The 72,089-nt window shown below is 37.1% G+C and overlaps 1 long non-coding RNA gene across 1 annotated transcript; it reads right to left on the bottom strand.

Moving 5' to 3' along the window:
• Positions 1–12,348: 12,348 nt before the first annotated feature.
• On the bottom strand, positions 12,349–66,031 carry LOC133219914 (uncharacterized). Its single transcript, XR_009727570.1, has 3 exons — positions 65,906–66,031; positions 50,606–50,643; positions 12,349–12,435 (listed from the first exon to the last, which is right to left on the bottom strand). It is a non-coding gene; the product is annotated as an uncharacterized LOC133219914 (long non-coding RNA).
• Between the last annotated feature and the right edge of the window lie 6,058 nt (positions 66,032–72,089).

The following is a 72,089-nucleotide window of genomic DNA, read 5'->3' as shown; positions in this document are numbered from 1 at the left end:
AATAAGTTTTTCAGAAGTCTCCTTTCCATTGGCCAATACTAAGTAGAAGTCAAAACCTCTGATTAATCCTTGATCAATTTTGCTTCTCCAATGAAAATCCCATTTTGATCTGGAATCTTCATATACTGGCAACAGAATGCTTCTTGCAGTATGGGCTCCTATCTGCACAATATACTTTCATCTTTTCTACGGTCTTGAGACCAAAAGGTTGAAGAGAGTTTTACCCATTTCTGCTTTCCCGAGGAAACAGCAGGTTTTCTACTCTATAGAGAAAAAGGAAGGGATGTGGGATTTTGACTTTCGGGTTAAATTTAGATGGGTTAAACCTTTGTGCCTGGTGCAGACACAATATAAATGTGAACAAGCTACAGAAGAGGACAGGAAAAAACAACTGTTCTGCAAATGCTCTGCTGTGGAGCACTGTCTCCTGGGAACTAGCAGAATCTCACTGCTCTAAAAATTTATGAAGTGAGCTTGCAAGAGTATTTGGGAAGTACATGCCACCAGTTAAATCTTGCTTAAGTAAAGATCTGGGCAGAATGTCCTGCAACTAACAGGGCTTTTCCATGACTAACAACATTTTCAAGTGATGACAAGAGAAACTTGCAGAATCAGAAATTCAATAACCTTCTCCATATGTCTGAACAGAAAAGAACTAGAACCAGAAGGAAATTAAAATTCATAGTGTTTCCTGCCTTTACTTCAATATTTGTAACCAGAAAAAGGAATTATAAAACAGGGTACAAAACTTTTCTTACAGGCTGTTCTTGACATCTACAAAGTTTACGTGAAACTGTGCAGGATGAGCCAAAAGACTACAGATCGGCAAGTTCAAGGCAGATGCTATCTTAAGTATGACATCTATGTATTGCCATATAGAGCCTTTTTGCAGAGATCTTCACATGCAGCAGGTTCATTAAGAGCAAATGATGGAATGAATATGGATCTATAAGAAACTGTAATACTAAAAGTAGTGGTGCAGGCTGGGGCTATCAGCCAGAATGGCATACATTGTGCTAAACAGTAAAGGTACAAATGACGAAAAAGTAATTGATGTCCTGTTAACACAGACTTAGATTTAACCATTTTAATACAAAGAATGAATTTTAGTTAATCAAGACATGGACTTTTCACTTCTCTTTCAAATTTAGACTAATGAGCGGACCAATTAGAGTACTTTTAGTAATCAATGACAAAATAATACACAACCACTATCACCTCACTGTTGAGATAGTCTGGGCATGTTTAGCAAAGTTTTCTGGTTTGTAAGATATCAGTAAAGCCTTATCACATTCCCAAACTTGAATGACATTGTAAAAATATATTAAGAAATATCTACAAGTAACCATACTTTACATTTTGATTAAAAAGGATGTATTTTTGAAAGTAGCCTCTTTTAAATGCTCTCAATCCTACATAAACACACACATGCCAGTCACACACATGGGTATGTATTCATAACAAAGGTGTATCTTTAGGAAAAAATTATATGCAGCTATTCTTCATAAAAAGATACTTACATGTAATATTAAAGATATTCTAACATTTTATACAAAACCACGATTTAAGATTGTGTATTGAAAGATAAAATAGAAAATAAACATCATTGTTGTGTTCAAAAACCATTTAATCTAAGTATCATGTCAACATTCTAATTAAACAGTTCTGAAGCTGCTAATAATATCTCATAAAAATGATGTTATAAAAGTTGAGTCTGCTGTGGTTTAAGATGCAGTTGGATTAAGTATAATCACATTTTTCTGTCTGTTTTCCAAGTCTTTAGAAAAGATTTTGTAGCATTCATGAAGCAGGAAAACAAGTTTCTGTACTTGACATTAAACAGATGTCACTGTTTTGCAACAGCATAAAAAGTTCAAGGTAAATCTTTCACAGCAATCACTTCTTTGATAGCACTGATAAAAAAATCTTACTATATCTAAGAAGAATTAATAACATTTTTCAAGTCACTCAAAATCATCAGAATTCTTGCTCAGCTGTCTTAGAACCAATCAACTCTCAATTTCACCAACTGAGGTTTCTGGAAGCCCATTAACAAGTTTAAATTAAAATTAAACAATATTTTTTCCCATTAAAAAATCTCAGTAAAGCAAGGTACATGTGTCCACATACATTATTCAATTTCCATCTTATTCTGCCCTTACCGTGAAATTTCTGGGCCTAGTTTGGGTACACTGTGTTCGTACAAATATGAAATACATTTTTACACATTTGGAACCCAACATAACTACACCAATTTGGATAATCTTAGGAAATAACTCAAAGTAATTCACAAATAAAGACTCAACTGATGAAAAATATTGGCTGTTCATGAAAAAAATTTGGGCTTTTAAAAATACTGTAATGTTGGCATATATTTTTATTCTAAATTGGATTTCTAAAAAAAAAACAACAAAAACAAGTCCTTTCCAAGTGAGTCACAAGTAACAGAGTATACGTGCTTTAATATAACATGTTCTTCTCTTTCTTTACTGTTTTTTAAGTAAGTGTTTATTCTTCTTTTTCTTTACGTTTTTAAGTAAGTGCTGATAGGGGGCAATAGATGTTAAAGTTCCTTCACACAACAGTTCAATCACAGGTGAGTTAAAGAGAGCAGAACTCTTATTACACAAGCTGGAGAAAGCATTTGATGTCTGTCACCTTTGATATAAGGCATCACAAATGCCCTTCAAAAATCAGTATTCTCAGGCTGACAATTGACTGAAACAGTTCATAAAATCAGTACAAAATGCTTTATTTCACAGTAGAGGGGACATAAATCCTAAAGGCTTGAACTTTGAACTACTTCCTTTTAATAATCTCTTCACTATTCTCCAGTCAGCTTTTAAATGAACTGAGAAAAATAATGCCAGCCTCAGCCCTTAGATTAGAGCTGTAGTTTAAGAATTGTTTTCCTTTGACCCTGAAATGCAGTCTACCTAATTATTGTGATCAATGTGCTTTTTCTTTTAAAAGAAAATATTGACCCTTCCTGCAGCCATCATTAGAAGGGCTTGGGTGCCTGTAGTGGCAGCTCTGCAGCACACAGCATTCAAAGAGCCACAGGTTCACTGAGAGGGAAAAAAGAAAGAGAAAAGTTAAACATGAAAAGTAGAGATCTGCCCGAAGTCCTGACAATGCTGTATTCATGCTCTGATATTGGAGACCCAGCCACAGGTGATAGAAGATATCCTTGGTCCCTGACAGTAGCTGGTTTATAATAGGGGTGATGCCCTCAATCTCTGAGGAAGGGATTTGTGTGGCATCACTCACAAGCACTCTGGGAGCAAGTGTGTAGTGCTACTCTGGCCTTAAAGAAAACAAAAAACTCCTGCAAAGGTAAGACTAGCTCAAACAATACAGTTAAATGGATATAAGAATAGGAAGCAGGATTAAATAAGAGAGATGGCAGCTCAGAATGCAGTGGTCAGGAAATGAATGATACTAAGGAGATCAGTGAAATGCTCCAAACTTTGAGAAGATATTTGCCCAGATACCCCTTCCAAGATCCCTAGTACCAGAAACCACTGACAGGAAAAAATAGTGAGACAGCAATAGTTTTTCTCTGTTTCATTTCTTTTAATGTTGCCTACGCTCTGCTGGAAGCTTTTTCTAAATCAAGTTCACAGAGGAGAAAAACACACAGATAATAATATAACAAAAGCAATTCTTGTGTCTTTTTCCTTCCAAAACAGAGAATTTTTAGCCATTTCCTTAGAGGAAACGATCTTTTTGTGTCAATGGTCCCCAAATTTTTTAGGTGATTGCCTTTTATTTTGTGTTGGGCTCTTAGCCACTGGAGTATCTGCAGAGAAACAAACAAAAAAACTTAATAGTGAGAACATTAACAAACATTTATGCAGAGATAAATTCAAATATTTAAAGAGTAAACTGATTATAAACTTTTTATTTATTCCACAAAGTACTTGTGGGTTTCAATATTTCACAAAAGCAGAATACACAGATACAAATGATGAAAGGCTCCAGAAGCAGTGACACTGAATGTATTCTCTCCTATGTTTGTCTGCTCTTTTTACATCATATCAGTTCTTTTGTTCACAACCAGCCCAACAAATATCTGTACATTCACAAAGAAAGATGTGATATTCCACATTACAGGAATGGGAACAAGCAGCAGAATACAGTGGAACATAATCTTAAATTTACATTAGTGTCAATGTTATTTTATAATGAAATCTACAAAGCAGTCATGAGTCATAGATTTATAGAACCATAGAATGGTTTGGGTTGGAAGTAAAGATCGTCTACTTCCAACCCCCCTGCCACATGCAGGGACAACCTTCCAAGAGACCAGGTTGCTCAAAGCCCCATCCAGTCTCTCCTTGAACACTGGCAGGTATGGGGCAACCACAGCTTCTCTGGGCAACCTGCGCCAGTGCCTCACCACCCTCATAATAAAGATTTTTTTTTCCTAATACCTGATCTACAACATAGAACACCTTCTTCATCTGATGTATATCACTCTAGCCTCAGAGAGACCAAAGGTTTCAAATAGTTTTGTGCCAGAAGTTAAGCTGGTAGAGCTTATGCCAATATACAAAACAACAGAGTTTATTTTGAAAGCTTGCTCTGATAAAGCTGCATTCTGACGGAGGGTGGGAAAATACCACCAGACTGAGAGTTTGATCAGCTCTGACCTGACCAAGTTAGAGTGCATCATCACAGACAGGACATTTAGAAATATCCTGAAGTTACTAATAATTAATATGAATGTTGGGGTTTTAAAACAAGATTTTATTTAAAAAAAAAGAGAAGAAAAAAAAGTAGTCAAATATTAAATACAGCTCTTGTCTTTTGAATCTCAGAACCTCTAAGCTATTTATCCATTTTTGCTATCTTCATTGGTTATGCTTGCTGTATTTCAGGACAGGCTTTAATTAAATGCTCATAATATTTGCTGTAAAAATATTCCATAATTTCTGTGATGGCTAAAATAAGATCATAGTCATCCAACCTGTACTTCATTGAAATGTTTAATTATCTCTCTACAAAACAGGTGAAATCATAAAGCATACCTTCTAAAGGAGATAACAAGCTTTAATTCAGGATGTTTACAACCAAGGGGGAATCATATTAACTGCAGATGTTAATTTACCATAACAAGATAAGTCTACTGCTAACTACTCCTTCTTTTAAAAAGAAAAACATTTGAAATAATTATTTAAACTGCAGGTGTTGGTAATGGCTCAGCAGGAACAAAAGTATTTAAAACACATTCCATCTTTCAGCTGTGTTTACAACCACGGTTTTATTCATTCTAACAATAGATAAAAGCACCTTGTTTACATACTTGTCAACCACGGAAAGACATCATCTGAGGGCCACAGTCCTGCAGGCTTTTGCAGTATACTGTTCTATCTCAAAAGCCTTTCAACTGTTCTCACTGAAATGACCATAGCCAAAACCTTGGAGCAGAGAAAAAACTTTTTTTTTTCTTCCCCCTTTCTAGCTCTTTTATTGACTACTTATTTACCTTGTGATCTGCAAATAAAAATTATCAATTTGAATTCATTGATTTTTATGCTGGGATATGGTTTCAGTTTCATTCTGGTTAATACAAAAATGAATTTGTTAGTCTCGTGCTTCTCCCACCTGCATGTTAGCTTTCAATGCACAGAACCACTTGGTCCAGATCATTACAATGTTTTTTTTTCTGAGGAAAGGCAAAGAATTTGAAACACTTATTGTTTTCATTCAGTTTGCAATTATTATCAGAAAAACAATATGATTCCTTAATAACATTCTTAAAATTATTTACTACAGAATGTTTACCATTGGTAAGATTAATTCTGATATGAAACAAAATTTTTAATCTGGAAGGAGTTCTTTAATTAGAAAACATATTTCTGTACAATATCATGTTGTCATGCCAATCAAAACAGAAATCTGTCACTACTTAACCATTGATGAAAGGATGCTTATAAATCTGAATTTAAATGGTTAGGAAGGTTAGGAAATATGTTGTCAATAGTTGTACAGAGCCTTACTTTATCTTTCTAACAAAATTGCTTAATGTAAGATTCAAGATTCAACAACTGTGCAATAATTATATAAAAGTTTGAGATTAAAAGCAATTTGTCTTTATCAGATCACTCTTGATTATGACAACCTTCAGTAAATTAGGCTGGTAGTTGCTCATATTTGTCTACTCCTCCTGAGAAGGTATGCAGGTTATCTGAGAATACTATAAACCATGTTAAAAATTGGCCACAAAAGAAAAAACTGAAATCAACAATTTTAATGCTTAAACTATAATTTTTTTTTCCTGACTTCAGTTTAACACAAAATTTCTTGAAAACTGGGGAAATTCTGCATGAACTAGAAGATAAAACGGTAGCTTAGTCCAACTGATTTCAACTGATGGATACGCTGTGATGCTGACAGAATTGCACAATAGACTGCTTGTACAAAACACTGGCCTCTGATAGCATTTATCAGCTATCAAAACCAGAAGTGCAAAAGTATAATCCCATGCTAAATAATATATTGAAAAGTAACAAAAAAAAATGCACATGAAAAGATCTATATAGAAAAACAGCTTGTTTGGGGGGGTTTTCTAACTCCAGTTAAAGAAGCATGATTTTATAGGATTTCTCTTATACACCTTCCTTCCTTTTCTTTGTGTACTTCCAAATCTTGGTCTGACCTCTTTCTGTTCTCTTTTAGTCCCGAAGTAACAAATACAATAGATTTGAATGGAACAATTTCTGTAACTTTGTGAACCCAGAGAATTACTTGTATTTCTGACCCTTCAATGCCAGGTCTGCCGCAGTCACACATCATTTCAAAGTACTTTTCTCGTAATATGTAAAACTCTGCAAGTCTTGTCTAAAGGTTGAAGATTTCCAGTGTTAGGAATGATTCAGAACCAACATCCTTTGGCTGTTTATAGGTATAAAATTAGCTGGTTTACACCTGTAAGCATTCAAATTTCACATGTCAGTAGTCTGGACTTTTGCAGATGAATAACACACATCATATATAGCAATATTAACAAGAAAATCTTTAAAGAATAAGAACTACAGAATTAAAAATATTGCACTGGCACATCTACTATTCCTCACTTGTACCTACATAAAATTTATTTCAAGTTAGAAAATCCAAATTGGACTTTTCACTGTTAACATTTATATACCCAGGCCAGCATTTAAAAATCAATGTCTTTTCTGCTTCACACATCACCAACAATGACACCAAATTAGATCTTCATTTGAAAAAAACAAAAGTTGCAAAAATCTGCAGCTTATCTTTCTGCAGACTTACTGGCCTGTAGGACAGTAATAAAGGTATGAAGTAGTCTGGAGTACTCAGAAGGTATGAGCTGGCAAATCAGAAGTGGTAAGAATTCACTTTACAGACCTATTTTTCAGCAACAACAAAAAAATGAAATAGTAAACCCTTCTTTTTCTCAATAAAATACAAGCCCACCAAAATTCCTGTCCCATCCTCTTTGCATTTTGCTGCCTAAAAGCTGACTTTGATCTGTATCTCTTCTATGGTATGCTTCCTTTCTTTATTAAGAAATACATGGAAGCAGAAGTAATGTTCAATCCTGGAAGAACAAAATTCACATTAAAACTAATGTGATATTCTGCGTTTGGTATGCTTTTGGATGATTATTCTAACAGCTTATTGAAGTGGCTCAAAGAGAAATTAAATCAGTTACTAACATTGCTATGGTAGTTCAATCAATAATTTTGCTTGCTTTTCAGGATGTCAAATTTAAACAGAATATATAAAGAATGTTAGAGTCCACTGTATTCTGCAGCCCCTGTGGAACCTCCTGTTCTCTCTTTCTTTCATCAGTATTAAAAACCAGGTATAATTTCTGCACTGTTTTCAAATAGTGTAGGATATTCCTCCCTCTTCAGTGGCCCTGGGTGTACTATTTTGTTTCCCTAATTCAACTCATTGATCGCTCTGGGGAGAAATGGAATGCTACAGTAATCAGAATCTTTGCTACCTCCTGCTAACCTGGATGCATTCCTAAATAGCTCCCATTATGGGCTTCAATCACATCTTGCATTCCCAGTGCCGACAGCCTAGTCTCTTAACAGGTGGACACATCTGTTCCAGTCTGCCAAATTCAACTTATGGTGGTATTGTTTTGAAATATTTGCATAGTTTGTTCCAAATACTATGCACATCTGTTCAGATCTAATATTATCTTGGAGCTATGGTTTAGTTAAATAAAAAGAGACATTTTTACATTTTCAGTGGTTTCCTAAATATAAATATTTTAAAGCATACTTAGAATATTTTAAAATACCTTTAAGTTTCATGACTTTTGGTTTTGTTTTAGCCACTGAGTAGATTATTCTCTTTAAGAAACTAGTAAAAACAGATAGAAATAATATCTGAGAAACAGTTACTTGCTAACAAACTGAAAAATCACTCAACGCATGAGAAGGTTCATTTTGTAAACAGAATACCTAATATGTTTGAATACTGTGACTACTAGAAAGCATAATTTTAAAAAAAAGTTATACTTAATAAAATGAAAATACAGTTCTATATATTCAAATCTTTTCTGAAATCATGGAGTACATGACAGGTAAAGAAAAATGGCTAAATAAAAAAACAAGGGATGGACAGGAGTGTAATAGGAACAGTAGAGAATATGAAGAGTAATTTGGAGGATTTCCATCATGGTCTTCCATGATAACAGATCTTTTTTCTTAGAAATATTGTGAGATAGACCTGCATTTATTCTTTTTGGCAGTTTTTATTTATAAAAACTGGAGAGGACGTAACTCCATAAAAAATGGTTTCTGAGAAGAGTGTGAAGAGTTAGTGAAAACTCATATCATAGGCTTTATTAGGTTGCTGTTTGAGGTTTATTAAGGGCATCAGTCTGATTCATTGAGACGTTTCTTACAGGTCAATTAATACTTTGGGGATCAGATAGAATTAAATCCACAGAACAATTTAGTTGTGTGTTACATCAACTTCTCATTTTAGGTGCACAAATAAAGAACTGAAAACCTAAAAAAATAGCAGGTTTGTTGTTCTACTCTTAAGACACTTAAAATCTATGGGCACTTAAGTCTTCAGCAATGAAATTTATATTTGCCCAAGGGTCCCTTCATTTTCATAATGTTGGGTGTTTGCTACTTCAATTCTATTCAATTAGCTTTTCCTCCATTTACCTAATCAGGAAGGCCTCATCTAAAGTCTAGTAGAAGATGTCTTGCATATATTTTATGAAGCTTATTCCTTTTAATCCAGAATTCTGAAGATTTACCCAAAAGTTTTTCCCAGACTCTTGAGTTAGACAATTCTTAAAACAATGCTTGAAATAACATACTTATAATATTACTATATAACTATGAGTATATTATCATATAATATTAATTATCAGAGATAAATTTGTTGCACTGAAGGAAAGTAACAAACATGAATCAGTATGACTCTTTATGCCAGGTGCAAAGAATCTTGCTTGGGAAGAACTACATCCAAGTACTGACCTGTGCTTCAATGAATATATGAATCTCATTTTTTGCATAACATTAAACAGATGTAGGGGATTTTCTCCATAAGTTGAATGGTGTCAACTTGATGTTACAAGTTCATGCTAGTAGTTATTCCTACTCTTTCTAATTACTCTATGCAAGAAGAAACTGCTCCAACAGAAGAGTCTTCAAAGGTGCTCTTGTGATGAGTGCACCAGAATTACGAGTGTGACTTATAACACTAGAAAAAACTTCATGCCTAGAAGTCAGGCAGGCACAATTACTGAGGGATCCAGGAGGCTGGTATCACTCTTTTTTATGAAAATAAAGAGTTCTAATATCCACCTTCAAGAGACACAGAGCAGAGTGGTGCATTTCAGATCAAAGGAGAAAACATGGAATCTCTTTACATCTACAGGGAGGAAAAATGTGCAAGACTGCTCACTGCAACCATTTCCTAACAACTGTACTTGCAAAGCTAACCTTTCTGTTAGGCAACTCATAGAGCCTTATATTTTGTACGGTGACAGAGACCTTATTCAGGCAGACCTGACCTAGCAACAAGGTGCTAGAAAAGTTCAGGAATAACAAGGAGATCTTGCAGTCATAGAATCATAGAATGATTTGGATTGGAAAGGATCTTAAGGTCATCTAGTTCCAATCCACCTGCCATGAGCAGGAGCACCTCATACTAAACCATGCCCTTTTGGCAAGAGATATTTTCAAACAGATTCTTGGTGGCAAAGTTCTGTAATCAAATAATTAAGCATACTTTTATGTTTGAAATGTCAGAATCTATACATTTAAATCTTGTATATCTCTAGCTTTAAGAAAAAATATCCTTAGTAAAACTTCGTGTTAGAAGACAAATTAAGTTTTAATAGGATCAGAGACTTCTGATGTAGATGAGGTCCATCTCTGCTTCCAGTTCTGAACTTTTGTATATGAAAATCACTTCAGACCATACCTGTGGTTTTGCAATAGCCTCACCATGAAAGCAGATTCATTCAAATATGAATCCTTCTATGTCTTCAGGGCCACATGAATTACATATCACAAAATTCTCAAGGTCCTCCTAACTTAGAAACTGGACTATCTGGACATTCCAGAGGGAACAACACTCTAGAGGAAAAGAAAAGAAATATATATATATAAAAAAAACCAAGGTTTTAGAATTTCTTTGTTTTGATTTATAGAAAAATCATAGCCTTGGAACAATTATTTTTCATGCACCATGAGAACTGACACCTATGACAGCTAATATCCAGAAGGAGTGAATTTTATTTGCAGTGTAGCAACTGTCAGTGCTGTCTCAAATTCTGAGAAGAGATATAAAGTGAAATTCCAGGTTTGTCTTGTTGGTTTTCTTACTTGCATTTCAGGTAAACTGAAATCTTGGCAGAGTGAGGGGAGAGAAAAAGGAGGTTGATGGCACTCTTTTCCTCTTTTTACTAGATTTGAGTAGCCTTTGGGGTTTTTTGCCAAAATCATTATATTTCCTCCAAAAGTTTGGGTATTCAGAAAACTTCTTCTAAACCTGAAGCCTATTTAAAATGGCTTATAACTTTAACAGTTTCCTATAGATCTCCAGAAGTTGTTTTAATCATTGCTTCCCACAGGTAGCTAGACAACTAGCTTAAAATCCTCTATAGCGTTCTCATTAAGCCACCTGGACTTTCATCTGCTACTTCAGCCAGTTTAATCCATTACATGATCTGCTTTAAACACCTACATTCCAGAATTACAATTTTCTAATGAACTATTAGAGCTAAATGGAAATCCACATACACAGGAGGAATCATGGACAGGCTTCTATATTAGCACAAGATCCCTAGAAAGCTGTATGGCTGAACCAGTTGACTCCCAGTGGCTGCAAGTGTGCCTGAGTTCCTCACAGTCGGATGGCTTTGTGTGCCAGTGTAAGGATCATAATATTACATCCAGGCAGACATTTCCTCCCATGTTGTATTTTGGCTGCTTGAAACCTCTCCTCAACATCAAAATGAAGTGCATTTATATACATATAATGTAAGGAAGTTACAATAAACTGTTACTATGTATTTTGTTACATATTGCATGGAGAAAATACCAAGATTGGATCCAGTCACACCTAGGCTCCCTTGGGAGTTTAGAAAACAAGTGGGGTTCATCCTGAACCTCGTGACTCAACAGGAGGGTCTCCCTTACCCTGTGTGCCTTTGGTGTCTGTATCAATCATATTTAGCTTGATTTCTCTTTGTATGCTTCATTAGCATAAGTAATACTGTGAATCTCGCCATTAAATCCTGCTGTCGTGTCTTTATAAATCATCAGAACTGGTCTTGCTAATACCTTTGATGGGCATTCTTTGAGCAACCCTAAACCACCCATTTTTTAACAACCCTTTAAAAAGCGAAGCTTTAAAATGCAAAGCTTTTTAAAAATTAAATTGCATAAAAACAACATTTTGAATAAAAGAGGATATCTAAGAAAAAATAAAATAAGCCTATGAACCAAACACATTTTATTCTATGTTTAAAAAGCTGTATATAAAGCATTCTCTTACAGCGAAAAGGAAATCTAACAGAATGATTCTCTCCCAAAGTCCCAATCTCATTTCCCCCACAAGTTTTTCCACCTAGAGAGACAGAAAATACATATTAATAATTGTGACAGGAGACAGGAGTTACAGCAGCAGTCACATATTCTAGGTTTGTCCTGGATGTCTGTCAGTATGTCATATGATATGAATGAATTGCTATAAAGATTACTTGAAAAAATATATGAGGAATGAAAATTTAGAATGCATTTATTTTTTTATCCCCTGCTGTATAATAGCATATGTTGTTTTTATATATACACACATAATTATATACATTAACATACAATACTCAGATCCCTGATTTCTTTGAGTAGGTGGAAATATATCTGTAACATGCAATAATATTTTTAAAAGGTCCCAAATTCCCAAGGTCCCAACATTATACTTCAAAGCAAACAAACAATTTGGATTTCAGACAAGGATTTTACCATGAAGAGTATTTCCAATTACCATTTTAAGACATCACTTAAAATTAAAGATGTGAAAATCCAGTGCATATTCACTATCACAAACCATAATTTGACAGTACAATATGTCCCCCTATCTAATTCATATCTATAATTTTCTGAAAATCTAATAAATCTCAAATTGTTCCTTCACAGTAATAGCATAATTTGTTGGTATTAATTAAATAAATAAATGGAAGAAAAATCAGCAACTGATCTGAATCCTCTTTATGTGCCCAGGGATTTTCCAATATTAATTGAACTTGTTCACTTTTCCTGCTGAAATCATGCCAAAGATTAGAGGGTATGTTTCTATCCACAAGATACAAAAGAAGAAATGCGCTTAAATTTGGGCTTACATCCAGCTTATAGAGAAAACAAAATTTAGGTTTAATTTAAGGTAAAATACTATGAATATGATAACTTTTTTTACTGTGACTACTCTACCAAGTGAAATTAAACTTTATTTTGTAAGACTATTTTGGCCAAAATTGCTACTAACTTTGCATGTCCATTGCTGAAGATTAGTTTTTAAAGATGTTCAGTAGCACATTTCTTGGACTGGATTAGAAAAACCTGATTATCTTTCTTACACCAGAGTTGTTCTTGGTAGTTGTGCTATGAATAGCTTTTGATAATAAATAAAGAACGAGATTCAAAGTGGACATGAGCACTCTTATCTGCAGGTACTTACTTAAACCCAGACTGGAGATTAGTCACTATTAAGATGGCTTTGACTTTCCAGTGCCAGAACACTATTTTCCAGTTCAGAATCCCTAGTCTTCTATCCACCTGGGAACTAGACCACAAGTGAGCAGAACTGAAAGGATTAGCTGGCCTGGCCACATGCATCTTCAAACCTTAGAGCTCAAGCACAGCAGGGGATAACCTCAGATCAGCAGAAACCTAAAATGGCTCATCTTTTCTATCTTTAGTGTCTCAGAATCTTGGAAACTATTTGCTAATTTAATTTGTTGTGACTAATACATTGTTCCAGTGTTTCCTGCTGTTATAGTCTGCAGGAGAATTTAGTTATAATGATGGCTAAACTCAACAGCAAATTTCAACAACAGGAATTATAGCACCATTATGCAGAAATGTCTAGCAAATTATGCAATTGTATCCACCACAATATAAATCTCAAACATATTAAACCTCTCTTTGTTTCTTTGAAACTGCTAGCTTGGGTTTCAGCCAAAACGTAAAATTCAGAAAGGCAATTTATTTTCTTTTTTTAATCCCATGGGCTTTTGAGAAGACTGTTAGCTAAAGCTCTAGGTCTGCATTATCTCTGTATTCTATCTTCTTACAATAACTGGATGCTTATTGGAGGTTATAAGCAACATCCCAAACATGATCCAAATGTCTTAGAAAGCAGTATTAATATGCACACGTTCCAAAGTGATTTATAAATGCATAAAAATGTCAGGTTAGCAAATCTAAGGAGGACATTTACAAAAAAAAAAAAAAAGAGTGGTAAATGTTCATCAGACACTAAAAAGCATGAACATGGGTATTTTTCTCTAATATTTTTTCTATTTTTGTTCATTAGAAATGCACCTGAATACAAACAAAAAAAAGTAAGAATATAAATGAGCTTGTGACTGTAATTTGATAGCACTACAAACATTTTATAGTGTTCTAAATAATTTGCCAAGCAAGTGATGCATTTTGCAAATAGCAAGAGACAAACTTCAAAAGCTTTTCCAACCTTCTGCATGCAAAACTACCAACTCTTTAATCAACTCCCTTCTCTCTATTTTCCCTAATTCCCTTATCCTAAACTATTTCACACTTTACTATTCCCTATAGCTTGAATTCCCTGGGATTTTTTCAGCCTCCAGTTCCTTCCACTGCCCTGATTCCCTTCCACCTCCAGCACTCCTTTCACTTTCTCTTAATATTCTTAGTATAGGTCTTCAGCAGGGTCTGCAATAACATTTCATAGGCTCAACATTGTAGCTGTTACAAAGTTAAACTCTATGAGGTTCCCAGACTGCCATCCTCAAAATGCACTAGATGGCCCAGAACATGAGAAAGAATGAGTCTGGAGGAAGGAAGAATGGCTTCCTTCTTATAATCAGATCAAATGTGTCAAGATTTTTTCCTATTCTACTTTGTGTTTTATCACCATCTGCTGACAGAACCTCAAAACACTGCTCTGAGATTTCTCCCTGGATCCTCCAGAGCTCTCAGCTCTGTGAATTGGTTGGTAAACCACCAGTTGTTTACTCATGGTTCTTCTGCTGTTGGCCTGTATTGCAGACACAGGCAATGTTGCCTTCCAGAAGAAGCATCAACATCTAATTCTGTATTGTAGCTTCTCTAAGACAGGTGAGGACCAGTTCTTTTCAAAACAAAGCAGAATTATCATAGAATCATAGAATCACAGAACAACTTTGGTTGGAAGGGACCTTAAAGATCATCTAGTTCCAACCCCCCTGCCATGGGAAGGGGCACTTTCCATTAGACCAGGTTGCTCAAAGCTCCATACAACCTGACCTCAAACACTGGCAGGGATGGGGCAGCCACAATTTCTTTGGGCAACCTGCTCCAGCGTCTCACCACTCTCACAGCGAAGAACTTTTTCCTAACATCTAAATCTACCCTCTTTCAGCTTGAAGCCATTCCCCCTTGTCCTGTCACTGCAAGCATTTGTAAAAAGTCCCTCTCCAGATTTCTTGTAGACTTCCTTTAGGTACTGGAAGGCTGCTAGAAGGTCTTTGTGGAACCTTCTCCAGACTGAACAAGCCCAAATTTTCAGTCTGTCTTCATAGCAGAGGTGCTCCAACCCTCTGAGCATCTTCATGGCCCTCCTCTGGACTCACTCAAACAGGTCTATGTCCTTGTGTTGGGGGCCCCAGAGCTGAAGCAGTACTGCAGGTGGGGTCTCATGAGAGCAGAGCAAGAGAATCACCTCACTCGACCTGTGGTCATGGTCCCTTTGATAAAGCCCAGCATAGGCTTTCTGGGCTGGAAGAACACACTGCTGGCTCATGTTGAGCTCCTCATCGACCAGCATCCCCAAATCCTGCTCCTTAGGGCTGAGGCCCTCCTCAAGGCTGAATGAAATGAATACAACCATATACCATACACCACAACCTTCACTCTGCCCTCCTGGGTTTTCCTGACTTCCAGTGCACGCTTGGCCACCTGCTGAACATGACTTGACTTTTCTATGGCCTCTTCCTTTAACCTAATATTTATCAACCACTAGCACTATAGAAAGAGGTATATGCAGAGACGGAAAGTAAGGAAAAAGGCATATCGTTTGTAGGATGGGAAACTTGCAATAGAAACAAAATATATATATATACCTATATGAAGTATAGGTAAGTTGTAAGTATATAGTAAGGATAGCTTGAATATCTTGTTTTTCTGGATTTCTGACAGACATGATATGTGCCTGAGTAGCTACTCAAATCACATATTTCAACAAAATGGTCTGTGTTCCAGCACTGTGTCTTTGATTTCAATGACATTTCAGGCAGCTTTCCAATGTAGAGATCAAGGTAGGTTGCTCATTTCAGCTCACTTCTCCAGTGGCATTCAAACACAATGTTCTCGTACTTGCATTAACTGGAAAATAACAAGTGCAACAGCTCTCTGGATAGTTGAAATTGAAATCCATGAAACTATTTCTTCATAAATTTAGGCATTCAACTTTTTTGGGGGAAAAAGCAGACGATTTTTGTTCATTTCTTCACTAAGTCACATATTAGTACTACCTCCAAGGACCCATTATGGGCTCTTGTGGACATTTGTATGCATTCAAAATAAAAACAAACACATTTTTTTATAAAAATGTCATGCTTCTACAGTCTCCTGCAGAGACAATTATAAACCACCATAATAACTCATTATAACAATTGAAAATTCTAATCTAGGTTATAAACATTAAAATTTATTACAAATATTATAAAAATAATTCAAACTCCTAAACTGATTAAGATTCTGTTACCTGACTTTATGAATTAAGACCAGTCATTAGGGACAAGCCTTAGAGATATGGGGGTTTGTCTTTGTCTGCGTAAAATATGTATCTGCCTTTTAAAGAATTTCAGCTGTCTGGAAATGAATAGAGTTTGGCAACAACTATATAAACCATAACATTCTTATTTCAAGAAACTTTATTTAAATGTATATACAGAGTGTGCTAGACACTTTATAGTCTATGTATGGCTATAAAGATTTGGTTCATGTCCCAGAGAATTTCTGCTCTCACTTGAAGATTTGATGAGTTGAGTGAGCAGAGAGAACACAAAATAAAGAAAACTGAGTTTTGTAGTAGAGCAACTAAACAGTTAACACTATGAATAAAGAATAATATTTATTATAAATTTAGAATATGTTTTAGGAAGGAAATGCACATGAGCAAACAATAAAATAACTCCTAATACGCTAGCCTGTATGTTGAATTAAAATTGAAACTTGGTCTTGACTATATAAGAATCTTATTAAAATTGTAATCCTCTGTTTTTTCTTCACTCTTACTGGATTATTTGGGTTTTTTTCCAAAGAGAAAGTTATGTTATTATTGTACCTGGCTTTCCATTGCCTCTTTAGGATTTCCTGGATATGAATAAATTATTATTACATAAAATTTCACAACATTCACTCATTACTTCTGAAGAACCATACCGGCTCCTCATCCTTTTTGAATTCTGTCATTTGTCTTTTTTAAATTACAAAAATCAGCATTTATACTGCATTATTATTTATTTTCATATCTTAACTACAGAAAAATAAATACATTTCCTGACATAAAAAAATACCCCTACTCTCATTAGCTTGATGAATTTTGTGCTTCCTGAAGACCTCTTACAGATAATATAAAGACAGGAGAACAGAACAATCTGAAAGACCCAACAAGACAGCATAATTCTGTATACTGTTGAAAAGCAAAGGCCTTCAAACAAGGAAGGTTAAGCCCATAATCTATAAATATTTTCAAGGCTTTCAAAATGAATGAAGGAAAGGAATTCATTTATATTGCTGGGAAGAATAATTCTTCCCACTGAAAGAATCACTGAATGAAATTCTATGGTCTGTTTTACTCATGAGGTCAGACTAAAAGATTATCATAATGCCTTTCTGGCCTTAAGCCTGTAAATCACTCTACCCAAGGATGGCAATTCAAATATACAATTGCATGTAGGGAAAAAAAAAAAAAAGTTTAACAGAAAAAACAAAACAAACAAAATAATAAAAAAAACTCCAAAACAGTTAACAGAGATTAATAAATAAATAAATATGGATATGCATGTTTTTAATGATCCCTAGCTTCCTCCCTTACCTTCATCCTTTCTTGTAATTCAACACTGGGAGTAACATAGAATCTGATGCTGTCCTAAGAACTGGAAAAAATTAATGGCAACTCCCTTTTACACAAGAGATATGTTACATCACAGGCACCTTGCCATATCTACACTAAAATACATCATTTTTCAGAGTCTTAATCAGTCCAGAGGCTCCATAAGATATCTTTATTTATGAAAAAAAAAAAAAAATTGGGCATACTACATGCCAAGTAGTACCCTCATGTTTGTAAACAACATTGTAACTTTTGTATTGCTAATCAAAACCACATATCTAGAACAGGATAATAAGAACTGCTAAGTTGAAGTTGCAGACTTCTGCACTTTTTTCCATACCTATTTTTTTCCTATTAAAATTCAACTTGGAAGTAGTTGTGTGTCCCACCTTCAGCAATTTAGAATCACAAACCAGCAAAAGAAGGTTAGATTAAGAGGTTAGTATGCTGTACGAGTAATACTCAGAATGCAAAGGTCAGACTAGGTAACCTGAAGGACCTTTTCCTCTGCTTTTAGTATCTGTGATTCCCTGACCTGCTACTCTTCCAAAGCCACTTCAAGAGTTCTTGCCTCTTTGCTTCTGTATGGGTAACCCAAGGGGACAGCACTGATGTGAGAGTCCACAATACAAGAATTCAGAAATATTGCACATGTAGAAAGTGACAGTATGTGTTTTAGATATAAATCAGGGGCCAGATTTACAAAAGTATTTATCTGCCAAAAATACAAGTATGTGCTAGATGAGATTTACAGAGATTTAGATAACTGAATATTATTGAAAATCTGCACCTTAATGAATGAAAATCAAATGAATGGGTGCATGCATAGAATCATTTGATCACAGAATGCTTATGGTGGGAAAGGACCTTAAGAACATCTAGTTCCAACCCCCCTGCTGCGGGCAGGGACACCTTCCACTAGACCAGGTTGCTCAAAGCCCCATCCACCCTGGCCTTGAACACTGACAGAGATGGAGCAGCAACAGTTTCTATGGGCAATCTGTTCTGATGTTTCACCACTCTTGCAGTAGACAATTCTTCCCTAACATCTAAGTCTACTTTCTTTCAGCTTGAAGCCATTGCCTCCTTGTCCTGTCACTGCATGCGCTTGTAAAAAGTCCCTGTTCAGATTTCTTGTAGGCCCCTTTAGGTAAGGCCTTCTAGGTAAGGGCCCTTTAGGTAAGGCCCATGCTTTGAAAGGATGCTAGAAGGTCTCCCTGGACAAGCACTTGCAGTTGTGCAGTGTAAGTCATAAACATTTTTTCTTCATTCTGAGAAGTACTGGTGTAGTGTAAAATACACGTGCCCAGGTTTCAAGTGTTGCACACCTTTTTCATTTTGTTGTCTTGGTCTAACAGTCCCACCTGAAGTAAAAGGCAATCATCTTTTTAGCTTTGGTTGACTACTTCATGTATGAAGCAGAGGAAAACAGAGACATCTTCACATCTTCTCATTTCAGCAGGGTAATCTTACATTTATCAAGATGCTTTTTAAATGCTTGTTTTCAGGTTTCCTAAAGAACATTCTCTACCTTTCACAGATTCTTCTTAGCTTGATGTTCAGTCTGCATTTACCCTTTCCCATACTGCCCACACCAATTGCCACTACACTTTTCCTCAAAAAAAGAGCTTAGTGCATGAATTTTTGCCCAAGGAGATTGTATTGCTTCTCTTCAGTTAACCTGCAATGCAGTGGAAAACACTGCAGCCTGTACCTTCTCTGCTAGAACAGATTGGTTTACTCTGATTCTTTTCCATTTCTTCATGTAAGTCTACCCATACCAGGGAATAAAAGTTGCTAGGAGGCATCTAGTTTGGTTTTTTTTGCTTTTACCTGGCTGCTTGTAAAAGTGTGTCTCTGTTATCAATATGTGATAAAGAAAATGTTCTTTAAGGTTACAAGGTGTTTTGCGTAATGGGGCGTAATACTTTATTATGTAAACAGTCTTCTTTAAGACTTCACATTTTTAAAAAACTGCTCAATTACTGTGAAACCTCATGTTATTTTGAGTTTAAATAAGAACTACACTTCTAGCTGGGAACAAAATTGCTATAATTTGACCAACACACATAAGTACACTTAAACTTCAGTAACTATGTTTCTTTCAGATAAGTTTTCTGAAAGGTCTCATCTTGTACATGTTCCAAGAGCTTTCCTAATAGAAACTAACTCCAGACAAAATGCTGTTATCAGGTTATTCAGGATTTTGTTTAAAACACAGCTGGGAATTATATCAACTTTTACAAAATAATAATGTTGTAAAGATTGTTGAAGAGAACTTTTTAAAAAGCGGGGGGAAAGGATCCACTGCTCCCTTAAGCCTGCGGAAAAGGTCTTTCGACGTTTCTCACTTTCCCTGGGAAGGCTCAGTCTCCAGGTTAGAGAATTCACCTTTGAGAAAATACTGAAAATCCCCTAACCCTCTTGACTGAAGCTGGGGGGGTGGGGGGGGAATAATGATAAAAATTGCATGTTTTGTGGTGATAAGAAGAAGAGGAAGAGAGAATGCATGTTTCTACAGTGTAATGTTTAGCCTACTAGTCGATGGTGGAAGAATAAGAACAAAGGTCTCAAGGAACATTTCTAATATAATATGAAACAGCTGTGCTAGAAGCAAGAACCAGAATAAAGGCATCTCTGCTCCATCATAAACAAAACTAGCTTACAGAGCTGTAACTCTCCCTTTCTTGTTTTCCATTTCAGCTCTTTACCCAAAGTGCAAAGGTAACATATGACCTTGTTATCCTTCCCCACAGGTCCTGAGCTAAGAGCAAGTAAGCTGATCATAAATATCAGACTTCATGAGACAGAGATTAACAATCAAAATGCTGCAAATCAAAATAATAAGCATCTTATTTGTCCCAATAACTGTAAGCATCCAGTGCAAGATAAACTGCATAGGATTACTGGTCACTGCAGCTATCTTTATCTCCCTAAGTGGAAGATTCCAGCTTAATTTTAGTATTTTCACTTGTGACTGAGTTGCCATAGATTACTTTGAACACACCTGCTGTGGATGTCTCTTCCCCATCACTGAACAGGAAAGCATCACCCAGTATTCCCACGAAGTCTGAATGCACTCTGTGGTGGTATCTTTTATCATTTTCATTCTACCATGACATTATTTCCTGTCTTATTTAAGTTCTGGGTGTATCAGGTCATCAGCTGTGCAGTTATTTGTCAAAACGTTGGCTTAAACTAAACAAATACAAAAGATTACAGCCTCAACATTAGGGGATATCAGTGCAGGGAGTCCGCTCAGTGCCACCTGTTCTCCTACAACCATAGTAGCAAGCCATAAGCTTTGTACTGAATTTGCACAGCCTCAGAACTGAGCCTTGCCAGGTCTGTGTTATCTGAGCTTTCCTGACCTGTTTGCAGCTTTGTTTTACTTGGTTCAGCTGTAACAGCAATACTCTTAATTGCGGTTAGGTCTATATGGCTAATTTGTTTCACTTTTGTTTATCTTTGCGTGATATCACCATAATTTTACAAAGCTAGCGTAATAACGTAGTATAGAAAATACAAGCCTGACATGTAAATAGAACATTTTTTTTTTCTCTGAAGAAAGAGAATGTGCTGTGTAGGAGTACAGGCATGGGAAGACAAAAGATGGGCACAGATTGGCTTTCCAGGCCCCACAGCTGTGAACAGCTCCTCAGTAGTCCATTAAAGAAATACAGGCTTGGATGTGGCCAAAACTGAGCTTAGTGGTAACAAGTAAAAAGAAACACTAACTAAAGTATGTAAAGTTACCAAGTATAGTAAATTTGAATTAACATGGACCTGCAGACAAGGAAAAAAGAACCAAGTTTTACAAACATGTTAGCTATCATATAAAAAGATCCAAGTAGATCCTTCAGTGAAATAAAAGATCATCAGCACATGCATCATATCCCTCTCAGTGAAAGAATCCAGGTGGTGGCAACTCATTGCTACTCTCTCCACTCCCCCTCACAAGAATAAGCTGATGAATAAAATAAAAGGGCAAGAATAACACTGATGTCAGGACCAGAAGATAGGTGAGTATAACATCAGGAACTGTTGTAGAAATTAAGTGCATATATAACAATTTTAACTGGTTTTTATGTTGCTGTTGTAATAATGATTAGATTCTTATATTTCAGTTATCTAATAATCAGGTTTTGGCTTCCTGTATATATGTATGCGTATGCATACCTCTGGTACACTTCCTCTTTGCTCATGAAATCAGATTTTGACCATAATATGCTTGGTTCTGAGAGTTCAGTTTCACTGGGATCAGCTCCATGAGTTATACTAGATCTCTTCTGCTAAGTCTGGAACAGAATTCAAGTAAAACCAAGAAAACAAAGCAAAAAAAATTAAAATCATTTCCTACAGCACAAACAGAAAGTACAGTTAAGTACTAAAATTCAGACACACCACTTCAACACTGCTGAATTTGCATGGTAGCTATTTTACTTGTTATACTATATTAAAATCCTTTCATTCTCTTTTAGCAGATACTTAACCTTTAAAAAATTCTGCAGTAAAACAATGCCACCTAACCAACTTAGCTTATTTTGCAGCACCAGAATATCCCTAACTGGATGGCAGCCCCATAAAAAGTGGTTTTGATATATAAACAGGAGGGGATGCAGTTCTGAGAATTCTCTTGAAGGTGTTAACAACAATATAGTTGGAAATACTTTATTCCAGGCCTAATGTTCTAGCAAAGACATTCCCCCCAAAAGTTCTCTAGTAGCATTTATGTCACAGCATGTGTGACAGGGCTGATGGAATGAAACAATCTAAGGACTAGCTCTATCCTGCTGGGCAAATTTTTGTTGCTCATTTCTGAAATCCAAAGGTGATTAGCATAGCTGAAAGACATGCGGTGCCATACCTAGCTCTTTGTCAGAAAAGAGAAGATTCATTTTAGGTAGCATTTCAGAAATTTTGGAACAAGGACAGCTGATGAAACCCTTGCAGCAGTTAAATCCAATGTCAGCCCTGAAACCAGTATGGGAACTCCAAATTTCTCATTCCCTGCTTACCAAAGGAGAGAAAAAGAACACAAATCAGAGTTTTTTAAAAAATCACAATTGTAGAAGAAAATAAGCCAACTTTTTTTTTCTTTTTAATCTTCACACCTTCTGTAGTCATTTGCATGAACATAACGTGGGGTAAAATCACCCAAACAGCTGAGGAAAGAAAGATAAGTTTGAATTGTAGCCTTGTTTATTGATTCTGAATGAAGGAAAAGTATATGACTGTCTCTGGAGAAGTCAAATGCTGCAAAAGCATACACACACGTTCAGATACATCATGACATGCAACCTATAACGAGGCCTCAAAGGAGTGCAGGTTCCCCATATAATCAATTAAAAGAAAAAAAAAAAAAAACGGTGAGTCTAAAGGAAGATTAATGTACTGCCTTATTTGGCTACCTTTAATCACACACTAGATATATCTCTGTTCTGCACAGAGGACACATGGAACTAATGTGTGCCATGGAACTAGGCACCTTAACAGGCTTCAACTGTAAGCACTGAAAATAATTCTCTTTTTCTGCCACCATAGTGTAAACACACATTCAGCCCACTCTGAATGAGAAGAAATTACATATAGCACTTCCACTTTTTTGTCCCTTAACTACAAAAGCTGTAGCTGGAAAATATTTATATGTTCCCATTTTATATTATTTAATGAATGTTTAGCTATTTCAAGCAGTGGAAGTGTATTCTTTCCTTTGCAAGTTGTTTTACAACATAAAGGTTCTTACAGAAAAAGAGATTTTCATCTCTGTTTTCCTATTTAATGTAATTGCAGAAGATATTCCTTTCTATCATGAAAAGTATTTCCAGCAATTTCTGTTGTGCTAATGAGCCTACAGTTTCAGAACTATGTTTGCATGTACACAACCGCTTCTATCACTTATCATTCAGAAAATATAAGTTTTTATAGTTTTTCCTCATAAAGCAGTTCCTTCTGCCCACCGAACAAGCCTGCTTCTTTTCTTTTCTGTTTCTTTTCCCTCTTAATATAAGACTGCTCTGGCGTGTTCATAATTACTGTTTGCTCAAAACACAATGTTGTTATGAGCACTGCCTGGACTATTGCCCCTTAAATTTTCTTACATAAAGAAGAGTTGACTGCATTGAAAATGGAGGAGTACATATAAACTGGAGTAGGCTATACATGGTGCGGTGTCTGGTTATAATGAATGTTTTTCATAACACCTTTCTGTGCTACATTTTACAGATCATACTACATCTACATAATCAGAGGAAAATCCTTTCAAAAGAGTAAAATTAAGTGCATGAGTTGGCCTCGGCCCTAATACTCACTTTAAGTATCTCCCCTTACCTCAGCTACTTTTACATGCCTGGTCACATGAACCTCCATGTCTTCCGTGCTACACTGGGAGCACTGGTTATCTTCCAAGTATTCAGATTTTGCATAGCTAGCATAATAGTTCCCCCTTCATCTTTTATCCTATAGAACAAGGCACCGATTAAGGTTACATTTAATTTCATTCCCTAATGAATGCTATTTGTAAAGGTATTCATTTATGCTATCCCGCATGAAGGGTACATCAGGACTGCAATCTACTCTTAGAGGGTACCAGATGGATGGCATATCAAGAAAATCCTACATTCCCAAACATTCTTACATTGTTACACTGTCAGTATATCCAGGATATTAATTCAGCCTTCTTTTTTCTCATTCCATCATTATTTTATGGATGATCAAATGCCTGCAGTACGATACTCCATGAAATGATGCAGACTCATTTAAAGCAACATGGTGAGATTATGGACACAATTATTTCCAGCACAGGATAGGAATATTCCTTTCTCTGCTATTAATATTTGTTTAAAAAAAAAAATCCAGGTCCTTTATCAGCTCAGAGTTCTCACGTAACTGAAATTAGTAGCTCTAATCTTCTCTTCTGCAGTAAAAAACATGTATAAAAATTACATAGCGATAGCCTTAATACCATCCATTTTCCAATTCAAATGCTAAACTAGACCCTCACACTGCTGCTTGGACACATTACTCTAGCATGGCAGATTTGTCACTATAGCAAGCAAATGCTTTTCTTTTGTTCCTTGACTCCTTTTTTAAGTCAGCTGACGATCACATTATTTCTTCCCTTTTTAAACATGAGGGGGAAAAAAAAGAAAAAAAAAAGAAAGAAAGAAAGGAAATGTGTGGTATGGGGAAAACAGCCATTTTATTTTTCTAAAGAATGCATTAAAAGATTAGCAGCACACAGGAGGAAAAGCACAACGATGCTGTAAAATAACCCCATGTCCTGTATTTAGAAATGAAAAAGATTAATACAAATTCATTCCATTAGGTCAGCTTCCTTTCCACAGATACTGATAGCTAGGATTTGCATAAAGTAGAACTTCAGTTTTGCTTTGCTGTATTCTGACATTCTGAGCCTAACAAAGGCTGCCTACGATTTCCAGGTCTTTTTGCCCTTCAAGTAAACTGTAATAAGCAAAGGGAAGACTCACGCAAGTGCCCCTGCATTAAAGCACTGCTCTTCCTGCTACAGGAAGAGATTGCCATCTACTGGTCTGTGGCCTCTACATGAAGTCAGGCAAAGGGTATTGAGCGAGGATCTCTGCAGTGACTTTAAAGCAGATGATATTTTTCTTCTCCCTGTGCTTCATAAGCATATTCAAAGCATAGATTTGCATAAATAAGCATTTATTTGAAAATAAAGCCAGGCTATGTGGTCACCTGTTCCAATCTAGCTGTGCAGGGAGTTGATGTGATAGATTTCAAGTAGCATCCATATGATGTAAAGTTCTACCATTTCAAAGATAAAGCTAAACGACAGTGATATAATAGCATAGAGATTCTGATGTATGTATGGACCACATCATACATCTCTGCCGAAATGTGATTCTTCTGAAAGGCAAGAGTGCTGTTTTGTCAGAAAAGTGTGAGCTGGAAAACAGGACTGTGCAGACAGCCTGAGGACATGCTGTGTCTGCGCGGCAGCACATGGAAGTCTTGCAAACTTGCATCACTTTGGTATCCTCATTACAGCATTGTGGTTTTTGGCACAGGCTGTCACACGTGCTGCATAATATACTCAACCCTGCCACTGTGGCTGTCTGGTAATCTCCCTTTCCTGGGTAGTGGTGCATGAAAACACCCGTTACATCACGGTGCTGCATAAGATATTCCTGCTCACTACTGCTCAGCTCACCCCTCTTCTGGGCATTGTGTCTTTCTTGCAGTGCTGACAGAAAAGGCATGGATGCCGATTCACTGTCTACTTACATTGCCCATGTAAATTAGGATAGTGAGAAAATACCGCACTGCGAACAGAAGCAGCTGACACAGGCACATACTCCATCTCATCAGCAGTGCTTAGGGCCACTGACCTCTCACAGGGTAGACAGACAGTACAGCAGCACTTAAATTGTGACATGGCAATTGAGCACCAGATATTTTTCACGGTCCAGGGAGAGAAACCTGCAGCAATATTGTGGTCCTACTTCATTCCCTGCAGAGCTGCACATAGGCTGCACAGAGGCAAACACACACACTGCCCTGTGCTGATGCATAAGACTTTCCTAACAGTCAGTTTTCCAGTCCAATGGAAAAAAAAAAAAAAAAAAAACCTTGAGACAGCACAAAAGGCTTCTTAAACAGGAATATAGGAGTAGTGTGCATGTAGATGGTAAAGAGTCATGAAAAAAAATATTTTTCATGGTAAGAATCTAACAGAGCAGGGCACATGAGCAGCTATACCCACACAGCAGCACTCGACCGTATTCTGCAGCATTACCAATAAATACATGAGTCTTGAAATACCTAATATTCAGGAGTAACCCATTACTTTAGGGTGTCCGAGAGCTTAACTCAGCACCCCTGCTGTCCAGCCTGCCTTCCTGCTTACCAGTGAGCTCGGTGAAGAAGCAGCTAGGCAGAGAAGGAGACTGAGAGAACTGAAAACCAGGAATGATTCGTTTACCATTCTGGTAGTTAATTTATATTTAAGGCAGTTAATCACTAAATGCAGTACTCTACATCACATTTCAGTTTAATAGAAGCATACGTATAAGACAGCAACAATTCCAATGTGTGTGTGTGTGTGTGTGTGTGTGCAGACGTGTGCATCTGTATAGCCTGAAATATCTGATTTGGTATTTGGTTTCTAGCAAGAGCAGTACTTTCTGAGAATGTAGATTCTCAAGAAAAAGGCATTTTCATGAAAAAGTTCAAAGAATTATTTCACTGGTATGAAAAATGCTCTGAGTAATTATTTTCCTTATTTTCCAACCACTGAGGGAAAAAATCCAAGAAACTGAAATCCTGTTTTTAAATGAAATTTCAATCTAGCTTCTATGATAGCTATGCTGCGTTCTTTTCCTTAATATATTGTTCAACATTTTTAATGCTACAGTGCACTGGAATTTCTGTTCATGTTTGCAGTTATTTCTCTCTAACTAGTCCATCTCTTTCCTAATCACTATGCTGGGTGACTGCATATTCAGTGCATATTCCTTAGACTGATTCCTTCCTCCCAGATGAATTTTTTAACATTTTTCTACATTAAACTGCATTTGCTACCTGGTAGTTCACTTACTTAAGTGATCCAGAATCTTCTGTGGCTTGGTTTGGTTTTTACAACCTGTTTTATTTCTTTTAGAAAACAAACATGCATAAATAAATGTAATAAAAGCAACAATAAATATTTAAAATTTCATTTTTTAATAAAATTTCTAACAGCTTCTCTTTGTTATTAACTCTTTTGCCTAGGATAGGCTCAAAATGCTTTCTTCATTAGAAACTAAAATGAAAGCCTTGAATTAAATATGTCTGTAATAATAGCAGAGACAACTGAAATAATACAGTCAGATATAAACTGAGTGAATGTATGTTTCCCGGTTTTGTAAGCATGCATTTACAACCCATAAATAAACCAATCACGGACCCACATTTATGCGAATTATTTACAGTTTTAGAACTTGCTTAGAAGAGCAATGGAGCATTCTTTTTGAAATGTGCATCTGACCAATACTTAGGTATTGCAGGATAATACCTTTATGATCAAACAGCTAAAGGCAGAATAAATCTAAGTCAATTTATATTGTGGTGCCTATTATCTGATTCGGCTGAGATTTTATTAACCCATCTAATGCACTGCTCCTCTATCTGACTTTCATTTGCAGCAGTGCAAGTCTTGTTTTCACTACCTTCTCAATTTGTAACAATAAGGAAGCTTTCTTTTACTTAGAATTTATTAAAGGGCGGAAACAGAGAAAATTCCCTCTACAATTGATGCCCAACAAATTAAGTAGTATATTGCTTTATGGAACATGTATAGCTCCACCAACAAGACCAAGACCTCTGCTGCCCTGTTTTCAAATGGCCCTTCAAATACATGTTCACCTGACTGTGTTCCAGCTTTTTTCAAGGTGGGTGACATTCTCTTCTGTGCACTAAAAGGGTTATTGCCCTTCTTAAGACTTAATACAAATACTACATGAATGCTATTCTGGTCTCCCCCATGCCCTTAAAAAGCCCAGAGCATGTTTTAATGACCCGATTTCCTTCATGCTTTTACAAAGGTGCCTGTTTTTCTTTCAGTCTTGCTGTTTTGATTTCTTATCACAAAGCCTTCCTTATGGACACGTTAACACTGGCAAGTATTGCAGGATGGAGCAAGTTCTAAATTCTTACATTTATGCTCCCTGCTGTAATCAGAATGGCATTTATAGAAACCCCTGCTGCTAGAATTTATCCTGCTTTTCCAGAGCTCTCAGATCTATAGGCTGAATCACCCTGAATATGTGTGTACTGCACATTCCCTTTCCCCCTGCGCAGCCTTGCAGAAAGCTTTTGGTATGAATCCACCCCCCACTCTGTGCTCGGTGTAACCAGAGGGGACCACACTATGCACAGTAGCCCAACCACACATGATCCTTCCTTCATACAACAATCCACCAGCTGAGTATTTTGCAGGCTGCTGCTGCACAGTTAGCTGCATTTTGCAGTCTGTGCTAGTTCACAGTGGCACTACTGGATGCTCCTCTCTGACCATCATCAGGCTTTTTTAAGCTGTTACCTATCAATCTATACCGCAGCTCCTCTTACTGCAGTACCTCAGTATTTACTGTCTTTTATCCGCATGCTTCTGTAAGACTGGAAAATAAAAGGGGAAAAGTGTGGCCACAGACAGAAAAATAACTGCACTGCCACACAGAGGTCACAGGCACAACAAGGCAGAAGTGCAGGTGTCCAGCATTTTAAACCAGCATCCATCTCACTTCATCCAAATTCTCAGCACTGTTTGCAGCACAATTCACATATTTCTACAAAAGACACACAAGGATTAGAAAAACAGGGGGAAATAAATGCCTCTGTGTGAATGGCATGGAGATTAGCAGCTGACTTGCATCTGAGGGGACAAAGATTCAGCTGGTACAAACTGGTCTGACTTTATTGACATCACTTAAGCTACATTACACCATCTTAGGATCTAGCCCACAAGCTTCAACTTGAACATTTCCAGCTAGATAAAAAGAAGGATGCCAGGAGACTTGTTTAGGACTTAAAAATAATGAGTGGGATCCCACAAGGATCTAGGTAGCAATTTGTTAATCTATGAGGGCAACACCCGGGGGCAAATCTGGGACTGAAAAGCATTTCCATTCAAAAGCTACTGCCATGCCAAGTGAGCTACCTAGCAACACAGGCTCCCTAGTGCTAATGAATTTAAACTTAGTATAGATACATTACCACCTATGGCTTCTTCCCTCCAAATCAGCCAGATGAGGTCCAACTCAATAAAATGAAGACAACAGATGTTTCTGAGTCTGAAGCTGCATCCATTGTCCAATGTTTTATTATTTTTACCCTGAAGTTCATCACAAACTATGACTACTGATTCACTTACACAATTTCTCTCAGAACAGGATCCTCCTGTCACTCTTTTCACCTCACACCTGCTCTGCTTTGCATCAGTAGCTTTGACATGAAGTAGCATGCTGGTGGAAAGGGAGAAAAAGGAGGCAACCTAACAAGAAATCATTTCTCTTTTGACCTGATATTGTAAAACTTAGGGAGCATTCTGACACTGTGTAAGGTTAATATTACAGCAAATAGTGTATCACAGCAGCAAGCATAAAGCACTATCTTTTTTTCTGTCTGTGAACTGAGTGGGCTGAGAGTTTTTATTTCGTACTTCATTTACACCTTGCTGAGTGATGCCATAGAAATGGCAGAAGTTTCATCTCCTCCCACTTCTGCAGCAGTACAATATGTGTAACAGCAGTAGCTCCCACACCACTCACTGGAGGCTCGGACCTGACGCTGATCACAGGTTCATATATACTTTTCTTGTGTGACATTCCCAGATGCTAGAAAACATCCTTTATTTTCTTATTAGAGCTTGTTGAAGAACTAACAGCTGACTGAAAAGCTGCTTGAGAATTTTAATCACGTAAACTAAAAACACTGCAGTTTTCCTCATAAGCTCTCCATAAGGAAAAATGGGAGAGCAAATTAACATAAAATATGTTTAGAAAAATGCTGAAATGAAGAGGACAAGCATTTGAATGTAAGACAGACAGTCTCAAGCAAGCAGAAAAGGGTAAAGTGGTATATATTTATCAGTATTGGTTCACTGAAAATGTAGTTAACACCACGACTGACAATCTACAAATTTCCAGAGGACCCAGAGAAAACTCATGCTAAGCAATGTCAGAGGACTGTTAAGAACATCCAGTACCACTCACAAAAGGTAAACAGAGAGGACTCGAGTCCTAAGCAAGCCCAAGAGTCCTGTGAGGTGCTCAAGGCCATCGCTTTGGTTGACAGTTTCAAAAGCGGGCGATAAATCAAACAGTGGAAATGAAAAGACACTGCTCTTGGGCTGAACTGTTCTTCAGTCTAAAACCTTCAAAAAGCAGGCAAGATGGCCCACATCATGGTTAGTAATGAGCTCAGGACCATTTTCATTTAAGATAATCAGTTTGAAACTGGCTGATATTGGTAGTGACTGAGTACTGATACTTCTGCCAGCTCCAAGTTGTTCCAGATTTGCTCACGGTCCAGTTTGTACATCAGTACAGACGCATTTCTCACAAGTTACCAGAGCAAAATTCATTGAGTAACCCTCTGCCTGCAGTTGCACCTAAGTGGCCAAGAGCAGAAGCTACATATTATCTGAATAACTTACTCCCTTATGCTGTTCATGTGAAATTTTTTTCAGCACAACTTTCATGCTACCATTCTACTGTGGCAAAGGGGAGCACAACAGGATCACCATTCCCAACATACATGTCACTGAACCTTATCCGTTAAGAGCAGAAGGGCTGACATATCAGTCTGTGTACATTACAGTGAAATGGTGTTTGTTGAGATAAGTAGCAGAGATAGAAGCTCTGTGAACTTTTGAGGGATTCTTAAAAAATGTCACTGTCACAAATAGAATGACAATAAAAATCTCAATGTCTGCATGAAGAGATTATCTATCCACATAAAAAGTATTCTCTAGGTAAAACTGTTGCATTTTAGTTAGATATATTTTTCTCTTTTAAACTTGTATTTAGTCTAAATTAATTAAAAACAAAGGAAAAATGTTTTTTCATTAAAAGCCCTAAAAATTCCTTACTTAAAAACTGAGAGGTATTTTGTCTATTGAAAAAATCTAACAATTCCCTATGTTGGGAGATTTATCAAAATTGATTCCAGATATTAATTTCTGATTTCAATTAATAGTAATTTAAGGCATAAAAAATCAACTGTGTATCAAACTATTCCCAGCTCAGTATAGATATCAGCATATATACATGCAAATTTTCTTGTCTTTCCAAATTACAGTTGAATATATTTGCAAGCTATTGCAAATGACCATAATAATAACAGAATGAAGTGCAGAGGATTTGTTCCAAGGCAAACATGCAGATTTAGGAGTCCTCTACCCTAAAGAAGCCCTAGGTTTCATTTTCAGAACACAGCATTCTAAAAGCTAGTGACTCCATCACACTGATAATCACTTTTTCTTTTTCCCAGAATATAACTATATAGTTTGTCAGTAGCATTCTTTCTTTCAGACTGCCAGGACCTACATAGCCACAGCAATGCTCTCACCCTCACCCCTACAGGGACAGCCACATTCCCTTCATGTCTGTGGTGAGAGGTACCTTACAGTATCATCGCTGTGGTCTAAAAAAGCCCAGGAGTTGCTCTGATACACTGAGTTTGAGTTTCTTGCCTGTAAAAGATCCCTGCTGCATTTTAAGACACAGATGTTGACAATGCCCCGAAACTTGAATTGCCTAAATATAAGCCAGGCTGCTGATAAAGCTAGCACAGAACCAGCAAAAGGAAACTACGTATTAGTGAAAATTTGAGAAGCTGTTATTTCTGCATCTAGATTCAATTCAGCTGTGAAGCCTAAAAAGAGTCATCCGAATTCCCAGGGCTAAAATCAAAGAAATCCTATTGATACGTATCCCATGGATTTGAAAGCAGAAGCTACTACCCAGATTTGCCTGCAGGACAGCTAGGTGTTCCAAGCCGCTCACTCATTGCCCCACCTGCAATGGCTCCCATTTCAGCACACAGAACATATGACATATAAAGAAGCAACTACCCCAGAAGAGCAACGTCAGCTAGTCATGTTCCTACTACCCTATCAGAGTGGGAAAGGAATTGCACAGCAACTCACCAGATAGAAGAACTCAAGGACTCTTCAGACAAGGAGGCTGGCAAGGACAGAAAGCTTATGCCACCAAGTGAATCAAAAGAGGAAATCACATGTAAAGTGGTAAAGGGAAAAGTATCTATGGAAAACAGAGTGAAACATTTGAATGGTTAGCTGATGGGGAAAATCACTGTTATACTCCTACGAATCTTTAGTTTTTATGGAACTATTGATCACAGCAAACCTTTTGGATTTCCATATTTTTATGCAAAAAGAGTTCACAGCAACCTCGGAAAATAGCGGCCTAAGCACCCTGAATTAGATGCAGTGAATGCAGATTCCTGTAACTAACAGGTGCTAAGGCCATAATAAAATGCTGAGTTGAATGGCCAGAGGTTTAGGCTACTGAATTTACACAAAAATTGAAAGTGAGCATGCCAAAGTTGCTTTTAAATTTCAAGTCCTCCCGTATACATCTGTTAGAAAGAACTTGACTTTCTGGACATTTCCACACTATTACAAAAGCATCAGGAAAGGTAATGGTTGATATTCAGAATATTCTGAGATCCAAGGCCTTTCAGAACTCTTCTGCTTACTCCTTTCAACATGAGATCAGTGGGAACACAGAGGACAGGTTTACCTTATAACACACACAGCCACCAATTAAGTTATTAGGCAAGGTGTCAGGGACAATACCTCAAAGTCAATGAAAGGCTAATACAACTGGAAAAGTTAAGAGCAAATACCTTGGGCAAGAGGGATCAGTTGAATTACAAGTAATCACCATAGGTTTGACATCAGCTCCAAAGTTTGGACTTCTGATTTCTTCCACTCATAATCCCTTTCAGTCTTCCTATGTGTTTTAGCTTCTCCAATTCAAAATTCTCCAATTCCTTATCCAATTCAAAATAAAACTGAAAAGCAGGACTAGAAAAACTCTGCTTAACTCCAAATAATTTTGGGGAGCACTGGAAATACCCAATTTTCATATGTTCTTTCCTTAACTAAGCTCAGTGACTAAGGAATATATTGTAAACGGGGTAAAACACAACAGTCCTTTTAGTAGCAGAATGGAGAACGATACAAATGTGTTTCCTATGGACCCAAAATCCATTGAAAGTGTCACTAAAACAAAACAAAAAAACACCACCACACAAAATGTGCGCAGAAAATCTGAAATGGCACAAATGTAAGATTCTCCCAGTAATGTCTGCTCTCTTGCATTTGTGACATTCTCATATCCTTGATGTGAACAAGCATGAAAACAAAAGAAAAAAAAAGAAATACACAGCCCTGGAAACATCTATTATATAACTGCATGTGAAGCCGACAAAAAAAAAAAAAAACCTAAAAAAACCTCTTGACAGAAACAGACATTTTCCAATGCAAATCTTCAGTTTATACCAAAGCCATTTTTATCATCAATAACAACAAAATTTCAACAAGATATCGTGAACAGCTCGTTTTGTCTTAGCTAATCGTCACCTCTTCACACATCCAAGAACAGCCAGGAATGGATGGCAATGAGAACCAAAGTTATGATGTTACCATCTGTGCCAGAAAAAATTTTGGGGGAATGTATTAACCAGAAATGTAATAGCTGTAAATTATTTGCAGGCTTATAATTTGTCTGTAATATTTCATAATTTTTAAAGTAAAACCATGTATCTAAAAAAAACCCCAAACTATGCCTGTACTGCCTGAATGGCACATACACACTCATATAAATAGATCTTGCTTCTCCTGTTTTATTCATCCTGTTAATACTTTTGAAGCTAGAAAATACACAAAGAGTAACAATGCAATAAAACTAAGCATTGTATTTACAAAAGAATAGCATGTCTACAGTTTTTGCAAATCAATGACTTTCTTTTCTTATGAGGAAAAGTGTCTTCTTCCTACATAAAGTGTCTTTTTATCTCAAAAGATATACTCATTACTTTCATGGCGTAAGTGATTTGAAAACACCACTAGATCCCTGGGCTACAATTTTAAGGTCATTGGCATAAACCATTTCTTCCATCTTCATAACAGTAATTTTCTGAAAGCTATTACTAAAATGAGAACAATTATACACAGTTTTAAAGCATTGTATGTAAGAAAACTCCTTATCAGTGTCTAGACACTGTCTTCCATAAAATTCATGGATCCACATGTTGGCTCTGAATGATGGGTTTCACCTTTGGATCCTTGATTTAGCTGACAGATGTGCATAATCTCAAACCATTGGTTAGCTCCCTTGTAGCTAAACAGCTCTTCTGATATATGTGCCAAAACTATTCTGGCTCAGGGAGCAAATCCAGTTCATTAAATTTCCTCCAGATTTGGATGTTTTAAGTGGCAGCTTAGTGAGAATAAAAACTCTTCCTCAAGTCCAACTTTATTCCTCTTGCTTGATCCAGAATCTGGTTCTCTTTGGTTCCAAGGGTCACAAATGTTTGAGCTCAGGTTTACAATTCTGAGGGCTTTGTTTATCAGAATCTAAACCAGAGTTTAGCCCATAATATTTACCTTTTCTTCTTGGAACAACTGTTAGGCTGGATAAATAACAACTTTGAAGTAATATAATCAATGAAGTACAACAGAGTAAATGATGCAAAGCCACAGTTACATGGAAGAGCCACATAGTGAGAAATGACAAGGTACTTTGTTCTATGACAATCAAATTATAATAACTCTGATGACTGTAAAGGTTTATTTTGTGCCTTGCTCAGGCTCACATTTCAGAAAGCTCACATTTCAGAAACACAAACTCACACAGAAGATTGTCTGTGCATGAAAGAAAATTTTGTACATGATTATGCTCACATCAAAAAATAATTAACATCAAGCTCTTCCCTTGTCAGATATTGAAGTGCTGCTTAAAATTAGTACTCAGAAACCCAGAAAAAAAAGCTTCTTTTTTTGAGTAAATGAGTTTTAGGTTAAATCTAAGAAAACTAATGATTATAAATAAATAGAAGTTCAGAAGTTTACACAAAGGCTTGATCTTCACTATTGAGAACTGAATTAATATTCAGAACAACAGTTTAAGTCTCTCAATAGATGGCTAGGCTTATGCTCAAGCTTCTTTTGGCTTTGGTAAAGACACCGGCATGCAACAAGCACGCTCCAAACATGGTACAGATGCATGGAATGAAGTGTATTCAGTTCATCGTCATCTCCTTTGTCCCAGAGGGAAGACCCTTCCGAGCAGCAGCTGCAACCACTTGCTTCTGGGGCAGCATCTGCAGCACAGGTTTGGTTGAGGGCACCAGTGCATGGCCTGGCCTCACTCCACTCTCTCCCCTTGCAGACATAGCCTGGCTTCTTGTGGCAAAGGTGTGAGAATGAGCCAAGGGGCACACAGGAAAGGGGGGTGGTGGGGGTGTGAGGCAGCAACATAGTTTGTTATCTGCTGTTGCAAGGAAGGCTGAAGGCTGCTTCTGGTGAAGGCAGCTGGGGATTGGCTCTCATCCTACTGAACATCAAAAGAGATGCAGGCAGAGGACCTCCAGTTGCAGCTCCTGCTGCAGGGCCCATGGCAGGAGAGGTGACTAACTGGTACACACACACACCAGCGTAGGTGTCCAGTTCACTGGCATTGCTCCAGGGTACCTGATAGAAGCTTAAGAGGAATGAGGAGAGAATGAGAAACTAATCAGCAATGACTGAGACAGAACACATACAGAATCTGAACAAAATCTGCCTTTTTATGAGAACATTCTAACTTCAATTCAGCAGACAGGTGCAGCTTCTTCACACACTTGATGGGATCTGATTACTGTTGATAACCCCATCTCTGGGGCAGGAGAGAGCAGGCTTCTTGCCACCTCTGTAAATTATCTCCTGTCAACTTTACTCTTCTCCATGGCACAGGGGAAATTCAAGGAATCATTTTATCTCTGTCCCACGAGTCAGGGCACAGATTTAGAGTTGGCTCAAGTCTTTGGAATTTGTGACTGATGAATTCAGGAAATCTTGTTCCAGCAATTACAGATATTATTATAAACAGAAACAAAAATACCTTTTCCTGTTGTGGCATGGTTCTGATTAAGGTCTTCCCACTGAAAAATTTCCCGACGTTTCTGTGTATTTCTGTACAATTTCTATCATGCAGTCATAACAAAACACATCAAAAACCCAGGATTTTGTAAATATCTGAAACAAATCCAGGCCTACCAACTCTCCTCTACTCTCCTGCCAGCCCAACAAAAATCATCAGTCTCCTGATCAAGGGTGGATGCAGAGTAGAATAGACCTCTCACTAAAAACAGAGCTTTGAAATAAATGTTTATCATTTAAAGAGAGAAAATAAATGACTTCAAAATGTTTTCCACCAGCCAGGCTCAGTGTGTCACCCAACTCGTATAAAAACAGATGTACCTACACAATTACTTGTGCTCTGGACTCAACTGCTTCATCCAGTAATTGATGCCTCCCACTCACACACATTTGTTTAAAAGTTCTTTAGCCTCTTCTGCTAGTTAGATTGTAAAAATTACATGTGTGGATATATAGGAGTAGACACACACACATACACATCCAGGACAAGAATGTTTATTCAGAATAAATGATTTGGCCTTAAAGCAAATTAATTAGCTGTTGGTTAATTCATAATTCCAATACCTCTCGAGCCCCTGAGAAAAAAATATCAGAGATGATACATGTGAGTGAAATGCCTTTTTTCAATCATTATTTCTCAAAACTCATACAGCCTGCTTAACTAGGAAAGAACAAAATGTCTCAGCCATATCTCACTTAATCCACTAAAAAGGTTCATATGAAAAGCAGTGGGTTTATTTTCCAAGCAGCTCCACAGACAACTACTTCAATCTCATTTTGGAAAGTCACATCCTCTAAAAATTCAAGATCTGGAAATATGAGGCCACAGAAGGTGTTTTCTTAGTAACAGTCACTTTTCCCTACATTCATCCTTGATGTGACTTTCATGTAAACCAGTATATTAACCCCTCAGTGGGATATTTCTCCATCTGAATTCGGATACTGAAACATTAGATAAGCACTCACCCCGCTTCCAGAGCACGGGTAAACAGCTTGCTTGCAGACATAGCCCATTTAGAACAGAGCTGAAAGTGCCAAGTGAAATGACTAAACATGCATTCCACAAGTTTCACGTTCAAAGAATGTGATTAGTCAACAGCCCCCATTAAGACAGACACGTAAAACTAGTGATTTTAACGTAGTTTTGCCCAATGGTCCTACTTATCACTAATACTGAATATTTTGTAATGTCAAAGCAGCATGTGTGCCGGGTGTTGTGTAAATATTGTGCAGATGTATTAATCAGCAGCCAGCCCCTGCCCTGAACAATATCAATATGCTGCAACAGATAAGGCAGACAAAAGGCAGAAGCTGTGTGGGAGCACAAGGTGAGGAAATGCCCCTTGAAGGTTAAATTTCCCGACAGAGGAATGCTACGTTAGGACCCGAACTCAGCACCTCGGTCCCCACTGACGATTACCAGACTCTTCACGGAGGATTTATCTCCACGCGACATGGCAGAGCACTCGCTCTCAGGCAAACGGCACGTTTGTAGTGGCTGCGGGTGAACCACGGGGCCTGGCGGGGAGGCCGCCGAGCAGGGAGCCCACCACTGCTGCATTCACGCAGCCCGGCGGCCCCTCTGACTCCCTTTTCGGCGCTTGGGTTTAGCGTGGAAGGAAAGGAGGACAGGCCCGCGGGTGGCATTGCCGCCCGCTCCCGCGCTGGGGGCACCCGAGCAGTCAGCTCCCTGCGCCGGTTGGCTGCGGCGCTCGGCACGGTATGGAGGGGATCACAGAGCACACACACCCCCCCGCGGCCTCCCCCCCTCCGCCTTGCACCAAGGATCTGTCGCACGCCCTCAGGTAAACAGTCACAAAATATCATTCATCCAACGAAAATAAACTGTATATTTTGATCTTGTTTCGCTCCCGGGTGCCATATTTTCCGAAGCGCCGGAGGAGGGTGCCCAGAGAACCCAGCCTGGGGCAGCCGCCGGGGCTGGGACCCACGGCTGGGAGCGGTACGAGGGGTCACAGCGCCATCTCGTGGCTACCCGGGAGACTGCCAGTGTGCGCCACGGGGAGCAAGTACCGCTCCCCCTGCGGTAGGTGCTGTAGAGCTGAACCGGAGAACTGGCGCCGGGGGAGCGTCGTGCGAAACCTCGCTGTGGAACTTTAAATGCCAAGTAAATGTAAATGTAAAATGTATTCATGATACATAATTTCAAAGTTCCTGCGGTTTCTTCCTCCATTTCTGGATAAACCTATTACATTTTGGGGATCGATTTGTTTATTTATTTTTAGTTCTGTTGCAGTTTTATGGATATATGTTGTTGTTCTGGTCTGAGAAAATGCAAGATTTTTAGTTTTATGTTTGTGAAGCCAAAGTATGCTAAGACATAAAGCACATACAGATGAAAAACACCAGTTTGTGTTGTCAAAAAAAGTTTCCTTTGTCTCTGATGGTAAAATGTTCTTTTTATCCAACACTGCCTGCCCATAGCCAGCATCTTTCTAACAAAGGTAGTTTTGCATATATCTTTTCTACCTTAGAGGAAAGAGGATGCTTTACTCCAGTAAAGCAATTTCTGAATTAGAAAAGCTGCTTGTAATTTTTATCTGGCAATGTGTATCTTAATTTTCAAACTCAATTTTATTAATACCAATGGTAATATCTCTAAGAGGGAAAAAAAACAGGAAAGAAAAAACAAAAACACAAAGAATTTTATTCTTTTAAAGCTCAAAAAAATATAGTAGCTAAAATTAGGATTAAATACCAACAACAATTAATCATCTGGTGACTATGATTTTGTAGTGGATCAGCAAGGACATACAGACCTGGAATAAGAGCAGGAGTCACAGCTTGAAAGCTAGGCAGTTGCTTGGGGATAAGGGTAACACAGTAAGTCCACTTTTGCAGTGCACTGATGCAATACATGGTATCTCTTAAAGGTGCAGTCTTTGCTGATTCTCTCACCTTAGGCATCTTTGTAGGTTGTGAATTCAGAAGATGTGGGTTCCTGAGGGTGAACGTAGTTTTGAGTACCTTAACACTCATATGCAGAGTAGACATGACTAAGGAAAAAGCAGAAGCTTGTCATGTCTAGTGTAACTTCCTCCTCTTGCAGCCCTGCTGCTACAAAGAATGCCCCAGGCCCACCCTTACTTCAGGGCATATAGTTCTTGAGGGTAAAGGGGGGCCACAAGACCAGTTTCACTAAAGCACCAAAGATGCAGACAAGGAGAAGCAGGGCACTAGGCTCTTGTTCATCCTCAGCACCATGGACTATTCTGCTGGCTGGTGGGAAAGAATTAGGCTCACACAAGCAGCACATATTCTTGCTTTTCGTGTCCTCAAAGCACCGTTTTCTTTAAGAAACATTGTTAAAACCCCCCTTCACAGAAAACCAGGAAAAATCATGGTACCTGCTTATCTGAACTGACAGTGCCTTTGGCAGGCTGATACGTTTTCCAGTTCCTCAAGAGGTACCCAGCCTACTAATGACCTGCACAAAGATCTATTCAGTGACTTGCCAGAGCCATTCTTTTGCTGCCCAATAGCCATGTTCATTCAAGACCAGTCAGCAGGAAAAAAAGGTTGGCTGTCTTTGAGGAAATGATAAAATATAGGGAACTGGAGGTTTTGATAAAGCCTTGAAGGGTTCACATGGAAGCAAATTAAAAAAATATTTGACTCAGAACTTCCTTGCCTGTTCCCTAGGCAATGAATCCTGGCATATTTGAAATTACTAACCCCTGAGCACCAGGAGCACCTACTGTCTCAGAGACAGATTTGTTAAGTTCCCCAGACAACAAGCACTGAGATATGCATAACTGCTAACGAGATGGACAAACTGGACCCAGCGTGGGAAGGCAGACAGCCTACAGTATACCAGCTGTACACAGGACTGAAAAAAAAGAAAATGTGGCCTGTAAAGTGCATTCTACATCAACTGATATTAAGGCATTAATGAGATAAAAGCCCCTTTGGTCCCTCTTCACCAGGAAACACTGCTTTACCCCAACCAAAAATCAGGACTAATCAGACTTATCAACTAAAAAAGAAGCTTTCTCAAGGAAATCTCTTCCTTGGAAATTCCCCTTTTTTTGCTGAAATATTTTGAACATAGAGGCAGAGTGAGACAGACTGTGCAAGATGCCATTAGTATATAGGCTTTTGATTAGTTGAAGGAAAGAACTGATAATCTGGTAAAATATTGTCACCAGTAAATCTACATACGTATATATAAATATATATATATATACATAAATGCACAGTAGACAGACATGTATATACGTAATTCATTTATACTTATGTAGCTTAGATATGATAGTTGTGCAAGTCTGTCACTGTCATACTTGATTCACATTAACAGCAAAGACTGCAAGAGCAGCACAGTATGGTTCATCAGGCTGTGAGAATCGGGCTCACAATTTTCCTCCTTACATGTTTCTGAGGACTAAGCAGTGTGCAGTGTATGATACTGTATGAAATTCAGTGCCCCACAGATGCAGAATAAAAATTCTTATATTTCTAAGAGTTTTGCACAGTGTCCCCAGTGCTTAATGAATTCTGAGAGTTGAAAGCACAAGCTGCTACAGGCTGAGCTAAAGAACTAGTTTTGCTACTTTAAAGGATAGAACAAACTTACATTCTCAGTGGATCAATAGAGAGGTGATCATGTAAGGCACCCTGTCAAACAAATTTCAGAGACAAGTTATTTGTAGATTATTTTCAAAGATAAACTGAAGGATATAGCAATCTATTCCTTGGCAGTTCACGAAAGAAAGACACAAAAATAGCAAGCTAAATTTGTTGACTATGATATTTATGGGCCTTATTTTCCCCACAGTAATGTCATTCAGTTACAGGGATGTACTATATATACATATATATGTGCAAATCTCATATGTGTGCATTTGTGTCCTTGCCCACGCTTCTATATCACAAAATACTTGGAGATCACTGCACCTATCCTTTTTTCCCAATATGATGCCTTTATAGGAAATGTAGGCATCTCCCTATAATCCTTTATTTCACCGAATGCATATATGTCTGAAAGCTTTTCAGGATTAGGGCCAATATGCCATTTTAACAGCAATGTGCAATCACACATGGCAAGTAGATCAGCAACTAAATGCTATAATGGCCTTTTGAGCAAGGGGCTGAGTCAGCCTCTTCCACAACCTGTCGTACAGGATTTGCGGTCCAATTCCGTATCCCCCGTTCTGGTGCACCATTCCAGTGGTGACAGGTTTCTGGGTGACTGTTCTGTGGCTCATGATCAGCTGGAGGCTGGCAGAAGGAAGTGCAAAGAAACTCTGCTCTGCAAATAACAGGCTGCAAAGAGAAGCCGACGTGAACAGACAGTGTAAATAAGATGGGAAGAAGGAGAATGTCTGCCAAAAACAACATGAGGCTTTAAAGGCCTGGTTTCACTGCTAAAAAGTCCAAGCCCTAGCTTTTCCACCTCTAACCGAATCACACTCAGCTGCAGCTGATCCCTCTTACTCCGTTCTTTCCCACACATCAATCTCTGAAAAAGGTTATCCCACATCTTTGTGAAGCTTTTAACAAAAGCACAGTGAATATGATTGGAAGCAAGCTGAGAAGTACCATGCTCCAAATACCACTGCTGCTGCCATTCCCAGCATACAGGACAGTGCCTTGTGGTTAGTACCATCTTGCTAGAAGGACATACAGATGAGCCAACAATCTTGCAAGGAATAATTCAGAATTTCATCTTTTAGGGGTTGATCCTTTTTGAAATGTCCTGAAATCTCTGCTTTTGTTTGGTTTTGGAAGGGCATGGGCACCATTTAAGCAACCAGACAAGAACTGGATCATTGAAACAGACAGAAGGAGAACATAGCATATGAGACAGAGTCTGCACTAGTACCCTACCAAGCTCTGGAACCTCGGTATGAGCTCTGAGAGATCCTATTCACTTCCGTCAGTAGACTATTTGTATAGTAAGGATGATAATTGTTCAGATTAGCTCTAGGTGATATTTTGGCATACCATCTATACAACTGAGAAGGTTCTCTAATTTGTTTGGATAGCTCCCAGGCTTCTAAAAAGCTCCTGCACATATGTTTATGAAACATCAAGAAATAGAAATATCGCATCGACCTTGTTTACTTCCTGTTACAGACATCTAGAGGAGACCAGCTGTCCAGCAACTCAGGGCTAAAAAAAGAGCACTACAGCTACAGCCTGAAACACTGAAGAGAAGCGTGGGACACCCAGTGCCACTGTGACTGTAAGAGGAGCCGATGCAGAGAAACCTGCTGTCATGGAAGTAAGGGAGAGGAGAAGAGCAAAACCTAGAGAGCTGCAGTGTAAAGAGGTGCCATGGAAATAAATACTGATTTTATTTCTTTTTTCTCTTTTTTGGTAATGCCAGCAAGCAAATCTGAAGGCCAAAGGCTTCTTTTTTTTCTTCTTTTTTTTAAACAAACAAACAAACAAACAAACAAACAAACGTATGTGCTGATTCCCATCATTACTGCACTGATGACCTGGAGACAAAGTTCACATGCCTTTCGTCTTGTTCAGCTCTCCCTACCCACTAAATGAAGTGTTAAGACTTCTTCATATAATTTTTTCCTCAAACTTTTCTGGAAAGCTATTAGAGTCTGCAGACATTACAGGTGATAGAATGGGAATAAAACAGTTCAGAAATCTTACAGATCTAGGCAGTCACTCCTGGTTCCATGCCTGGATTGCTTTGCACCTACGCAGAGATTTAGAAAGGGAAAAAAGAATAAGAGGGCAGATAAAGATTTAGGTATGGTAACCATTGATGTGGTCTGATGTGGTCTGCCACTTTCTCTGCTGCTTCAGTAATTTTATATTTCTGCCTATTTTAGTGTTGTTCTGCAGTTTTTACTTTGACTGCTAGAAAAATATGATAAATAAAACACCATTTTTATGGCATTCTACTTTTATTTATTGTGGCTATTTTTATGCAACAACAGATGTTATTGCTATTTTTCATAGCTTCCTTGGACTTTGGGGTCATGTCACCTACAGGGAAACTATCTGGTTTTGCAGATTGACAAAACAGTTCATCAATATTCCAGTTCAAGAACCTTCTGGGAACAAAGCAAGCACCAGGCACCAGTGCAGTATTTTTCAAGACTGATAGCTAAATAATTTGCAGTGTCCTCTTGTCTTCAGTCTTTCAGATAAGCTCTTAACTCTCATTCCTCAACTGCTGCAAGTATAAATGAGCTGTCTGGGTAGGCATATATTGATTGTCCAGACAGGATTTCATCAGCCACAGCAGAAGGCAGCTCAGTCCTTCAAAATAAACTGTGGCTACCCATGCCTAATACTTAGGTTATTAAAAGGAACTGTGTTTGTAACCAACACAGAAAGTAACTGCTTCATCTGCAGAGTAAAAGAAAATATACCACTGTTTGTGTCAAGATTCATGAAGATGAGATTCAAGCACCATGGAAAAAAATCCAGAAAACACATGATGGAAGAAGGTGAGGAGGGCTTGATGCACATGATGAAGATGAGTGTAAATCATGTTGGCTTGCACAGTTTGAGTTCACAAGGCAAGCCCCAGAATACAGACACCCCTGTTGTTATAGACAAGCAGAGGAACCATCTGAAATATTTGGTAAAATACTTCCAGATCATTAAAAAAAAAAAAAAAAAAGTTGCAATTTTTGAAAGTTTCCACATTCATAGTGTCTATTTCTCATATACTTGTTTTTCAACCAGGATATATTTTCTTTCGGGTACTTTGTTGTTTTTCCTCCCTTGTAAAGGTAGTGTTACTTTAAAACCCACTGTGATTCTCACTTTTGTATATTCTGTCTGCTGAATCTCCATGAAATACAGCAGGATATAATGAATCCTATTACCATTTAGAGACAATATTGTGCAGACGAGCAAAAGGTGACAAGTTATCTTTATTGCATTGCTATGTTACTCATTCATGCCAATTAGTCTTTACTGAATTCATTTGGTGCAATAATATGAAGTGCATGGCATGAAACACATGAAGTCTATCTCTTAGATACAGTTCAGGAAGTCCTTATTATTTTTCTAATAACATTTCAGATAATGTCATGAACATCATTAGTAGCATCTCGAGGATGGAGCAAATAAATTACTTTTCTTTAAATCCTGTGCAGTTATTCCTAAATTCCTTTTATTTTGAAGATAGTGGGATTCAGAAAATAAGGAAGAATGCTATTCTAAGTCGATTGCAAGGTGATAAAGTGTTCATGAATACTACCCATTGTGTCAAATGACTCACACATCTATCAGGTGTGCCACATTAGCCCACAGAAAGCCTTTTGTACATGTTGTGTCCTATTAAAAAAAAAAAAAAAAGCTTTGTCTTCTGATGTCAATCATGGTGATGGATGGGTCCAAGGTGTTAATGAGTAAGCTTTAAAAAATATTTATGTTCTGCCAAATCTCTGCATCACGTCAGTAGGCACTAAACTAGGCAGTTGGAACTAGCAGAATATTTAGAAAGGACAGCTCTTCTTCTGACTCATTAAAAAAAAAAAAATTAAAAAAAGCATGTTTTTAGGCTCGCTCTACCAATTCTCTTGAGCCCTTTGTGTTTTTTTATAAACTTGATTTAACAACATTGTATCAGTTTACCTAAAACAGATTAACTCCAAGTGACTTTGATACTTCTTCAGTTACACTTGCCTTTACATTTTGCTAAGTGTAAAGTCTAAAATCAATGAGCCAAATTCTTGAGTTACTCCAGATTTTTTTCTGAGTAACTTAGACAGACATCTTAACACATTCTGTTTAGTACGTGTCATGCAACACTTTCAATTTTATTCTGCCGTGGAAATAATATAACACAAGAGTCTCTAACTGTGAGATACAAGAATTGTCATTCGGGGGGAATCAAGTGTGACTCGCAGTTTGTCAGAATTAAACCCAGAAGAGACTGCTTTGACTGCCCTGTTGGATTTCCTGCAGAGCGGAGCCCAGCATGCTTCCCACATTTCTCTCTACCTACAGCATACCTCCCAAAGCAGTGTACCATCTTGCTTTCAAGATTGCATATTGCAGTGCACTCTCTCAATAATTTGGTCAGATGACTACTGACTCTGACTAAAACAGTTTTCCCAGCCACAATCTCTTAAGCTAAACTTCTAGGGACTTGAATTATTTATGCCTTTGTTTGTTCCTCTAAAAAGGATCTACTCATAATTACCTAAACATTGGAGATAGGTAGACTGGTGGTAACTTTTGGGTTTGTGTGAAATGCCCCTTTTTCATTGTAGAATTTCAAATTCTTTCATTTTGACCAATTCTATAGTCATAAGGGCTTTTTTTCTTTAAAATTTTTAGGAGAAAAAGTACTCTTAAAATATAATCTGTTTCAATAATTTTCATCCAATTGTGAAACTATTTAAATTGATAACAAAACAGTCAGAAACAGAGAAAATAAACAGCCATATTACGAAACAGATACTGAATAAATATTCTGATTAACCTTAATATGATTTTTCACGGCACTCGGGTTCTGTAGAACCTACAACTAAAAGAGGATCTCATCTAAACCCAGTACTGGCTTTCTGGCAGACTTCTTATTAGTGAAGCAATGAAATATACATGTTATATATGGTTGGCTAAGTCATATTTCCGTGCAAATGTGATCAGAAGAAAATTACTTTTTAAAAAAATGCTTAGAGGTTAATGCAGATAGATAACTATCAGGATTTAAAAAATATATAATTGAAGAAAAAATATTTGTAAAATAATTTATTTGTCATTCTGGTGTCTGTAACCTCTGTTATCTAATTAATTTGACTATATAGAGATTAATTTTCAGCCTTAAAAAATAAATAAATAAATTAAAGGGATTGATAAGAACTGGACAGCAAGTATTTCTTCCATTCCTGGAGGAAAACTGAGATTTTTAAGAAAATTTCTCAGCCTCAGTCTGGATGAAAAAGTCAATGCCTTAAAAACATCTAAAAAACCCAATGAACTGAAAGCAAAGTCTGCATCAATCTATCATAGTGTTTGTTTTCTTTGTATTCAGTTTGTTTGCTCTTCTTACTATATTTAGCTTAAAATTACAAATAAGTCAGCTCTTGAAATTGGAAATGAGATTTTAATTTTAAAAATCAGCTTACAGGATTTCACTAACATTAGACTTATTCCTGGAAGCTGAAATGAAAAACACAGTTTAAAAAAATATTTTCCTGTGAGTAGTGTCTTGTTTCAGTGAATTATGGTTTGCCAATAATAATAATAATAATAATAATAATAATAATATGCTAAGTACATTTTTCACCCTCTCTTCTACAGGCTTCTAATAAAAATGTTCATTTTTCCAGTCTCATTTTTGTAATATTAATGATTCTAATATGTTACCAAATGGAGTAGATTAGTTTTTCCTCTGAAGAGCATATGTTAATGCCAAGCCCTGAGTTGATTGACAGCAATGATGATCAAAGATGCCACCTAAATTGCTTTTCTATTCTTATTGCTAGCGTATTTCCCAAAGGACTCAAACCAGAGACTCAAGCTACACACCAGCATTAGCAAGACTGAAAGAAGCACTGAAAATGTTTCTGAGCAGATCCTCAACTAGTGAAACTTGGCACTGCTCCACTGACTTCTTGTTTTCACTCCTTCTCCTTCTGTCTCGCTTGTGCTTATGTGTGGGCTGCTGCCCTGCCTTAGATATTTTTTGAGGAACAGACTCACAGCAAGCAAAGCAGATAGATTAAATAGGTAGAAACTTTTGAGCAACCTATAAGAGATTGAACAACAACCTAAAAATAAAACTAGGTACAAAATAATAGTATTTATTTGTGCCAGAACACTGGGCTAAATTCTTAGCTGCTAGAAACAAGGATAGGTCTATTGCTGAAAGGGGAGCTAGACCAATTGACATCAAATTAAGATCTACTTTTGACTCCAAAGGAGCTATACCAGCTAAAGAGGATCTTGCTTATTTTATTAAATTAACCAAAATTATACGCTACTGCATGTATGACAGTTTTGTTTTGTGAAGAGATGAGAAATGTCTCTGAAACAAGAAATCTAATTCTCCCCGTCATAATGCTGTTGTAAATCATCAGTAGGACAGCTTTAAACAATGTCAGCACAAAACTGGTAGGGATGAGACAAATACCAGCACAAGAAAAGCAAGAATTTCCTAGTCTTAAGCAAAAAGATCAGGACCTAACTATACTTTTAAAAGCTATGCTTGATAGTCTGTAACACCAAGTGACTCAACATCTCTAATTTTTAACTGTCATGAAAAGATGGTGTTTTTCTCTTATGAGAGAGGAAAGGAGATCTCCAAAAACCAACTTCATTGCCCAGTGTTTGCCTAAGAGCACAACAAAGTTTTTTAACTTTGCTCCCAAAGTTGACCCTATCTGTGTGAGCACTAACAGTGTTGGACTAATGTGTGTGGATGATTGTTCTGTTCTCTGTAATCTGAGTTATAATCATTGGCACAAGTGACTTGTGTACTGTGTGCCCGCAAGTAAATAACAGAAATTAAGAAAGCTCGTGGTGCACAAAATGTGAAAGTTTTTGAACTAAAAGTTCTCTGTCACTACAAATCTTATTTTTTGTTTTGTCTTTTACCTGATTTTAAAACTAGTTCTTGCTCAAGGACATCTTCTGTTTGTAGTCTTTGCTATTTAGAAATTACAAATAAAATCAAGTTGAAAGCAAAGAGTTATCTCTGAGAAAAAAACACACTCTAAATGCTAAGGTAAGGTATACTTCCAAAACCAGCAAACCCTTTTCAAAATATAGTGATGAATCCAGGAAAAAATAATCCCATGCTACTTGACCATTGGATTTGACTGGAACACTTGGGGCCCTGCTGCTTGCCCCTTTCTTTCAGTTTACATCATCCTAAACCAGCTTTGATTGATCAAGTTCAGAAACTTGATGTTCATCTCAGATGACCTGAAATTCTTTAACAGGAAAAGCAGAAGGAAGTTACCTCTTACTCATGCACAGAAATGGAATTTGACTCTCCAGCTTGCTGCAGTTGAAATCAAGAGATTTCTATGTCATAGTGGTTTAAACCTACTAAATATAGGATATAACTGTTCTATATAGCAGATGTTATATCAATAGGCAAGCTGTAAGACAGAAGGATTGAGTCACTTGGAAAGTGACGATATACTTGTACTTGGTCATGCTGTAGATACTTAAGAAATCTATAAGAATGGTAAAACCAGAAAGGCAGATGAGCAGAAGGGAGGTAACATATCACTGTGCATATGTGTGGGACTGGGAATTTTACTGGTCTGCAGTGAAAACAATTTGTTTCATCACAGTATTTTGGGATAGGAGACACACAGCTGCTGAGCTCCCTTGCAACCAATTCTATAATAATGAGTGCAGAAAAATAAACATTAGTAATTGAAATAAATCAGTCAAAGAGATGCAGGGTACTTTCTATGGTCGCGGGGTTTCTAAGCTAAATATGATATTGTTCAGTTTAACTTGGTAACTTTAAATAGGAAAATAGAACTCATTTTGAGGTAACTGACTTAGTGGTGGGAATAGACTGGATGTAAAGAAACCCAAAGTATCTGGTTAAAGCTATTATGGTATTATAGCCTACAACTATTGAAGAAGATGTCCAATATTTTGATAGAGTAAAAATAGTAAGAACATCATCAGGTCAGATAAGGATTAAGGAGGTAGAACATGCAAAGAAGCATACCTATGAAAGGGGTCTCATTCAACCACTGGCCATTTCATCTGAGAGATGAAGAAGTTAGTAGAAGGCCAAAGAGCCTCAGTGATAAGAAAATTACCCAATTCACAGGAATGTGGTAGGCATCCTGTTGGGCTTCTAGCAGAAGGAGAAAAAATAAGCCTCCCCGTAACTGCGTAAATTCTCTTCCCCAAAGAACTCCATTTAGTAACCCATGATAATAAGCTGCAAAATCTATTCATGCTTTTGGTACATCTTATGTAACTAACATTAGTTACAGTTATCTCTGCTTACAAATGAAGTTGCAGCCCTCAGGTTTGAATCAGTCTTCTGATTTGAAATGCAAGTCCAAATTAACACTATCAGGGTCATAAAAGGAGAATTAGAGAGCGAATATTTCAAAACTCCATTCATCAAAAGAAACATTACCAGTGTTATTTAAATGCAAGGAGATAAATGATAAAAATATCATTGTACAGAACAGAGATAGAAAGCACAAGACACAAAATTTTGACAGTCTAAAACACAGAGATGGCATCACTGGAAGGTTAATGGTACCTAACTAAAGATAAAAAAGCTGAAGAATACGATACAGAAAAATAATCTAGAATTCAGCAAGGCCTTATATCTCTAAAGGAGTTAAAAAATCAAGTGTGAAGTTAAAATCAATCAGCCCTTTTCAATAGCAGCCAGTATGAAAAATAAAACCAAAAACCCAATACAGTATTTCCCAATGAGCAAATCTGGTGGTAAAAAGTAAGCATATAACTAACTGCAGAGATACATAGGTGAGAGATCCAATGGAAAAATATAAAACTTAGGCTTTTTTTTGAGACAATAAAGGTGTATCAATCAGTCAGTTATACAGTGTTAACAGCATCTTAGTATTTCTGTTAAATGTATGTGGGGTTTTTAGGTTATTTTATTTCTGCATCATTAGTGAGAGTCAGATATTCTCATATTTAGTCGAGTTTTTAAAAGATCGGCGATTTTGCTTTTCCACCTCTTCCACTTTACCTAATGTGAGATATACATGACATATCAATATTCTTTCTTTGAAATGCCTATTCAAAGTTTTGAACTACACTTCCCCTGGGTGATCCAGCCTCTCTGTCCTGATGACTTCCTTTTACTGATGTAACTATAAAATAACCCAAAAAATTCAGACCCCAATTAACCCTAGAATTCAAACTTGTCCAGTACATGTTATAACAATACCTATTCTGTAGGAATCCCTTGATTTTTGTAATCATAGTGGTTCTGAATTCACACCTTTAACAATTTGTAAAAGGTAATAATTTACAATGGCATTCCTTAATCAAATGTCAGGTTCAGCACATTCTAATGTGTTGTACTTAATAGCAATCAAGACAGTTCATAGAAGACATGGAAAGGAGAAGTAGTGATTGGTGAAGAAAAAAGTCAGCAATGGAAACCTTAGACTATTGAAAGGCAAAGGTTACCTCCCGCTGGAAAACACTCTTCCTGAGATGGTATGCGCCTGCAGAAAATAAAGAAAAGAAAAATTATTATTAATCAGGCCTTCATGAGAGAATGGTATTGGCAGGCATTAAGAAATCAGCCAGCAGAAGAGAAAAGCATGAAGTGATTCCAAACAAATGAAGGCTGGGCTGTATTCACCTGAATTATCTCTTTGCAAGGAGGAAGAGGCAAACTTGGAGCAAACAGCATTTGTCAGTAATAGGGGCTTTAATGGAGAGTAATGGCTATAAGACATTTTTGCAATAACCACAGAAAGATGAGCTGTATTCAGACTTTTCAGGTATTTAGATTTCATTCAGGCTGTCCGTGTTACAGGATATTTCTCATGAGGGATTACAGTGCAACCTGAATAAGTTATGTATGGGTCACAAATGATGCTACATGTTTTGTGAATATTTTCTTCTATTATATGTGAAATTTCAGGTTACACTCAGCTTCCTGGCACTTTTGGACCATGTAACTAGCCAGAAACTGTAACTACAGCACTCAATGGAGTGTATATCCCTCGTGTAGAAATAGTAATCTCTGGAGTAGGTAAGGTCAAACCCATAAATTTGTGAAAGCTTAGTGCATCACACAGCATGTTGGAACAGTCCCAGAATTTACTGAATTTGCACTCACACCACAAAACAATTATTCCTTCTTGCTTCTTTCTTACCCTGTGTGATACTCAGTGTTCAGGAATGAATGATGGCACTTTCCCCTCCTTCCTCTCTCCCACTTACTTTGCCTTCACTTGTTAATGGAGAGATACATACTGTCTTGAATCATAGCCACTACCTTATAAGAACACCATCAGGTTTTATGGACAAAAATAGAACCTCGTAAATTGTGTTTGTATAAGAAGGTGACTGAATTATCACTGATATCAGTAGATAATGGGAACTTAACCTGATACCTTCTCCATAGTCTAGTCTTCTTGGTATTTTATTCATCTGCACACATTAGAAAGATCTGCTCATTTCAAGGTATTTTTAGGATCTGAAATGACCTCCCAGCAGATACACTAGCTGTCATGAATTCAAGTTAAACTTCACAAGAACTTTGGGAGCTAATATTTCTGAAGATGTTTTGTTTCTCAGACTTCCATAGTCTTCTCAAACTCTTTGTCTCAACGCAATCCTTACACAGCTTATGACTCTTCTGAGAACCTTAGACTGCTTTCTGCTTCTTATTGTCTCTGAACCTTCATCTGTAATTTTTTTTCCAATTTATCTGTAGTTTTTCTGTTACAGAGCCACTGTGAGCACAAACTAGGCATCCATCAATCTAACATTCTGCTGTAAGCATCAGGCAATCTCAGTGCTTCAAAGAACCAATTGCATCATGAATACCCACCTGCCCAAAAGATTTAAGAAACAAATTTCTTCCAAAATTCTTTAATTTATTCTTCTGCAGTAGCATCATATTTAGTATGACAGCTGTGAGCAAGCTTGAGCAGCCAATATAAAGGACAGAAGAATTGTCTGAATTATTAAGTTAAAAGAGAAGCCTTACTATAAAGCGCAAAAGTCTTATTATTGTCAGTCTCAGTACTGCAAATATGGTTTTCAGTTAGGAATATTCATTTCAGAAGGATAAACTTCTGAGGGTTCATTTCGGATTTTTTTTCCGTGTGTCCTTCCCACTGCTTTGATTCGCCTCAATAGCAGAATCACAAGGTAAACATTCATAATCAGGCTACATCACCCAGTGATTCTGAATATTACCTGTTTACTTCACTTCCCAACTCAGGATACACAATGACATTCTTCAAAACTAATTGAGAAATACAGATAGAAAGAGAGCAGTACTTGGGAGGAGGGATCTTTTTACTGGAAAAACTCTTGGAAAATAATTTTGTAAAAAGTATATAAAAAGTATATGGTTGCCCCTCAGACATCAAGGAATAACGCCACTAACTATACCTTGATGTTTTAACACACAACAAAATGTTCAGCTAATACACAATGGAGCAACACCACACTGGAGCAACACTATGGGTCAGAACTAATTCTCAGTTTCTTAACAGATTCATGAGCATTTTCATTGCTCTGTTTATAAAAGAAGATACACTGAAGACAGTGTTCAGGAATTTAAGTGCTAGGATGAAATGATTAAAAAGTTGTGAGGTTCCATACTTATTTTTACTTGAAATCTGTTGCATTACTTTAGGCAGGTTCATGATGCACGCTGCATTCTATTGCAATGAATTTTATGGGACAGGGCAGTTAATTTTGCAAAAAAGTTACACTTCACTAAGAGAAACCAATTGAAAAGAAATTAGAGAAGTCTAATTCACCAGTTTTTGAAGTTTTTTTTCATTTGCACTGAAGAAATCCTCAGAAGTTTTGGTAGTGTACTATACCAGCATATAAAGTAGATGTAAAAGCAACTCCTAACCTTTGCTTTAAGAACCTCACATTTCCATATTCCAGGAAAAAAATACAGAACAGCTTCTGCCTCTGTGATTTTGAAATTTACATTTTTGAGAAATAAACAATCCAACATCAAATACATATAAATTAGCCTAATATGAAAAGACTGTGTCAAATTCAGGCCTGAAGCAAATAAGTGTGGTTCCACTTCTGCCAATAGAGTGTTTTGAAATTGGTGTACTGTTATTTTTATAGACTACCAAGATAATTTTTGAGCACACTAAACTAAGTAGTGAATATATTCCTAACAAAATGTTCCCTCCATTGAAATACAGGGAGTGGGCAGCTCATAGTGTTAGATGAATGTGATATGAATTACTTTAAGAAGATACTGTGACTCTGAAATTATCGTCAATTACAGTTGCCAAATTAAGTAAGAAAAAATAATGGACAAGATATGGAGGTGGGAGTTATAGAGATATAGTTACTACTAAAAATACAGGCAAAGCTGTAAAGCATCATGACACAGTACCTAATGATTTGCTTATTATTCAGCATCTATTAAAATATCAGCTTTTTAAGAACTTACATTCTTTTTGTTTCCTAGATTTAATACTTGGTAAATAAATTTTTTTTACTGGTTCCAGTACTGAATGGCTTCATTTAATGTATATTTCTACTGACCATGCATGTTTGTTAACTTGGCTATTTTAGAACTTATTAATTTAAGCATCTCTTGAAGATTTGGAACTAATCAAATACACAATGATCAGTAATTCTTCTAGTTGTCCAGACTTCTCAAAGTTCATCATGAGTTATTCTTATGCTGCTGTCTGCTAAGGACAAACATAAATTTAGATTATTCTGAATGGTTTTACCATTTCAAGATATTTCTTCTATTATAAAAAAAATCCTTTAGAAAATAAATCAAAATCTCTCACCAGTTTATTTACAGAAAGCTCTTTATTGTTCAGCACCACTATCAGGGATTTTAAAATACTTTCCAAAAGACTTGAAATAACAAATATGCCCACATTTTTGCAATCTCAAAACAGTAAGCTTCTTGGGGCAGAGACTATCAGATTTTATTTGTACATGGTCCTTAGCACAGTGAGACCCCCAGGTTTGACTGCAGCCCCTGAGTGCTACTTCAATGGAAATAATAAACGATAATAATAATAAAGTCTGATTATTAACTTGACAGGCAATTTTTGAAATAATGAGTCATCAAGGAAACTAATTTTTTCCCAATAAGCAATTCAGCCATTTCCTCTCATCACAGATAATATACATCTGTCTTCTATGCTGTTTGCAGAAATTCTGTAGATGTGCTATGTCTTCTCATGAGAAAATTGGTTCGTGAAATGGAACAATTTTTCTCAGACTCATGATTTCTTCTTTATTGAGGGCCAAATTGAGCCTGTGTTCAATTGCCCGTGTCTGGGACAGCAAGTAGTTACAGCACCTCCAGAGCAAGCTGGGGAAGAAATTGTGACTCAGAGAGTTCCAACCCCTTTCTCAGGTTCAGCTGCCTACTTGCTCCAGAAAGAAAGCAACCTGCAAATGCTCTATAGTATAGACTATTTACCAGCCCTGCCAGCTCAGCTGAGCTCTCTGCCATGTTGAGGGGTGAGAGCCAAGATTACTTTCACACCCTCCGCATGTGTGCAGAGGACATGAAAAAGAAAGAAGTTCTAAGTGAAAAGCCTTTATGCTCCATCCTGTGGCAAATGCAAAAATCTATGGAGGCCATGTGGAGACTTAGTGCCTCAGTAAGGACAGATAAATCTAGGCATCAATATGACCCTACATTAGCAGCTAACAGCATGTGATTAAGGAAACAAAATCCCTAGAAGTGGAAAAGTCTAATCCTTCTTCTACCTAATCAAAATAATCCTAAAATGTGGTTTGTTTTGGTTTGGGGTCTTTTAGTTTCTCTTTGACTTGGGACACCACCTGTAAAACCATAAGACATTTAAGCATAAAAAAATGTTATGTTGGCATTCCTGGCATGTTTCACTGACAATATTCTGTGGTGAAGCAATAGCATTTATAGCCTATTTTTTCTGAGATTTTAAAGTTGCCAGTGGCAAATGAAGTGCCTTTGATAGCTTTTATTTGTTGTGTGGATCCACATTAATGACTAAATAAAATAACCAGATGATTTGAACTTTCTCAAAAAAAAAAAAGCACCTCTGATTTTGGATCAAAGACATGTTTAACAATATCCACAGTCCTTATGCTTCCACACCACAGAATTTGATGTACTCATCATCTATCATATGCCTTATGATTAATTTGAGTCGTTATGAGTAACGTCTATCACCGCAGTCCTGGCATGAATAATTATTGTTCTGCACCCTGCTGAGATAACTCATTTCTGACAAAGATCTGCAATTTGATATTTGCATAAGAAGAAAGATGAAACAGGAATAGTTTATTAGGATGGTATAGTCTGTTCAAAATTTTCATAACAAAATTTTTTACCTCCTAGGAATTGATAACTACTTCAAAGAAAAACATGTGAAACAGAACTCAATATCTTGGAGATATTGTCTTTGCAATTACCCCTGTATCTTTCCATCAACATGTGGGATTTGTATATCAAAAAATAGCAACAGGAATTTTAGAGCCTGCTGGGTTCCTGGAGGCTTGCACTGCAAATAGCAATCACAGAAACAAAGCCAGGTCATTCTGCGGAAGACAGAATAACATAGGCAGGATCAAAGGACAATGGAATTTAACACCAAAAAAAGTCCAGTCAGATATAAAGATTATGTAGACTGGAAAAAGACAATACAGACATGCAGGAGCTGGGAAACTAGTGAGCAAAGCTGGCACCTGCAAACCAAATTCCAAAGTATGATTCACATGGGCAAAAGAAACTTTACCAGCAACTGTAAACTGCTGGCCAGCTGCAGTTCAAGCCCCATCAAGCAATCTACTGTGTGGCATCAACAAGTTCCTCCCCCGGGAGCATCAGTGGTGCTGCCTTGAGCAACAGCCCTAGTGAGAGCAGCATCATGGCTTGCACTCACAGGAGTAAGAGTAAGTTGACACAGACCCTGTTTGTGTCTATCATTAAGCCAAACAGGACCAAAAAAACTCAGGTTCTCCATCATCTAGGCAGGTGTTCAATGCACTAGATAGCTATTTTTGTTCTAACTCGAAGAACATTTAAGTATGACATGTGAAATGAAAAAGAACTAACAGAAGAGACTGAGAAGTTCTCAATTTCAAAATACCCTACAGTCTGGCAATTGAGTTTCTTCTTACCAGCGAAATGAAAAAGACTTATATTTTCTAGTCTTCCAACAGCAGAAGAGGGATTTGAGCCCAGGTTTCCCACAGGCTGTATGAGAGCCCTTACTAGTGTGCAAGTGAGTAAAGCAGACAGTGCCTTCTGCTGTGTGAATTTAGACTTCGAAGCCATAACAAGACATTCTGGCAGTTGGGGCAGGATGTCAGTTTAATACCATCCTGCCTTCTTTCCACATGCACATGTAATGAAAGAGTAGCAAAAAAAAAAAAAAAAAAAAAAAAGTGGCAAAAGCTTCTTACCTTTACTATCACATAAATGGCTACTCAGAAAGTCAGCATATGGGCCTCTTGCCCCTGCCTTGCTATAGTTTTGCTTTTCTTCTTTTTTTTCCTTTTTTTTTTCCCTACCAAAACTGCGGTTCATCAGCTCTTCTAAAACTTGAATAGACCAAGCTGTTTTAAACACATCCTCTAGTGATTCAGCCTTAGTATCATGGCTCTGGTACAAATTCTGCCTACAACTGTTAAGGAAAGACAGTTTCCTTCTTTCTTGGCGTGCCTCTACAACAGCATCCCTTCCCCCAAAAAAACACTGCCTGCTTCAAACCTTCTTCTTTTTAAGATATGAACTTTTATACTAGACTTAATCCTTCATTTCAGTTCTTGTAAAAATAAGCCTGTTATTTTTCAAAAAATAAGTAGGTATCCTTTTTGGAATTACTGTCTTATCCACCATTCTTCCAAAAACTCTTGTATATCTCCTGTTGCGGCATATTTTCTGCTCGCACTTCTGACTGATCAAACTTCTGACTGATTTCCTTAATAGGTTCAGTTAATTTAATTACATGCATTAGTATTATGAGTATTAAAGCAACATCTCTATTAATTTATTGTACTTTATATGGTATGTCTTTCTCCTGTTCTTCACATAAAGGTAAGCAAAACTATAAATGCCTCCCTGAGTTTGCTGCAAGCAGTAGTGCCTGTTCTTTTGATCTTGGCAGAGCACCAGTTCCGAGGCCTGAAGATGAACTATCATATCTGTGGGTAGAACTTTTTCATTCGTGTAACTCTTGGAAAAATAACTTAAATAAGAATCCATTCCATGCTTTAATGACCTCCCATGAACTTTCCTTAAAAAGAACAGCAAAGATGTTTATAAGATTTTGTAACATGGGTAGACTTTAAGGTCAAAAACGACCAATAGGTCACTTGATGTGTTCTTTCGTACCTTACAGCCCAGTAAAGGCACATTTGCATTGAGGTAATTACTTTTGTAATTAGACGACTCTCTGCAACAATTTGCATGAATCATCCTGTTAAATATATCTTCTCCTTTCTGAACTGAATTTGTCTGACTTCATCTTCTAATCACTGATTTTACCATTCCTTTCTCAGATTTCACTTTATTCCGTATATTTATTGATGCTAAAAGCCAATGTCCAGTTTTTTTATTGATACATACACTCTAGTACTTTATTTTATCCTTTATTGTCTAGCATTTACTCCCTCTTTGATCTTGCTGCTGTCCTTTTCCTGTTTAATCAAGTCTCTTTCCATATATAGCACTGTTACTTCTATGCTGCTATTGCTAATACTTTAATTGATAAAACTGCACTTGCCTTTTCACATGTGCTCAGGCCAGCAGTGATGCCTTCATTAGCTCAGTCTTCCTTATCATCATAATAATCCATCAAATATGAGAATCCAATCCTCATTTTACTACCTTCCACCCACTCTGAGCTCAAAATAGCCTGGATTTGATAAGCTTCCAGGTGCCCTGCAAGGATGAGAGAGAACTTTCAAGCAAAGTTCAAGAAACGCTTGTCATAGTGGTGAAGGGGTAAAAATGAGTAACTCGAGATGTTTAGCTCATCGGATTTCTCCTGGAACAAGTTACTGAAATGGTGATTTCTGTAGAAACAGTGTCATACTGCACAACATTGAAGTGGTAAGATACACTCTTAAATAGTTTTACATCCAAGTAAAGTGAAAAGAACAAGATTTATGGAGTTGCGCTAGGGAATTAGCCTTAATGTAAGTAGAGTTATGTTTCTTTTATAGCAGAGAAATGTCTGATGAATTTTCTATGATTTAAATAGCTGGGACTTTTTCCCCTATTCTACTTCTGCACATACATTTCCTGCCTTTGGACTTAAAATTGTCATTTTTCTTTCATGTTTGTTCACTCTACAAACCAAGGAAGGACTATGATACATTTAATAAAATATTAAATTCAAATTTTGGGAGATTGAAAAAGCAAACAGCTTTCAATTCCCAAATCATGAATATCAACATAGCGTCTTGCTTCACAGTGTCAAGGTTTGAGTTCAAAACGCAGACAAAGATTCCCATCCTATGAATAAATTACTATTTGTAATGGAAGAAAGAAAAAAGGGAATGATCATTGGGTTACCAGTTCAATAATCCCATATCATGCCATCACATTTGAATTCAGAAAGTAGTAGCGATGTTTTTGAAGTATGTGTTCACTTTTGTTGTATGATCACTAATTATTACAATTCCAAAAATGTTTTATAACATTAATAAAAATAAAAAAATCATAGATGAGACCAAAAAATAGGAACAACTTCATCATAAAAATATTCTTTAACCTATAATTTCAGACATTATTCAAAAACTTATTTAACTTGAGTGGGTTTTGTATTCTTGTAGCAATTGCACCTTCAGTGCCCTCACTTGTTATCATCTAGTTTCTCATCACTAGCAAGCACAGGGGAAATTCAGTTCAGAAGTCTGATCAAGCTGAGTGCTGGAGAAGTCTGAATCTCCTCACTGTAGACCAGATTTCTGCTTTTTCAGATCATCCCCACATTGCAGTCATGCTACTTTGGCATCAAAATGAAATTTGTTCATTTGTTTCAGTTTTCTTCATTCCAGCATGGAAATGAAGCAAAAGAAGGAGTCAGATGTACCAGCAGATTTTGCCACAGGGAAGGATTTTCTAGTGCTGATTCCATATTGATACAGAATTTTAAGTTTCAAAAACCTCAATGAAATGTTTCCTTAAATTTCTTGCCAGTCCACTGTTGCTGCCTGACTGCTCACTTTCCACCCTTCTCAGCACAGGCAATGACACATAGGGTAATCTGAAGAAGCAATATTATGAACTTGAACTACACACAGGCAGAGGGGTGAGTGACTTCTCTCAGGATGGATATCATACATGTAAAAGATCCTCTTGAGGTGTATACAGAAAAAAAATGGAATAACCCCACTATAAACCAAACATAAAAACAAATATTACTTTAATTTCTGTGTTAAAAAAAAAAAAACCTAAACAATAAATTGATTCCGTCTAATTTTCTGACTCTAAGTGAGGTTCCTAAGAGGAATTTGTATGTGCCTAAACTGTCAGACATTGTTGCACCAGCACTCTGTGCTGCAGGAAGTCCCCAGGGCTTCACCACTGTTCTCCTTGCTCTTGGGTTTGCCTAGAAAATGAAATTGAGCATGCAAGCAGGAAGGAAACAGAGCACTAAACTGAGTAAATGAAAAACTAAGACCTTGGGACATCTCACAGTGTTCATCTCCAGTTTGAACATAGCTTCATTTAAGCTAGACTTCCTCCATAGCCAAGAAAGAGAAAGGACTACTTTGAAGAGGCATTCTGATCAGATCTAGGTCTAGTTCAGATCTTGCAAAAATCTGCAACAGTAAATGGAATTTGCTCTTTGCCTTTCAAAAGTGACTGCAAATCATAGAATCATAGAATAGTTAGGGTTGGAAAGGACCTTAAGATCATCAAGTTCCAATCCCCCTGCCATGGGCAGGGACACCTCGCTCTAAACCATATCACCCAAGGCCTCGTCCAACCTGGCCTTGAACACTGCCAGGGATGGAGCATTCACAACCTCCTTGGGCAACCTATTCCAGTGCCTCACCACCCTAACAGGAAAGAATTTCCTCCTTATATCCAATCTAAACTTCCCCTGTTTAAGTTTTAACCCATTATCCCTTGTCCTATCACTACAGTCCCTAATGAAGAGTCCCTCCCCAGCATCCTTATATGCCCCCTTCAGATACTGGAAGGCTGCTATGAGGTCTCCATGCAGCCTTCTCCAGGCTGAACAGTCCCAACTGTCTCAGCCGATCTTCATATGAGAGGTGCTCCAGTCCCCTGATCATTCCCGTGACCCTCCTCTGGACTTGTTCCAGCAGATCCATGTCCTTTTGATGTTGAGGACACCAGAACTGCACACAATACTCCAAGTGAGGTCTCACGAGAGCAGAATAAAGGGGCAGGGTCACCTCCTTCGACCTGCTGGTCACACTCCTTTTGATGCAGCCCAGGATATGGTTGGCTTTCTGGGCTGCAAGCACACACTGCCACCTCATGTTCATTTTCTCATTGACCAGCACCACCAAGTCCTTCTCCACAGGACTGCTCTGAATCTCTTCTCTGCCCAGCCTGTAGCTGTGTCTGGGATTGCTCCGACCCAGGTGTAGGACCTTCCACTTGGCATGGTTAAACTTCATGAGGTTGGCATCAGCCCACCTCACAAGCGTGTCAAGGTCCCTCAGGATGGCATTCCTTCCCTCCAGCGTATCAACCGAACCACACAGCTTGGTGTCATCGGCAAACTTGCTGAGGGCACACTCAATCCCACTGTCCATGTCAGCAACGAAGATGTTAAACAAGACCGGTCCCAACACCAGTCCCTGAGGGACACCACTTGTTACTGGTCTCCAGCTGGACATTGAGCCATTGACCACAACTCTTTGTGTGCGGCCCTCCGGCCAGTTCTTTATCCCCCGAGTGGTCCATTCATCAAATTGATGTCTCTCCAATTTAGAGACAAGGATGTCGTGTGGGACAGTGTCGAATGCTTTACACAAATCCAGGTAGATGACATCAACTGCTCGACTGATATCAATCAGTTCTGTATGTTGCTATAAGAACCAATGGTGTTTTCTTTCATCATAAAATAAAACTGAATAGCAAAAATATTTGTTTAGCTATCTCAACCAATTTGGTTTAATGTACCTTGCATGCATGTGTGTATGTATATATGTGCAGAAAGATAAATTTAGGTGTATATATACATCTATACAATATCTTGTTTCTATTATTACAATATCTTAAATAGAATATAGAAGATTGTTCTGAAATAATTACCTTTTAGCTAAAAATATGAGGAACACATTTTGGTGGTTCTAACAAGGAAACAAGTCATTTGGAAAACTTTATCTATGATAATATATTCTTTGACATTAAGCATTTACTTTGTGCAGGCAACACACTTCTATTTTTAATATAAAATGAAGGGGTTTTTTAAGATTTTGAATCATTCTAATAAGAATTTGCATATTTGGCCCATTTTTGAAAAAATAACCAGTCTGATAATGTACGGTTAGGTGCAACATAAACTGTAGCTCTTATGGTGCAGTCTCTGAATTGTAGCAATGGCAACTGAAATTTAATTTCAGGGAAGTATTGATTTTTTCTTACTTTTTACTATAAACTGGTAAAGTGTGTGTCTTTTAATGGGCAGCAGTAAGCATGAAAGAAATCTTAGATGTTCCTAAACACCACGATTTAAGCATACACAGTCAGATCAGAGAGAAAAAAAAACAAACTAATCCTTACTAATTTCATCTGAGTTTATTCCAGGCCTGAAATTTCCAGTCTAGCCCAGTCTCTGTTGCTAAGGTAGGACCTAGCACCTGGTAATTCTTTTCTTATAGCCAGCAACACATCCCTATTGAGGTACCCACACGCTCAAGGGCAAGGTCAAACAAAGATGAGTATATTGGAAGCATTCTGCACTCGCTGTTCAAGAGAGCATATGCCTTGACAGGGGTCTGCTGTGCAATAGAAACTCTCAAAGCCTGAGGGGAGGAAGAAAAATAAAAGAAATCCAAAATCATTTATCTATACTCTTCCTTTATATTCTTTTTATTTATATTTTCCTTAATCTCTGCCTATTTCCCCCTTTTTCTGAGAAGTGTTCACTCCCAACAGAACATGTAACACATGAGTGTTGGAGAAACCTGGATTTGTTTTTCAAATTAATCTTGTGAGGATAAGTAATTGCTGCAAAGCAAATCATTATTAATTGATCTGTACCATACCACATGTTTTGGTACTTTGTAGCTCTCTTGTTCTTTTGTTCTGCACCTACAGTTTAGTGTTGGAAGGTCTCAACACCTACACCTTTTAATTTTGCTGTGAAATGTTCTGCAACTTCACTTTTTCTGTTATCGCTTTGTGTTTTGCAGGCACCGTATTGATTTAATTTACAAGCATTCCAATTTTCTATAGCTACACTTCTTCATTTTGCATCCTTTTTATATGAATACTTCTAAATCTCTAGAAAATTGAAATGCCACACTAGTAATACCTGCTTCTACTTAATATGTCAAAAATGTAGTTTTATAACTGAGCATAAAATAGACATTCAGATTATTGACATTTAGCTGTAAAGAATATGAGATTGCCATTATTTACAAGTGGTTTATTACTTTCTTGTATGAATAGGTATAAAGAACTTTGTTAATTATATGCTGTATGAGTGCAAAAAAAGCCTCTACTTATACATTTTAAATGCTCCTTTTTCTATATAATTACCTTTAAAGTAAGATGAGCATTGCTGTATTGCATTAAATTTATACTCTGATATGTTCTCTGAATGCGCTATAAATGCAGAGGTTCTTTCTTTCTTAATAGAATTTCACTTTTCCCGTCTAGAGTTTCAATATTTCAGAGGTCTTTTCATTTGATTATACATGCAAATCACTTGGGAAACCTAATACACTTATCTAAAAATTACTCATTCCCATATAACGAATTTAACAATCCCATCTGCAGTGAATAAGACTTTCAAAACTGTTTTCAGTTCCTCTGCAGAATTGTTCTTTTCTCTTGAATACAGATCCTGCCACCCAGCCAAACTGTAAGTGGTGTACTCTAAGGTCACAGGCAGATTAATGTTTATGTAAAATACAAAGTTTAAGGCACCTCTGAATATTATGCTTCCCGGTTTGGGGGAGTCATGCTTATGGGGTTGATTCCTATGCATGACTGACTTATATTAAGCTGGAAAAAGCACTTCCAGGAAAATATTACTGTTGAGTTGTCAGGTAGTCATAGCTATGCCCCTCCATTCTGCCTCTGTTAAAAGAGACTTTGAGATCAGATGCTGCCAGTTTCCCTTTTGTAGCAAGATGCCCAGACAAGGCAGGCAGCACATGCAGGCAACAAGAAGTGTGACACTCAGCAGCTACTGGAAATGTCACCAGTTTAGTAAGAAAGGCAACCTTCCGGTATAATGCGGGGGGGGGGGGGGGTGGAAAAGCACTAAGTAATTTCATTACAATTTTGGGGGAATTAATACAGTTTCAAAGTAAAAGTAGCAAGTATTATTCTTACACAGTTATCTTATTCTTACCAGTGTTTGTTAACCAGACATATGTAGACTCTTTTGCCACATGTATTTTGAGAAATATTTTCTGTCCCTAGTATTAGCGAACTTACATGCTGTGTAAGATACACCACAGAGGGAGCAGAACTGTCTCACAAACCAATGAAAGCCAAGCTGTGACCATGGGTAAATACAGTTAAGGTCCGCAAAACCTGGTACAGAAAACTAGAAGCAAAGTGCAAAAGAATAAAATACATAAACTAATAGAATCGTAGAATATTTCCCACAAGAGTACCACAGAAGCAGAAAAGCATTTCAAGGGAGTATAGTCTAATAGAAATGTAGATTTAAGCAGGTAATATGCCTAAGGCAAAAATCTGAAGCTACCTCCAGACTGCAAAAGGGGTAAGAATGGCTAGATCTAAAAAGCCTGGAGTAGGAAATTGTTTGGTACTCAAAATGTGGGAAAACAGAAAAAATAATGTCCAGTTGACATTCCTATGTGGAATTTTTCTGTGCGTGTCAGGTAGTATGGCATTATTCTTAAATTCCATCGCTTTTAGAGTCCTCAGATCATGTGAGGTATCTTTTGCTTTTTTTTTATTTTTTCTTTGGAAAAAGAGTTTCCAAATATTATCTGATGAATAAAATGTCTTAACATATTTTTAAAGCAAATTATATGAGACACAAGGGATTAAAAACAAAAAGGAAATAAATAGCAAAACCAAATATTTTATTTATATAGATAGATATGTCACATATAGTTGTACTTCATTATTTTAAGAAATTTTATTTATCTGTCATGATTCATAATTTTGGAAAAGACTAGTTGATCACACTGACGTTTTAAAGTCAACAGGATAACTTACATCTTAGTGTATGTGTCTCATATACAAACACTACTACAAAATTCTAAGAAGTGTGCATTCTTGCCTTCAGGAAAGATATATATGTATAAAAGAAATACCATGAGTATCAAAAATAGAATTAATCCATTAACAGGATAATGATGAAAAGTTTAAGTGCAGGACAGGAAAGAGAAAAGGGGAAGGAACAGTAATCAGTTCTTAGGACTCCTTGTGATGCCACTGAACTGTGTACTCAGAATATTGTTTTGGCAGTCTGTATTTCCCTAGTTACTCCAAAACCAAACTTTCCTTATTGACAGAAAGTTTTAAACAGATATACTTGGATACCTCTATATATGCTGTTTACTGGTTCTGCATTCTCTGTAGTAGGTCTCAAACATAATGAAGCCACAGTATATGGAATTAGATGCTACATGCCTCCAGGCTCAAGCTACCATCTTAACTACTGCTTTATTCTTTCTCCAGGATTTTTTTCCCCTCACATTATATTACATGCAAATAGCACAATTGTTGTCAAATATGTTGTATTCAGTAAATTTTTAGAATGTAGATTAGTCATATTTGTCTCTGGAAAATAATTAAGCCTTACTCAGGGAAAACCAAAGCCAGTGGAAGTGACTTAGAAGTGTTCAACAAAATTATCAACAAGATAATACATACATATTCTAATCTATTATGAATATGTATGTATTCTATAGGAGAACATAGTCACTTTTATCAGAAAGCCTCATGGAAAGACAAATGTTTTTTTAAATAATTTGGAAAATTACCACCTTCAGACAACAGCCCAGTCTCTGGTCTCCAAGGGCCTACCAGCTGGTACCAGATTTCCTTCATTCAGCTCCTTTATCTCTTACAAAAAGCACATGAAACATTATTTATTTTCCTTTTTTACAGATAGCTGTAGACTTTCCTTTATGATAGACTGAGGTTCATGTTCAATGGGTCTGTAAGTGCATGCATTATACCCTCTATAAACATGCCATGTGACTTACCCCTAAAAACACAGACTAGTTTGTCTTCAAAGTCCATATAAAGAGTATTGACTCCTCTGATTTTTTAACCCTCTGTATATAGTGCTGCATGGAAGGGTTTGTGGTCTTAAATATTTGTTTATTATGAATTGTGGTATTCTCTTCTGAGACGCCTAACTCTTCCCTCCCATTCTTTTTATAAAAATCTAGCTGGTCAATGATACATATCTTCAGGCAAACAAGCCTTACTTCCTGTGCTTGATTTCGTGTCTTCAAGGTACTTGAACTGCTCAGTGTGCCTAAAAGATAACAGAATCATTTTGGCAAAATGTCCCTGTCTGACACTGTGATTATTTATTTATTATTTTTTAGAATCCTGTGTGCAGGAGATGGAGGAGTTGCTTCAACAACCACCTCTAGACAAAGACTGTGATTCCCAGGAATGATCCCATGTTTGTCACCTTCAGATCCAATTGCAACATCCATATTCTTGCAGTTTATTTCCCCAGAATCATTGTAGAGTGACCTTACAGGTGTATGTGTGATTTGTAAAGAAAAAAAAAAAAAAAAAAAAAAGCTAAGAGAAAAAGAAAAATGAAAAATTGCAATGCACACAATAACTTCCCTTGGAGAAAGACAAGCAAGCACGAGAATCAGACTAGACTGGACTACCCCTTCTATTCTAAAAGCAAGCCTAGAGCCCAAAGCCAGTGACCCTGCTTTCAGTAAGAGTTGGTGTCAGCAAGTTCAGCCTGGTTCAATAGCAAGTTATGTCCTTTTGATAAGCTAAAAACCTAAATTATATTACCATTAATGATACTAAGAAAAACAACCCCTATACCATGACCTGTGACAGCATTGGACAAGGAGTTGATTTTCTCTCAGAGAAGGATCAGTGTGAACTGAATAGAAAATTACCCCTGTTCCACACTTCAACAAACTTCAACAGTAGCTCTTCTTTTGCCTAAAGAACCCTAAGACACACTACCCTCTTCCGATTTTTATGAAAGTTGTTTTTAACTTTTTTGAAGTGAAATAAAAGATTTGTTCCATTTCCTTCCAAAGAGTTAAGATGAAGTGGCTCTACTATGTCTAGATAGCTAACTTTACTTTCTGAAAAAAAAGGTCTCTTAAATGAATGGAGTAAAAATACAGCTCAAAATAGAAAAGTGATTGCAATTGTAACTATGTAGAAACTATCGGTCAGTATTAGACTCTCTGGTGTAGAGCTATCACCTGAGAAAGTGCATGTTTTCCCCAAGGAAAAGATTGTGCTCATTTACTTACCTGCCAATTTTTTCAGTGTTCTTTCTTGCATACTTTTTAAAAAAGTTCTGATGTTATCAAAAATTAATGTTTTACATTATGAAATAATTCATTGCAGTTGTTGATTTCCCATTATCATGTGGTTTTTAGTGTGGGGTTATTTTTCTTTTTAAGTCGAAAAAAGTTATTTCTTGGTGACATCTTGATAGGAAAAAAGGGACTGTTAATGGGTGAATGAATGTCACTTGGTTGAGGGTAAAACAAATGATCCAATCATTTCTAACAGGACTACTTTCTGTTCTGAGAAAGTGCTAACAGAACTAAATAGGGATGATCAGAAAAATGAAAGAAGAGTACATACTGGATACTTTCGACTTGCCTACAGCACATTGTACTTCTGAATTTATGGCAATTTGTGATAAGCTAGGATCCCTTCATATTTAAAAAAAAAAAAAAAAAAAAAAAGAAGTTAAATTTATCAGTATATTCTAGAAGATACACTGGAAATTTCAACAACTGAACTGCAGTCAAAAAGAAATATAGAAAAGCTGTTGATATTAGAGGAAATAGTTCTATAAAAGGCAGAGAAATAGATATACTGAAAGTGTTCAGGACAGAAAAAAAGTTTGATAGTATGTGAGCACCTACAAAATGAAAATCAGATATTCTAATAGGAAAGAGATAAAATAATAGAGGGGTAAAGGAAATTTAGAAAAAAAAACCAAACTGCAGTTATGTTTAAAGAACTCATAATAAACAATGCAAGTACAAAGATTTCACACTTATAATCAATTATGCAATAGAAGGTTTAAAATATTTTATTAATACTTTATTTGTATGGTTGTGTTTTGTTTATAGCATAAGATTGCTCACCTCTGCCTATTTGTGAGTAGGAGTCTTAAAGGATAATAAAGGATAATAGACTATACTGAGTTTAACGTACTTCTAGGACACTTGTGCAGGCAGCCACACTTCCTTCCACTCCTATGCTCCAGCTCACCATATGTGATCTATATTGGTAGCCACATTATTTTGTACAAGAAAGTGACCCTGTTCAGGCCAAGGTAGCTGAACCATCTTTGTATTCCAGTCTTAGTGGTCACTAAGCTAACATGGAAAACTGTTGTCACTCAGATGCTCATACTGTCTCTACAGACTTTCCCAAGGTAGACAGTGAAAGTGTCTTTGGTCCCACTTTTCCAGTTGATGAATATGCCTATAGGGATGCTGGGGATGGACTCTTCATTAGGGACTGTAGTGATAGGACAAGGGGTAATGGGTTAAAACTTAAAGGGGAAGTTTAGATTGGATATAAGGAGGAAATCCTTTCCTGTTAGGGTGGTGAGGCACTGGAATGGGCTGCCCAAGGAGGTTGTGAATGCTCCATCCCTGGCAGTGTTCAAGGCCAGGTTGGACGAGGCCTTGGGTGATATGGTTTAGAGTGAGGTGTCCCTGCCCATGGCAGGGGGGTTGGAACTTGATGATCTTAAGGTCCTTTCCAACCCTAACTATTCTATGATTCTATGATTCTCTGTACTGCCTATCAAACTCATGTTTTATGCCTACACGGTACCAAACAGTTTTATGATCAGTTTTCTACAGAGTTGTTGTAAAATGTATCCTGAGTTAATAAATCAATACAAAGTATCTAGTTTAAAGAGGAAATTTGAGGAGCACAAATGTAGTAGTTACATTCAGTAGTAACAAAGTGTAAGAACTAAGATGCTTATGCAACTTTCAGTAGGTGTCCTTGTGACTAAGTTTTGATACTATCATTAATTAGAAAATCACATTTATTGTTTCAGGAGATGCTTGTCTGACCAATACATAGGACAGATAAATCAGTAAGACATCATTATCTATAAAAGACTTTTCACTTGGGGACTGTAGCTCAGTTAACTGAAGGAAGAGTGGAATGACAAAGGAGCTATCTATAAGGAACTATGAGCTATCACCACTAAATATTGGTACAGAAAATTGTAATATCCCTTCCCTCCAGGCTCAGGAAACAGAAGAATCATACCTTCTCATGTCCTTTGTATGTATGGATAGTCTTTTACTACACCTTTTAATGAACTAATATATACAAAGGATATCTGCACTGTGCAATGCTGTTTGACACAAAGATATACCTTGGGTTCTGAAAGCTCCACATTATCACAGACCATGATAACACTCAGCATATGATTGCTCTTGCTTTCATAGGCTGGCTGCCTTTCCTAGGCTAGTAAGTTCCCTACAAGCTTGCATGTCTTCTTGCGCTAAAGAGATTTGTTGCGCAAAAAAGGTGTAGAAGAATGTTCACCGTCCCTATGGCTACAGCGTACGAACGGGAAGTGATGGTGTCCCTCAGGCTTCAGTGCTGTGGAGTATTTCAGCCAATATTTCTAAAACAAAACCAAGCTTTCATTTACAACATTTCATTGTTAAAATTTCCTTTTTTTTTTTTTTTAATTAAAATATTACAGCTTGAATGCTGTTTAGAACAATAAAAACTCAAAGGAAAACATACTTAAATGTTAAGAAATTGTAGGATTAAGGATTACATTTTTCTTTGTAAGTATTGCTGTACTTTGGTAATATATTTTAATATAAATCACTTGAAAAACTGTCCACTGTAAAACTAATGGATTTAATTACAAATAATACTGTTCTGACCTTTCTCCATCTAAATGCAGACATTTCACGCTCTAGCAAATGCGTTTTTAAAATTCACTGATGACATATTGTTATTAATAGACAAAAGACCATTGATGATATCCACAGATTTAAAGCTTTTGATTTAATAATCAAGTTCCCTTGATTAAAGAAACTGCTATTCTTTGGTCAATTATTCCTGCTATTATCTTGGGTTGATTTTCGTGGGCTATTGTAAAAATGTTCAAGAGACAAATTTTCATAATACTGGTACATTTGTGTGTTATTTGAAAATGTTGATTGACCCTTATTTGTGCTGGAAAAACAAATCATTTAATAAAGAACAGTGCTCTGAACTGAATACAGAGGCCTGGGAATCTCTCTTCCGCCATAGATCAGTTTGGCAGAACAGATCTATACAATCCTACGTTTCAGCAGAGGTTAATGGTACCTTGGGGTTGCTGTAAATGATGCCAAGTAAATACATTTCTGAAAGAACTATATGATGGCTGAACATTGTTGTGCACTATTTGTACTAACAGCATGACATCTGTGCTACTACTGATTGGCACGGGTCTGTCAGAAAACAGCTTGAGCTTTGTCTCAGGAAAAGGTCTTTATACTTGGACTAGGCACTACACAGGAACCCCTGGATGTGCCTGTACCTCCCAAAGCTCTTAATGCAGCAGCCTAGTGCACCTGAAAGGAAAAGATTTTACCCTCTCTGTATAGCAGCTCAGCTGGGTCCTTCAGGACTAAGAGGCCTTATTTGAAGAAATTTTTAATCCTGTGCTGGCCTGTTAGGGTCACCTATGCGATGCCAAAGGAGCTGTGTGCTTGATCAAGCTTACAAGTTCTCTTTATTACCTTAAATACCAGAAGCCAAAACAAAATGCTATAAAAAAAAAACTACCATGTTTGTGGATTTCAGAAAATTTCTAAAAACCACCCATGAGATTTTGTCCCTTCTAAGACAGTGACAAAAATCCAAATCACATCAATGAAGACACCAGCTTTTCTGCAACTAGTTATGTGACTATGCCAAACAACCTACAGGTTGTAAACCCCAGTAGAAAGTTACATTTGCATCCTACCTCTTTACATGAGCTTATTTTCCAGTGAAATCTCTGACTATGCAAATACATTGTTTTTGCTTTAAAAAGCTCAGTAAGACTTTACAAGCTTACTCACTTAGTCTTACTGAGTTCAACTATATCTGATTCAAAGTCTTGTTCTTCCTGTTATGGACTGACACTCTTCTTCACTTCATGTATCTTGAGAACACCTCTGATCAAGTGAGTTTAGTCATGTGGATTTATTTAATATACTCCATATTTAGAAACCTGCAGCTTTATTTTTGCTGAGCTTGTTCCTACATCCTGCAACTGACCCTACACCCTTCCAAAGAGAAATTATTTACTTTCAGTTATGTTAAATATGATCTATAATTATAATGCTACATTAAAGGAGATATCTATACATACACAAGGTGGGTGAGCGCGTAGATGGGGAGGCGGGGGGAGGTGAGGTATACGGCCTTTGTCTTTGACAAAGATTCCTGAAGTAGTTGTGTTCTTGCAAATTTCCCTTGGACATAATCACACCACTTCAGGACATAACAGACACTGGCTATAATACAACCTACTTTAACTAAAAATTTTGAAATAAATATGCAAACTGTTGTCCTGATAGCAAAATATTCAGTGGCCATGAAATGCAAACACAAACCTGACTGCATATTTGCCATAATATACTGAATAATATTCTGAATTTCACTAGCTTCAGAAGAGGAAAGTAACCTCATCATGAGATTCAGTCATAGAATCATAGAAATTAAATTGTGAATTAATAATGAGACCACCTAAGTTTTCTCACTCTAAAGTTAGATTACTTCTTAGTACATATATTTGATAATGCAGCCAAACTTCTTCATACTTCCCATATTATAAAACCTTTACTGAAATTTTGCAAGTTACTTTGTTGTCTAATAGATTCCAGCCTTCAAGAGCATTTTAAACACTGTTTAAATTTTCCTGTAATTTATTTCTTCTTTCTTATGAATATGTACCCTAAAACTATGACCTTAAAAGGATTTCCCTTCTACATATGTGAAAACTCTTGCCATGTTGCTCTTGCAAACTGCTTAATCAAACTAGATTTACTCAGCTTCAGAATTAGTCCCAGATGATTTTTCCCATTGATCAAAATGAACTATCTCTTCTAGGGCTGGCTTAAAAACTTGAAAGTTTTACACAGATTTCTCTTTGGTAAATTTACCACTTTTTTCCCTATGAAAAACACTTCTCCAGGTTAGTAGTGACAGAAATTCATTATCATATAATGGCAGCTGGCATTATTACAGATTTCTTTCCCCTGTGGCATATGTTTTCAATACTGTTATTTATGATACATCTTGAATGCGCTAACAGATAGTCAAAATCACGCAGCAAGCGTGCAAGGTTCTGAGCCAGATGCAAATTTAAAATAAAGAAAGCATTTCAGTGTCAGTGCCATGATTCAAATGTTCTTTTCTCAGCCAAGACGGACTCACAACTAGCATATTTTGTTATTGTGCCTTTAGAAGATGTGTTTTTCTCTCACTCCAACTGTATAAAAAATCTTTCTTAGTGGTATTTTCAAAGTACTTACAGGAATTAGGAATACACATTCCTTTTTTTTTTTTTTAATCTATTTT

Source organism: Neopsephotus bourkii, unplaced genomic scaffold (genome assembly GCF_033783945.1).
Source record: "Neopsephotus bourkii isolate Nb327-2 ecotype Australia unplaced genomic scaffold, CSIRO-AGI_Nbou_v1 NB_1388, whole genome shotgun sequence".
NCBI lineage: Eukaryota > Metazoa > Chordata > Aves > Psittaciformes > Psittacidae > Neopsephotus > Neopsephotus bourkii.
This window is presented reverse-complemented; position numbering and strand designations above follow the sequence as displayed.